The following is a 71,910-nucleotide window of genomic DNA, read 5'->3' as shown; positions in this document are numbered from 1 at the left end:
AAAACCATTGTAGTAATTGTGTAAAACTGTTCTCAGAAAAACCACAGAATACTGGGATTGATGTTACTAGAATCCCAGTATCTAGAAAACATTTTCCTAACCTCAAACTGGTAACCTCACACCTCAACCTCAGACTGTAAAAGTCGCCCCAGGTCACATGAAGTGGCTACAATAGAGCACCAGGTTGTGTATTTGTCCATCTAACAATCACAGTGTGCTCGAAACGCCAAACACACACTTAGCCTGCCAGACAGGCCTGTGTTCATCACACACACCATGTGGTCCAGGTGGACTCATCAACCCCCCACCAGTATTTGTGTGAGAAAGATGGCAGCCTGTTAGAGATGTGCTGTTGGTTTAATCTGTACATAGTGTGTGATAACCCATTTCAAATAAGGTTTTTTTTCTCAATTTTCTCATCTAGCAATTAAAGGACTGGTTGTCAACCGATTTCCTCCTATCTGGCTGTTCGCTGCTATCACATGGAAAGGAGGGTAAGTGAAAGCTGAAAAGACACAGGAAGCCAGCCAAGCACGGCTTTTTAAACATTCTGCTTCGCATGGCAACATAACACAGTTGGAGGAAAGCTCTATTTGCCTCCAACACTCATGACTCCGCAGACGCCAATGCCATAGATATCACCCCTACCCTGGCCCTTTTGGGGGCCAACCAATGCATTATTACTGTAGGTTCTTTAATGCTCCTTAGGAAGTTTAATGGTTTTAAGTAAAACTGTTTCAACTCATTTTCAGAAGACTGCGAGCAGAGTAGTGATACACATACATAAGACTCCAATCCTTCACTGTATGCTTTTTCTTTTTTTTAAAGGTGGATGTAACTTAAATGAAAGCCATGGAAAGAACATGCAGAGAGACGGTATATTTTCGCATTTAGTTTTATTGCAGTTGTATTTGTATCAGATAAGAGTGATGTTCTTAACAGCTTGCCTGTACCACAATGCTTTAGAAAGGGGTTTTTATTACTGTGCATAATTAACTTGAAGCTGATCAGTTTGTGTTTAGGGACACAGAGCTTCAGGCACAGATTAATCTGTTTATATTAGCTCAACATCATCATGTCTGGTTAAACCGTGGGTTTTGTGAGCACAGGACAGATGTTCATACAACACACAGCTGCACAGACAAGTTTACTCATTGTGACATTTTGGCCAAGGGGTCAAACCAAGCATGTTTACAACAAACTCGCTTTTCCAAGGATGTTGTGTGGTCACAGATATTATCAGACTGATAACTGCTGCCAAGTCTGTGCACATCTCATGAAGCTTCTGTTTCCTTTGACGCAACTGTTTGTACACGGCTATAACTGTAGTCGTAACAGGACCTGGATTGAAACTGACTGGATTCTGATTCTATTTTTCAAACAGAATTGAATTGCTAGTTTTTAAATATATTATTGCCTGATAAACCATTATTGTAAGATAATTTGGTGTTAGATGAATTTTAAAATTGTGGGTTAGCTAACAATTTGGAAAACTCGAAGTGGCAGCTTTACCTCTGACTATTGGAAAACAGGTGGATTGCTGGCTTAGTGGTGTCACCTCATACCTCCAGGTTTGGGGGTTGGAATCGTAACTCCAGTCTGTCCAGTCATGACAAGCTTGGTGGGTTTCCTCCTGAAGACATGGCATTTCCAAGTAGTCCATGTGATATGATTGGGAGTGTGAGCTTGTGCCCAGAGGGTACAAGGAGTTACCCCAGCAGGGGTAGCTTAGTGGTTAAGGTATTGGACTACTGTATGGAAAGTCCCAGGTTCAAAGGCCTTCACTACAAAGTCACCACAAGTGGGCCCTTGGGCAAGGCCCTTAACCTTCAACTGCTTAGATGTATAATGAGATTATTATTATTTTTTAAGTTAACTTGGAAGACTTCTTCCAAAAATGTTGACTAAAAATCTCCTTACAGAAAAAATGTTTTAATGTAAAGCATTCATTTTTAAGTTAATCTAAGTGAGCTGTTTTTATAAAAATTGTCCTAAGGCATAAAGATAACCTTGGCATATATACCTGCTGATAAAAAAAACTAATAAACACATTTAACCATTTAAAATGTATCAAAATTCCAACAGCTGTGTAGTATATCTATCAATGAATTACTATTACATCATGGAAAAGAAACCCCCCCAACCCGCGCTCCATGTTCTGTAACTCAACACTTCAAGCTGCCACCTACGTCCATGTTGCACGTCTCATCAAGTGTCACATGTGAGATGTCCTGCAGCCTGGAACAATGAGCGGGGTTCAGTTTCAACTTAGGACTTAGCGAGATCCAAACTTATCTCCTACACATGCAGCCGCTGGGGGACGGGGGGAAGGGGTTCTCTACCATGTAACAGCAGGACATTGGGGGAATTTCCTCTGTGTTGCCCCTCCGGCTTGACAGGATAAAAATAGAATGTAAAGAAATTGCCATATGCTCTTTGACAGTTCCCCTTCGGCCCAGTGTTTGAAGCAGAGAAGCGACGTAGCAGATGGCTATTCGACATAAGGACTACGACTTGCAAGTAATGATTGATAAGCAACGGATTTCTGGACATATGTCTGTTAGCAATGTTGCCCGAGGACATTAATAATTGTTACTGCATGGGACAAATCACAGAGATGCACCGAGTGACTAAACCATGTACATGTTGGCCCGTCCATATGGTGGTGATACATGATGCCATTATCTTTATTTAGTTTGAACCCAGTACTGTATGTGTGTGTGGTGCCTAAACTGGAATTGTTTTATATTATTAAATAACAACCCTGCTCCTCCGCCCCACTTGAAAACCCTGGCAAAAATCCCCTGGGAGGCAATGTCGGTAATTTCAGCATTGTGTGTAAATTCTGGCACTGACAGTTCTTCACCCAGTTCATAACTGGTATAGAAACATTTAGAGGTGTGTTCCAGTGCAGAACTTAAGCCACTGTAATCCTGGCCAGGAAACTAAGTGAACAAATTAATAATAATAAATGTTGGAAATTTATTATGCATAAATAATATACTGGTATTATTATTATTATTATTATTATTATTATTATTATTATTATTATTATTTTAAACTATTATTCTTAGATTAAGTAAGCTTCTTCTGGGATTCTGCAGAAATCACGAGGTATCTTCAATTCCTATTGAAAGGACTTTCTGAAGTACTAAGCCATGAATGTTGAAAAAGACAATGAGCATGCACTCAGACTTTGACGTGATGTTCCTTCTGCTCCTGGGTCAGCAGCTTGGCAGCAACATGGCCCATGTTCAAATCACATGTGAGGATGCCCTGGACGGTTACGTATGATACACTGACAATGGCAGCAATGTCGTGGATTGCTCTCCACACATCATCATGCACAAGTCGGGTTCGATAGTTTCTGGGGTTGAGCTTACTGAAGGTCTCTCGTTGTCCTTCAGTGTTTTTCCTCCTCTCTTGAAGCTCCTCGTTGCAGCAGGAATTTGAACAGGATTATATTCTGAACCAGGATTATCAGAAAATTGGGATTTGGGATTTTTTATCTGACAAAAATTATTAAAAGAAAACACTTTGTTGTACCTGGTAAAGAAGATATGTGAAATGATAATTAGAGTACTGTGCAAAAGTATATAGAACTATACTTCTTTGTATAGTGAAAGCAAAATAAAAAAAAAAAGAGGGAGCTCAATACTTTTGCACAGGACTCCACTTCTGTTTAAAGATGCTGCATTAAGTTTCAGTCCATTGTGGTGCCTGTGATATTATCGGTATTTCAGCATTTGCACTACTGGCTGTTCACTAATTACATTTCCAGCTAAAGGACAGCAGGAAAACAGTGTGTTGTTTGGGGTGTTCCAGAGATCTCATCTTCTTATTCCAAGAGAAATACACAAGAAGAGCCCTGACTCAGCTAATGAGGACAAGGGATGCAAGGAGAAAACAGGAAGAGCCTGATGACCCTAAAATGGTAGTACTTCAAGAAAGTTGAAAGTTTGACCTAAGCACAACGAACACACAGACGACCCCCCCGTCCCACCCCATCAGTGTCATTTCCTTCCAGCTGAAGATCAGATGCCTGAGATGATAGAGCTTCATTTTGCATCAACAAACCATTCCGATCCATGATCCAAGTCCCTCGATAAAATCCTGTGGGACGTCCGTTACTGCACCTAAACCTTAACGATCTGAGCCATCAGAACCATCATAATGTTGCTCACAGTCCACACACACCATCATATAAATTATAGAAAATAGGAAGCATATATACAGGATATGGGGTATATTATACTCTACAACTCAATACTTGCTTTTATATTGGAGTTCTATTGTCCATGTAAGTACTTATGTATAAACTTAAATACAATAAAATGAAAAAGGTTAAATATTAAAGAAATAAATGAATAATCTTTTTAAATAAAAACCTATTTATCAAAAATATTCAGGATCGGTATACAGCAGATTATCATCAGCTTGCTAAACTTGCAGCAATTAGGACAATATGTACTTTAGTGATTTACAAAATGTAGACCCTTAATAATTTTGCGGACAAAGAAACAAAAACAAACCCGCCACAGAATTCCACAATAGATTTATAATTAATAAAATTAATATTTTTTTAAATACAAACATAAGCATTGAGTAGCAGGGAGTAGTCTAGTGCTCAATCAAAACAATACACAGGCAAGTGCAAAAGTTTATACCCCCATGATACTTGTATTGATATATCATATAGTAAGATTATTATCATTTTAACATTTGTTTGTTTTTGCTTTATTATTATTATTATTATTATTATTATTATTATTAGCAGTAGAAGTATTAGTATCATTAGTATTAGTATTATTCTTATATGGCTTTCACCAGTGTTGTCACTTGATTTTATAAATGTTAGTAATAATAAATATTTATAAATTTATAGAAATTAATAATCACGTATAAGAATAACTGTTGTTAGAATTGTTCACAGGTTATTATTAGTTATCAGGATCGTGGATTTCACCGCATGATAATGAACAGTGACACTTGTGTCTGAGTTACTGAGGTTTTATTTATAGCTGATAAATCATTTGTTAAGAAACAATTATAAAAACAGTTTAAAGTGATTAATGAGTATTGGTTTAAATCCAATACGGAGGATTATAAATTAGGGAAAAAATCAATCTGAGCAGGGCGGGACATCTATTTTTACATATCTTTCAATGTGACATGCTGTTTGGTCCTTCTGAAAATATTAATCATGATGTAAATCAGAGTGTGTGGTGTGTGTGTGTGTGATATGAAAGACAGCGTGGCTGTGTGACAGTGTATGAATGGATATGAATGTGAGTGTGTGTGTGGGGGGGTGCATGTGTGTGTGCATGCCTTGGCCCGGTCTGAGCCGGTGTGGAGCTGTAACTCATGAAATATTCACAACCACACACAAACACTGAAACATGCCAGGACAGATGGTTTGACATTCAGACAGCACAATCCACTGGCCTATCAATAGGATACAGGAAACATTTGTGGCGTGGTAAGAACAGGGCAGGTGACAGCAGTTACACACACTATCGGCCCTGACAGTGGGCCTGGCCTACAGAGCCACCTAGTGTCACTCATTCAACCAATTGGCTTTCACATCCGTGTGTTTTACGTGTCTAGTAACACACTTTTGATCAACACAAAACACTGAGACACAGGTACCTTTATTTTCACAGATATGTTGGTCATGATGAGATAACGTGCGGCAGTTAGATGCATTTCAAAGCTTTTTTGTTGGTTAATTTATTTCCAAATGGGATTTACGTGATTTTGTTATTATGCTTCCTATTGTCGTCTATATCACTTTATCTTGCGTACGGAGTCATAGGGGCCCTGTGAGCCTACCCCTGGAGACTTAGGGCACATGGTGGGGTACACCCTGGACGAAATCCATCACAGGGCACGTACATACAGTACACTCATTCACACACTACGGGCAATTTGGGAACACCAGTTAGCCTAATTTCCATGTCTTTGAACTGCGGGAGGAAACTGGAGTACCTGGAGGAAACCCACCAAGGATGGGGAGAACATACAAACTCCATGCACACAGACCCTAAGGCGAGAATTGACCCTGGAACCTAGAGGTGCAAGGCGACGGTGCTTATTATTTTCCTTATTATTTCTGCACCTCACTCAAACCAGGTATTGTAATAATTAGCTGGTCAGTTAAATGAAGTAAAAAATAAATAAACCACTACTATGTCTCTAACAGCATTGTAATGATAATAAAGGACGGGATGGTGTTACAGCAGGTAGTGTTGCAGCCTCACAGCTTGAGTTACTGTCTGTGTGAAGTTTCACATGTTCTCCCAGTGCCCATTTGCTGTCTTTTAGGGTCTCTGGTGAAAAAAAAAAGGGGGTATCTGGTAGGTGAATCGGCCAGGTGTGAATGTGTGCACGCTCTGCCATTAGGGGTAAATTCTCCTACTTTCTGTTTGATATTTTTGGGATACGCATTGGATCCTCCGTAACCCGCGACCAAGATCATCTGTAACTGAAGAGGAATGAATAAATAAATACCTGTAATTTGCCTTTCCATTAAGTGCCATTGAGATGCTACATGAGAAGCACGTCTCCAGGTACTACAGTTTGAGAAGAAGGGTTTTCACAGGTCTTATGGATGATTGATCTTCCTGGCCTGACTGCACTCGTACGTTTTTATAAAATGCATTAAAGTTCAACCAAAACTGCGCTAGCCTGATAGCCATTCAGAGTAATAAATGGAAGGAATGGATTAATGCAGAGTGCTGGCACTGGAGACTCCTTCCATAAATGCTAAATGTTAAACATGCCCTTACAGAAAACAATATTCCCGTTTAAATAACGGTTTTTATTTATTTATTCTCAGCTTCATTGATGTTCCATTGATGTTCACGGGAACGACTGCACAGGGTTCCGAGCCACCTCAGCCGCGAACATCACTCACCTTCTTTAAAACATTTGCACAGTTTAAATGTTTTCCTGCACTACTGCGGTCTCATCAGCGTACTGAAGTGAAGTCTTCTGTAAATGTCAATTGCTTTCATTTACCAGAAATTCCATCACTTAAACACCCCTTGTAATCAATGCAAATGTAAAAATAAACCTCATGACTAACCTGATGTTTGAATCCAACAGACTTGCGGTCTATATACAGTAATTATAATAATGTTTCCTAAAGTTCATCCTGTAAAGGGTAAAGAGTTCTTTTCCATAGCCATTAAAGCTCTGAGGATTTTAATAAACATAAATAGGGCTCAGGATTGTGCAGTATAGAGTGACTATATGGTTGTTGGTTTTTTTTCGGCACAAAATAGGCAACATGTTGAAGGACGAATCAGGGCACTTGATTTGACCTTCACCCCCTTGTGTAGTGTAAATCCTGACACAATAGTGTATGATCTGAGTTTCAATCCAATCAAGAAAGGACTGCGCTCGGGTAAAGTGGGGGAATGAAAACAGAGACGAAGGGGAACCTACTGCTTTTCAATTCCTGCCTCGTTCATTAAACGACTCTGTGACTCCAATAAATAAATCAGAAACCCCAGATGGCGTTCAATCAGCTGGATCCTGCTGTGTGTGATTATCGGTTCGTAGTTTGTCGATAATTTCTTATCAGCCTCATCGATGAGCATCTAGCTCCTTTCCATTATTTTTTTTTTTACCCCAGTGTGGGCGGTGTGGCATTCTTCCTATAGCTCTCCATCCATCCTCCCTTCTTCCTTCCACCTGCTGTAAAAGAAAGAGTCCTGGCGTCATCGTTTCGTTCTGTCTCTTTAAACCACCGCTGTCTGCCTCTGCTCTACTCTGCTGAGAGAATCGCCTATTGATTTCCCACTGAGCTGGCTTTCAAAATGCTGAGTAAACACAGATAAAAAATAAATAAAACCTAATAAACATGTTCACGTGAGCACGTTGCTGTGACATAGTAATAAGGCTAATATTGTGAGTGGGAGAGCCAGTGATGCATGTGTCTGGACCACTGTTTCATTAAATTACTTAGCTTTCCCCCCCGTGTTCCCCGTGCTGATGTTAATCAGAGTGTCTGGAAAATCCCCAGGGCGTGTGAGGATGTGTGACTGGGTTCTCGATGGCTTTCTCAGTGCTGACTGTGTGGCAGAAATATCAATACGGTGCCACAGGACTGAGACAACCTTATTACGTAACCACGTTATGTAGGGAATAACACAAGGCCATGTACGAATAGGGAAATAAGCCTGATGCAACATAGACTCAGAGTTATCTGCCTGAAGAGGGTTATTTGTTCAATTTATCACCATCACGCAAAGTCTTTTATTCCACATAGACCATGGCTATGTATTTAATTTTGTAAAATTTGACAATCACAAAGCACTCCTGTTATCACTCACGTTATAGCGGCTATAAATACATAACCATTGCTGTACCCTATTATGACCAAATTACAGTATGTCTCTTTGGAAGTTAGAACAAACAAAGAAACAAATTACTTTTTTTTTTTTTGCTACTATAAAAACGCAAAGCCCGCTCAAAAAAATTCTGTCGTTAAAATTGGTAAAAAAAAAAATTAAGCTGTAAGATTAAACTAGTTTAATTATTACCTTGTTGGGTGATTAGATTAATTGAATCATTGAGTCCGTTTTAGATTCAAAATTGATTTGCACATTACAAATTATTTAGGTAAACCTAGAAGCATTCAATAAAAATAAATAAAAGTTTAAATAGTGAAAATGGCTATAGATAAAAAAAAAGTTTTTTTTTTTTATTGCTAAAATTAAAATCGTTGGCATATCCTGCAAAGTTGTTGAAACATACTCCTTCTTTTTTAACCCATATGTCAATGTGCCAACTCGGCATTTCAACAATTATGAAATACATTTTATAATTTTTAATACTTAAAAACCTGTAGAAAATGTTGCTGCTCGAGACGAATGAGACAGTAAACATTAGTGCATTTGAATTTAAATCCTAATGCTTGGGAATCAAATCAGTCTCTAATCAGAAAACCTGCCTCTGACACTGGAGACTCCTTCCGTAAATCTTAAAAACATCTCATTTAAAAAACAAAAAATCACTATATCTTTAATATTTTTTTCCACTTAGTATTAGCCTTAGATTATTACTGAAGAAACAATAAAACATTAATTAAAATAAGTGTTTTGATTTTAGCTCATTACAGATTCACATAAATGTAATCTGCAGACTTGAGAACTGTGGTACAATACGGAATAATGAACTGTTGAACTCAAACAGCTTCCATCACAACATTAACTCGAGGGAAACTCATCAAAATACATCGCCTCGTGAGTAGGTGTGGATTTAAGCATCATACGTTCATTGCTCGATTATACAGATTTAATTTTACTGTCGACAGAAGAATAATAGTCTTAACGAATTTAGTGGTGTCGGAATAATTTGCACTTACACAGAGGAGACCTTAAGCTCTTGACCTTTTCCCCTTTATACAGCACCAGAGCCTCTGCTGATTATAGCGGGTTTTATTTTATATGCCTCTCTGAGAGCAGGCATGAGACGACAGGGGCTCAACCCCTGCTGTGATATTTTCCGAAAGATTTTTTCCAGCAAGTCTAGCTCATGTTTTTTTTTTTCTTTCTTTAGCTCCTCTGTGGGAGAGCATCTGATTTCTCATGGATACATTCCCACAGGATTATAATACTCATCACTAGGATTGTTTAATTATGAGATCATAATTAAAATGCAGTTTATTAGTCGATTTGTTATGTCCACGTAGCAACTATGACTTAAGACGTTTCGCAAAGGAGGGATTAACACACTGAATGTTGTGCTGTTACAGGAAAATAATCAATGATGAAGCTTACGACCAAAAGTTGATCATTTTTTCTATAAAGCCTTGTAATGCTAGCATAGCAGTTTACCACTGTACAAGTACTGTACAGCTCTGTGGCCATTCCCATGGCTTCCCAGACTGTTACAAAAGCACTGGAACTGGAGACTCCTTCCATCATGGTTTAAAGGATGAAGCTGGACCCTCACAAAAGGCATAAGTCATGTGATATTTCTCCATCACAGAAGAACATCGTGGATGGAATGCCAACTTTTCGCGGTGCACAAGCACACACACTCACTCACCCAAACATACTGTACAGGCAATTTGGAAATCAGTTAAACACCATGTCTTTGGTGCAGGAAACCAAGCATGGAGGGAAGGTCCAAACTCGAGCCCTCAAACCCTCAACCTTGGAGGTGTGAAGTGACAATGCTAAGGTATGTAGTTATTAGGGCTAATTGGTTCTCACACACAGGCTTTCCCTTTGCCTCCTGCAGTCACAGATCATGTAACCTGAAGGTCATTGCTGATGTAAAGCGATTGTATTTACAGGTTGGAAGAGACGGTGCTCCAGCAGGCCGCGTGTGATCAGTTACTCTGCGGCCTCATCAGGGGGCTGACGTTCTCCTAATTAGTGTGGATGAAGCAGGTGCTGCATTAACTAAATGAAAATGATAATATCACCTCATCCATCCATCTTGTGCTTCTCTTAACAGCGATGCAGCACTATCTGTTAACAAACTAATCAGCGCTCCTTGGGACTCGTTCCATTAAACGCCTATCAGTCTGTATGAGCTGTAATTCAAACTCTTGCGGTGTGCTGTTATTGGAAAATGATCAATGGCAGATTCAATGTTACTAATCCCAAATTAACTGATTAATTCACTATAACTCTGGTTCAGTGGTGGGTGTTTCGCCTCCCGTGCGGAAAGCCCGGGTTCGATTCCCAGCCAATACTAAAACCCCAGCCACTGGATGGAGTGCCGTTCCAAAGCCTGGATAATGTCTTATCTTTTACCCATGTATAGTTATATTTAATAATATGGAATCAATTATAGCATCCATAAACAGCTGCTTCTCTTTTTTGCCTTCTCTTTCGTAGCAAGAAACAACAACGTAGAAACGCTTCTAATGTTAAAGGCGTAAAGGGGTGAAAATTAAAATTGACTGGCTGCTAAATGGGACTAATTGGTACTGAGACTGGAGACTCCTTCCTCACAACAACAATGACACAATTTTTGTTACTTTGGAAAAACACATTTTTTGCGTTTCCACTTAAAGTTACAGTTGGCAGCGTTGTCATCAGCTTTTATGTCACAATTTGATGTACCAGTAGGAGTCTTATTGTGAGCACCACAGGCATAAGGAGCAGCAAGGAGTTGACCGCACACTCCAATCACAGGTAATGGTAGCACGCAACCGTCAGGATCAGAGTGAAAATGGGTACGTAGCTCATAGCGACGGAAATCCCGGATCAGCCTGCAGAGTGCATATAACAAGTGGGTGGGGCAGGTGTCAGGATTTGCACGTGGGTATTTCTCATGCATGCGGGCAGAGCCATGGATAAACCTGACGTACACACCCAGAGCTGTGCATCAGGCCAAGCTCATAGCACCTGAAACCCTGAATCAGACTGATAATATATTATAATAAGCTACTAAAAAGAATTATTGAAAAACCCATCAGAATTCAAGCCCACTGTTCTATAATGCTGTTCATTTAAAGGCTTGGGAAACACGACAGGCCGTGCCGAGTGTCGTGTCTCTGCTGCGGAAATAGAGGGAAACAATCTCATCACTCCAGAGAAGAGCACAAGGTAGAAGGCAGGGTGGAATGTGCTGAGCTGAAAATAGCACCGTGCTCGGGTGTGAGAACAAGTGTGTGAAGGTTAAAAGACGGAAGCGCGTGATGTCGTACTGGGATACGAGCAAAAAGAACTCTGACGTAGGATTTGGGAGAAAGGATCTCAGGAGGCTCTGCAGCCGTAGCCCACGACGGTGTGCGTGCGTGGTGAGAAGCACCGCTGTGGAAATGTGAGAGGTGAGCGCCTCATCTGGGTTCTGCCATTTACCTGCTGCAGCAGTGGGGGTGTTATATTTTTAGAGACTGCAGCAAATCATCATGAGGGGTGAGAAAGAGACAAGGACAGGTTGGTCAGAGCATGGCAGCAAGACCAAGGTGGAGGTAGACAAGGTATACCTATACAGTATATGGGCTTTGTGTTTGTTTTGTTTTTTAATTAAGTATGGGTGTCTTCTCTTGAATGGTAATAAAAAATATTCCTTAAGAGTAAAATGTTTTTTGTCCACTTACATTATCTGAAACTTTAAGTCTTTAAGCCCTGCATCCCTCTTCTTCTTCTTTTTTTATATTGAGCTACAGCTGAGCCACACCCCTTTATAGATCTGCAGAGCTGAGCAACAACTGGGGGAGGGGCTTGTCTTATATGAGGTCACAATAAAAGGAACAACAACTTGGCATCTTTAAACCTTGACAAATACAAAAATGTACAAATAAGACCAAAAATTGGATTTTTGGCATATTTTGGTGCACACACACACACATAAAAAAAAAAAACATCTGAATATCTAAAAATGTCTAAAAAACATAAATTTTGCCTAACACGTCCCCTTTAAAACAAACATAAACAACTTGATGAAAGCATGCTTCAGAAACAGATACACACACGCTTACTCAAGCGGCACAGTGCCCTCACTGAGAGCTCCTTCTGTTCTCATTCTGGCCATGCAGAGAACCATGTTTGCACGGATAACAAATACGCACCACGAGGCAGTACCCCTCTAGCAACACACTCTGGTTTCGCTCTTCTCTGTTCCTTTTTCAATTGTCTTTCAATAAGACAAAAGCAAAAAAAAACAGCCCATATCCTCCTGCCAGCGCTGCGCAATTGCTTTTATTAGACATGACCATTTATCTGGAAAGAAAAATGAAAAGTAAGTCCCTGAAGCCGGCTCACAAATTGACCTACGAAGGCATGCGGAGAGCATGGGAGAGCATGGCCACAGAGGACACGTGGCTTTTGTTTTCGCAACATCTGCTGCGGCATTCACGTTATTCTCATTCGCTTCATTCGAATGGTATCTGAGGATGCAGCCGGCAGCCCGGTTTGGCTCGTCCCGAGACTCACTGAAGTGAATCAGCTGCAGGTGAGACGCAGATGGGGAGGGAAGAATCCTGGCCAAGTCCGAGATGGAGCGCTCTGTATCATTTCCACCACTCCGCTGTGCTAAAGGCTCCAAACCAGCTTTTAATTCCTGCTATATCTGGAGATTTAAACTGAAGTTCCAGCTTTATCTTTGACTAGTGTTAGCACCCGTTGGTGACCGGAAAAGAGTTTTCAGTTAAAGCTAGAAAATATCTGATCAGCTTTAATGTAATTAGTGATATTATTATTATTACTATTATTATTATTATTATTATTATTATTAATTCAGGTTAAATCCCACATACTGTGTGTCTCTCTGTACAGCAGAACTCTCTGTCCAACTTAATAATACAGAGAAATCACATTCTGTAAGGTTGAGTATCTTACGCCTTGTTTACACTAAGATGTCCTTCTTTCGTCGTCAGACAAATACACTCCCTGTTCGGTAATCAGAGAGTGAATCACAGGTGAGAAATGGAAAAGTAGAGCGGATAAAGATTTCAAAGTTTTGCCTTAAAATGATGTTATTTCAGCCAAAGTGAAAAATTATTATTAATTATTTCAAAGTAGATTATTAAATCTGACATGTAACTAATTTATGGTGCAGGTTAAACTTTAAGCAAATACCAAAGTAGTGTCAAAACTATTAAATTCTGTCCAGCAAGTTTTGTGTGATGCTGTGACAAAATCTGGCTGGACAGACATACAGACAAAAAAAAAACAAAAAAAAAACTGTTAAACAAGTGTCTCTGCACACAATTTTTTTTTCTTATTTTCTTCTTATTATTTTTTTATTTGTCTTTATCCATCACATGAAAATAGCACACTGAGGGTTAGGGACCTTGCTCAAGGGTCCAGTAACGGCAGCTTGGTGGTGCTGTGAAATGACCCCCATCTGATCAATAACTCAGCGTTAAGCCTTAATCTTTTGAGCCACTACTGCCCAATCACCTTTAATTGTGATTTGACAGAATCTTGTAGAAAAGTGATTAAAAAAAAAAAAAAAACGCAAAACGTGCTGATAATCGTTAATCACACTATATAATCTTTACTCAGATTTAAGCTCTGCATCCTTTGTGTTTAAATATGAATCTGTGTCCTCTGGAAAGATCCAGCTACACACAAGAAATAAAAAACTGATTTTCTCCCAATGCCTGTGGATGAGGGTTTTTTTCCTGACAAATTTTCGAGGGAACTGTTTACTCTGCATGTAAAAAATGTCAGAATTGCCAATTGTGCCCAAGGAGAGATGGCGTGCTAGAGAGCGGAAAAATAAGGCAAGAGAGAGAGATAAAGAGAGAGAGAGAGAGATGCTCTGTTCTTGGTGCTCACTGTCAGCATCAATCGCTTTCGCATTTCGTTTAGCTGCTGCCAAAATACACAAGTCTCCACTGACAGAAGCCAATTACTCTTCTCCTCTCTCCACCTCCTGAAAACGCAATTAAGCATAGACGTGACAAAACAGCACGCGCGCACACACACACACACACACACACACACACACTGATGAAGTGTATAACCTGTCAGCTTTACAATTGCTCTATATACTCTCTATATACTCCCTTTAATAAAGACCTCATATACTCCTCCCTGTTCAGGATTCACTTCCTGTGTGTAATACACCATGTCTAAGAGTGAGGGGTCACTCTATGTGTTTCCTATTAACACATAAATTCAACATGTAAAAAATACTCGTAAAAACGCCACGCTTCAATGTTTTGGTGTATTCGCCGTCCATGTTTAATACAGAGCAACACCAGAAAGTGAGATTATTAAAATGAGCACATGGTTGCAATGAGTGCAATGACTAGTTAATATTTTCGAATTTCTTTGGACGCTTGCTTTAATGCTCCATGCCTGGGAATACGTTCTGCGTTTACATGATTCATGACACCGTGCACTTATTTTTAGAGACTCTCTGTGTTTAAAAAAGCATAAGAGTTTACAGCTAATGTGGGATAATGTGGATAGTTTCTACTCTTCATATTTTCACAAAAAACAAAACTTTAAAACTGCTCTGATTCGCAGATTGTATTTATTTTGTGTCGTCTGTTTATATGTAACTCAATTTAACGTATGTCTATATAAATTATATATTTTAAACAATAGTTTGTTAATTCAATTCATTTTTAACAAATAAATGAATTTTTAACTAATTATTAATTATTTAATTTTAAAATTGAAGAATTCCTTTAAAAAAATATACCACTGCTTTTGCAGAAAACAGAAACCATCAGAAAATGCTGACATCTTTCAAGAGTATTGATTCTTCTTCTTTTTAATGTATACGTGGTTGCTGCAATCGTTAGTATGGAGAAGAAGATTGACAGGGCAAAAAAATGCACTTGTATAAGACATGAAATTAAAAAACATTCAATAACACAGGTTACAAAGCTTTTCAATGTTTGATTACATATTTTTAGCAGTTTGTAATTATTCTAAAACTAATTAGTATCGATATCAAAGCATTGGGACAGGAGCAATTTAGGGCTAGTAATCAGGTAAATTGGTTAAATAATGATGTGATTTCAAACAGGTGATGTCAGCAGGTGATTGTAATTATGATTTGGTACAAAAGCAGCTTCCAAGAAAGGTCTAGTCCTTTAGGAGCAAAGATGGGCCGAGGATCGCCAGTTCGCCAGCAAATACGTGACTGAATTATTGAAACGTTTAAAACCAATGTTCCTCAAAGAAAGATAGAAAGACATCTTTATATTTCACCTTCAACAGTGCATAACATAATTAAAAGATTTAGGGAATATGTAGGAATTTCAGATAAGCCTAGCCTAAGCTGAACAACCCTGATCTCCGATCCCTCAGGCAGCACTGCATGAAGAATCATGTGATATCACCACACGGGGTTCAGGACTACTTTGGCAAACCTTTGTCAAGTACCACAATACATAGTTACATCCACAAATGCCAGTTAAAACTGTACTGTGCCAAAAGGAAGCCCTATGTTAACAGTGTCTAGAAGCGCTGTCGACTTCTCTGGGCTCTGAGGCATCTGGGACGGACCATCACACAGTGGAAACGTGTACTGTGGTCAGATAAATCAATATTTTAGGTGTTTTTTGGGAGAAATGGACGCCATGTGCTCTGAACCAAAGAAGAAAAGGATCCTCCAGACTGTTACCAGCAGCAAGTCTAAAAGCCAGGGTCTGTCGCGGTATGGGGTTGTGTCAGTGCCCTTGGCAAAGGTAGCTTAAACTTCTGTGATGGCACCATTAATGCTGAAAAGTACATAGAGATTTTGGAGCACAATATGCTGCCCTCAGGAAGACATCTTTCCCAGGGATGCATATTTTAACAAGAAACTGCAAAACCACATTCTGCACACATTACAAAGTCCTGGCTGCCGAGGTAGAGGATACAGGTACTTGAACGGCTGCCTGCAGTCCCGACCCGTCTCCAATACAGCATGTGTGCAACAACGAAGACCTCATACTGTTGCCCACCTTAAGACTTGTTTGCAGAAAGAATGGGACAAAATTACACCTGAAACACTTCATCACTTGGTGTTTTCAGTCCCTAAACGCCTTTTTAGTGTTTGCAAAGGAAGGGCAACATTACAAAGTGGTTAAATGCTTTAGTGTTCCAACCTTTTTTGAAATGTGTTGCAAGAATCAAAATTGGAATACATGTTTATTTTGAAAAAAAAAAATCATGAGGAACACATTAAATAATGTGCTGTTGTATTGTCTGCAATGAAATACAAGTCAAAGTCATTTTGCTACTTTTTTTTATTTTTTATTTGCGTTTCCATACTGTCCCAACTTTTTCTGATTTGCGGTTGTAATAATGCTGCTAAGAATTTAACCTATTACAAATGTATTACCATATAATGTTTTGCATCATATTTCTCCGTAGTTCCTTATGTAATCTCATTTAACAAAGCACACCACAACAGGGCACACTTGAAATCCAGGTGAAACAGCTTAATTTTTTTATTTCATTTGTTTTAAACATTTCCCTTTATTAATTTGCCTCACATAACTAATGCTTGACTTGTGCTGCTGGAACAGGTTAAATAAAATCCTGCAACCCTGTACAGGGTAAGCGCTCTAGAGAATGACCAGGAGAGAAAGAGAGAGAGCGAGTGAGAGAGAGAGAGAGAGAGAGAGCGTGAAACATCTACAGCCTAGACACAGCGTGCATTAATCATCTTTTAGTCTTTATTACTCAAACCAGAAATGTGTTTATGGCTGGATTTTTACTATTATTATTCATCATGTACGTGTTGGTTAGTGGACTACTCCTCAGCCCAATATAGTGAGTCATTTATACCAGTTCAACACACATTAATATGTCAAAGTCCCTGGTGTGCTGAGATTGATCCACACCTTTAGAGTAACTGCTAAACCATGGGTTGTGATGGATGGGGTAACCGGCTGACAAACTGCTGTAATTTCACCCAAAGTGTTTCTACAGATGGGGTGACAAATTAAATGGGAGGGAAGACAAGAACAATAAAGTGTGTTAGTAAGGTGTTTGGGCCACCACAGGTCACGATAAGCACTTCATTTCTACTTGTTACAAATTTGCCATGTATCTGGAAATGTACTGGAACAATATTCATCTGAAAGATGTCTCCTCAGGTGGTGGTGAGATGATGGTGGTGTTAAGTGCTGTTTAACAAGCCACTCCAAAATCTCCCACGGCTGCTTAATTGAGTTGAAATTGTGAGATTGGGTAAGTGTGAAGGCTATAATATAGCATTGACATCATTACCCCACTTGGGAGCTAAATAGAGTATAACTCAGGGCCATAAATTCGGCCACTATGCGCTCATGATTAGAAAGCTTTAAAGAATTGCTTAATGATGCTCTAACCATGTCTATTTCTATATGGGAACATTTATACATTTCACACAAATGGGGTAATTACTTAGCAACTGTTCCAAGTATGTTCTTTGGAAGTAACTGTTATACTCACACACACCTCTGAAGGTGTGCCGTGGTATCTGGCACCAAAATGTTAGCAGCAGATACTTTAAATCCTGTTAAGTTGTGAGGTGGGTGGTCCATGAATCAGACTCGTTTGCTCAGCACATCCAGTATATATGTGGTTGGATTGAGATCTGGGGAATTTGGAGGCCAAGTCAACACCCTCTATTCCTAAAATCATTCCTGAACAATGTTTGCACATTATCCTGCTAAAAAACGTCACTGCTTTTGAGGGATACCTATGAAGGAGGGTACTTGGTCTGCGGCAGCGTTTAGGTAGGTGGTACGCGTCAAAATCATCCACATGAATGGCAGGAACCGAGGTTTCCCAGCAGAACAGTGCCCAGGGCGTCATACAGCCTCTGCCGGCTCGCGATTTTCCCATAATGCATTATGTATCCAAAGTGCACCTTTTGGAGGAATCCTGATAGATGAACACATTTAAAAGAAGCCATCAATAAATCATTGCAGTAAACTGGTTATTTTGTAGCCAACCTGTTATCGGGTCAACATCTACAATTACATGGTCTATTGTCTAAAACAAAAGCGACTTCAAACTTCTTCAAACCAACATCACTGTAGCTGAATCGACTGGAGAGATCACTAAAAAAGCATTTGGCGTGGGCTTGTAGGAAATTAGAGGGAGGTTAACGAGCTTGACTTTTCTAAAGGGATGAGAGTCAGACTTCAACCTCATACAATGAGAGACAAATCATTCCCGTTTTGTTTTAGGGTTTGTTTGCGTCCCATCAGCAGCATTTTTTAAGCGGATGGTTTCTTTAGGCATGAAAGCATCTGCATGATTCATACGCTGTATTAACGCATGGTCACCCCAGGGCCTGTCATGAAACTCTCCCACTCTATTGCCATTTTATGCTACTTTTAGTTCTTTTTCTTTCACATCACAGATTATAAACACAAGACTCTAATACTGTCATTACACCGGATAATGGATGTCAGGCGAAAAGACATCTTATACACGTCTCTCTGATACCTCCCTTTCACTGCAAGCACCACTGACTCTGAAACGGCCCAGCATTAATTATAAGGTCTGGGAAGGCCGATCTTGGTGAGCGCGAACAAATCTTCAGCTTTAGCGATCACGATCAAGGTTACAACACAAGGGCTCGGTCTGCATCCCAACAACTGGCTGTTTTTAGCCCTTCCTCGACAGTCACCGTCTCTCTCTTTCACTCGGATGGAAACTCCTGTTCAGAGCGTGATGGCTCTATTCTGGGAAGAGTGGGGGTGGTGTTTTTGGTTTCCAGGAAGGGAACCGGAGCCGGGTCAGCTTGTGGGAGAGATGAATACAGCTCAGGGGAGAAAAAAAAAAAAGACAGGAAGACAAACCTGCTGGTATTCATGACACTTGTTGCTGTCTATAGAGAGTTAGTGGTTTGGTATAAAACGCTAAAGCTAGGATTTGCGATGCATGTTCAATTCTGGTCGTCTTCCTTCCTATCCTCTCACTAGGAATTAAAATCTAGACAAATAACATTTTTACCAGCTTTTCTACTTTGCAGAAAACCAAACGGAGACACTACATAATGTCTTTTCCATAGAAATGGACCTTGTGAAAGTTTTTGCCTTACCTGTAGCTCAAAGAGTGTAGCCTATGCGCCTTAAACTTGCAGGTTTGATTTGTGAAGATATGGGTCATCTGTCCGTTATGGATGCTTTTACAACACTTTACGCTGTTTTTTTCCTTCTCATTCGCTATAGAGTCAGACCGAAATTCTGTTTTAACTCTAAAACTAATTTCATTATACAGTTTCAGCCAGTTTCCTGACCGGCTGTGATCATGTCAATGTTATTCAGCCTAATTACAGCTTTGGTCATAAGTAAGTCCGTGTTTCGCCCAGGTTAAGATAACTGGTAGTGGTTGCAGTCTAACAGGTGAAGTCTGTTCACTGTGAAAAAATTAATTACTTCAGTCTGGAAAAAAATAATTACTGCAGCCGGGAAGTACTTGTCTTCACCGCCCACCAGCGTTGCCATGGAACAGCTGTTTACCTCAGCAGGATAGGTTAATCGAATCTCAATTCCATCATCCGAAAAGCAGAGCTCCCAAAAGGGTCCAAGTGCTTTCAAATTTTGACCAATCAGGTTGTAGGGAGAAGGTGTCCAAGTGAGAAAAGCACCATTGAAGACAAATTACTGGACCATAATAAACATGAATATAAGGAGAATCAGGGTGTTTTCACATTAGGAACGATTGATTTGTACCATGCCCAGGAACAATTGCTCCCCCTCGCCACTCCTCCACTCCTCCACATTATGTTTGCTCTCTGTTCTATGGCACACTTGCATACTTACAGTTGGCAGTATGCACCTGCTTGGTTTGTAAGCTGCCATTTAACATGAGAATAAGAGAACATTATGTCTTATACAGTATTATTGATACTTTGGAAAAAAATGTCAAGAGTAATGCTCTCACATGCCTTCCTACTTTACAATCTGTGGCTGTGTTGGTCACAGGATGAAATTGGACAGAGATTTGATAGGTGACATGTGACATCTAAACAGCGGTTCTTATATACGATTGGCTCCATGTCTGACTTGATCCGTGCCCGAGTATGCTGTATCGTTCTCGAGACCACCTTTTCAAGGTGGTGCCTTGGCATGGAATGATTGTGTTCTAACTGATCAAAATAAACCAGACTTTTAGAAATAAAAAATAAAATTGTTCAGAATTGCCTCCATGTTGTTTTATTTAAACCTAATCTACAGTAGAATGCTAATTAAGTTCTAACACATGGCTGAATCGCAAACACCTCTGTAACTCCTAATTAAGGGCACTACCTGGTATGCTGATTGTAAAAGGGATTGTACACCCTACATCCTTCAATTTAATGCTATTTGGGATTTAACCACAGAAAGTGGAAATATAAAGGGAAACTTATGTGATTTAAAGGACTGTCCACCACCTCCATGGTTTATCCTCCTCAGCTTTTGACTACATAATACCGGTAAAAATGTATAACGAATTATGATATGTTACTAATATTTGGCTGCGCCCTTTAGCGGGCACCTCAGCTGATCATCCAGTCCACACATTTTAACTTTAGAACATCTTTTTCACTAAATGCCCTTCTTGATGAAACTCTACCATTTTTAGACATACATCTTACAGCCACTACTAAGGGTGCCATGCAACCCCAGTGCCTGGGTTTGGTGCATTGGGTGGGACACAAACACAGAAATTCTGTATGGCAGGCAAGAACTACGCCACCAGTGAGCCACCAGTGTCCAATGAGATTTCCAACATGTTTAACAGAGGTTTTAAATTCCAGTGAGTTCATTTATATAAACCTGTGATTAGTTGATGCACTTAAAACAGTTAGAACTGCTGTTATAAAAAACTAAATGAAGACCCCCGGAATGCAAAATTCAACAGTAGGCACTTTACTGGCATGCTGAACCAGACCTGACTTACAGCCTCCTTGATGCTCAACCCACTCCGAACCTATGTCCTACTCATTGTGCTGACCCACTAGCCAGTTGAATTACCCCCTCGTCCCAGGAGGAAGGCAAGAAGTAAAAGTTTGATGGAGCACCTTGGAGGACGGGGGACAAAAATAAACGTGACATAGGCAGTGCTTCAGCCACAGACTGGCTAGACTAATGAGGCGACGCTGAAGTTGGGGGAAATTTTCCCAGGGGTATGCATGCGCACACACACGCACACACACACACACACAGCTCTCTTCGTCTGTGCCCCAGTTCCTGTGCTGAGTGACATTAAAATCCCTGAGCTAGCCAGCCTCAATTAGGTCACGGCAAAATACTGAGTTTGAAACAGAGTCTGCGCAACATCTGTCTGAGATGCAAAAAAATTTAAATAATCTTAACTTTAGAAACACCAGGTAATAAGCACTGGATACGTTTACCTGGTTTTTTTTTTCCACACACAAGATAATTGATCAAATGGAAACCAGCATGGTTTACAGCATTGATTTAACATGACATGACATCAAGTGAATGGATTCATGTAACGTGAGTACAGCAAGAACCGAAACAACAAAGTTTTGCTTTTATCACAGCTCATCAAACATAAAGACTTTACAAAGCGACCTTTCCCCAACCCCTGCAGCTCCAGTGTCCACACACCCACTGCTCCTCCAAATGCCACAGGGACCTGTCACTTCCTGTCTAGGAGAAGGTCAAAGCATTAATGGCATCTGTACGCTCAGCTGTCTCACCCCCCCTCTTGGTGCTCCTATCTTGGAATGTTTGATTCATAATAAAGTGATGCACTTTAGGAATGATTTTATTAAAATGCTTGTCTGGAAAGCACACTGGACACGTCGTACCAACCCATTCGACTGGTCGATCTTGTGTCTTCCAGGAACTCATTTTTATTAGGAACACCAACAGCTAAATGTGGTCTATATCATAACTGTATAAGAAATGGACAAACCCTCCGTTACATCAGCCATGGATTTTCTAAAAAGTGGTTTTGAAGCTCAACTGGGGGAGATCTGGTTGTCACCACATGGCAGGAACTGACACCTTAACCCTGGTTATTCCATAAATGGGAGAATTGTCAGACCAAACAGAGTCTGGCTCTTGGTTAGAACATGCCAAAATTTAGAAATTTAGAAAGTCCAAAATGTATTTATTTTTTTTAACCAGGCTGCAAACATGTTGTAAGTTGAACATTATGACATGGGGCTCTATGGAGATTGACTCACCTCTGGAGCCAGCGGTCACCATGAGCCTAGTGGTAATTCGAGTAACTGCACTTTTTGGTATTTCCATGTTTGATCCACTGGATCTGTGACGCAGACTGATAACCTTTAACATTCTAATGATATAAGCGTAATAGGTTTGCCTTCAGGGCTCAATCACTGCTCATTTAATCACATCCAAAGCAAAAACACAAGTTGTTAAAGATGTGGCTAAGATTTTCTGCTATTACATTTGATCAGAGGCACAAAATCATTTCGGCAATGACGTCGGTGCGGCCAGGGACGCAGCTGGTCTTTGAACACATCCATATTATACTGTATATTAATAGCTCCTGTCCTTTAGGCAGGCGCTCAGATCCATACTCATGTTCTACCATCCAATTTTAATATCACTGAGATACTGATTTTTTTTTTCCATAAGAAATCATTTTATCTAAAATTCATTTTCACATCCTTACATGACTCAAGCAAAAGGCAATCATGTTTCACTTTCATGTACTTTTTTCAAAGCATTAGTGTACTATAAATACACTCACCTTGATCTATTAATGATAAAACAGGACACACTTCTATCAAAGCTATGTCATACTTTTGATCAAATTCACACTGCTGGCTGTCCTTAAAACAAATGAGCTTCTGTTCTTACTTGTTATACACTGCCTGGGCATTGCTCCCAGACCCACTATATCACAATCTGAGTAGAAACCTCCCATGCATGATGGGTGCATCGCTTCATACACTTCCCTTCTTACCCTGACACGCCCATCACTCTGGAATAGGGTCAGTCTGGACTCATCAGATCTTTATGTTCCCTAGCAAGCCATTTTTTAAAATAAGTCTCACTTGAAAGTGATTTTCGTATGGACACACAGCTGTTTAGTCCCAATCCTGTGTGTTCTCATCACATTGTGTGTATGGAAATGCTATTATTTTCACTATTACACATAGCTCTGGTTTTTATTGTTAATGTTTTTACTATTCTTCACCAGGTGTTTATGTGATTTCTAGTAAAATAAAATTTTCTGACCACGTTTCTTCCACAAACTTGACGGTTCAGCACTATTCTTTAGGTATTGATGTGTTGAAGGGTTCTTAACCCTGTTCCAGTATTTAAAAAAAATAGGCAATGCATTTCGTATCTGTATATACAGGACCCAACTTGATGTCTAAAATAACTAAAAAGGAGGCCAATTTGACACAAAAGTATCGACATGATGAAGATTTGCCCCATGTTGACAAACGACAGTAGCTCGGCTGTTACTCTTCTGACACCGGAGACTCCTTCCATAAATGTTACCTTAAGCAACTATATATATTTTTTATCCTTCAGTAACATTTTCATCCATTTATTATCTCAAGAGTTATGGAAAGCTTTTTCCATATAAATCCCTGTGTAAGTCGTTTCCATGGAAACAATAGTGTGTTAGAACGAGCACAGATTTTAGAGTTTAGCAGCTCCGTGCTGTGATGTGCAATTATTCAAATGAACGCGCAAATCTCACGCTATCAAACTCAGGATGTCGCGTCTGAGTGAAAATGAAGTCCCCCGAAGGCCACTGTGCTAACTGCTTTAATGCGGCTCACTACCTGGCTGTCCAGCTGCAGAAAATCTCGTTTGATGAATGGTGCGAGGGCGTAGCTCCTCCTGAGAGCAGCCTGGTGACCAATCAATAGAGTGGCAGAGCCGCCTTGGGCCAGACGCTCACCCATCAATCAGCATCGAACGCCTCGTCCTCAGCCTCCGTCTCACTGACAGCATCGCGGACGAGCCTGAGCTGTCTATTATTCTTGGCAGATGGAGCACGGGGACAAACGTACCGCCTGGCACGATTAACTGGCACTAGGGAAGCTCGAACATGGGTAGTGGGGAGGGTAGAGAGAAAACTGTGTTATCTCTGCTTCGGTGCATAGAGCGGAGGAAGCGACAGGCCAATTCAGGCTGATCAAAGTCACAGAAACCAAGTTAGCAAAACACAGGAAGTGCACGTCCTCACTGTCTGTAATCGGAGCAGTTTGTCCTGGGCTGTCGACACTCCCTCCCCTCGCTTCACTTTAAAACCCACATGCCCCTCTTAGACAGATGCCGCATGCTATAATCTAAATGTGGCACTGGATTAATCAACACCTTGCTCTCGTGAGTCCTCAGACACCAAGAAATGAAAGAACATCCTGCTGCCCTCAAAGATCACAGCACTACAGTGCCTCACGGTGGCCAGACTAGGGGTAGGAGTCTGCACCTGTTACGAAGCACATCATGCAGAGATCAAGGAACCGTCCTCAGGGTGAGGTCAAGAACACGGTGTTCCTGAAGGGAAATTAGTCATGCACAGAAAAGATCAAAGCGGATTCGACAATCCGTGTATAGCGGCACGTGGTCTACTGAGACGATTAATAGATTTTTGTAGACACGCTTACTAATGAGTGTCCCCTAAATGCACCATAAACTTACACATAGTTGAAGTAAATCAAGTTATTAAGACGACTGACTGGTTTTACCAAGTGTGTTGACCGTAGTGAGCCACCAGGGCAGTTTTAAAGCTCCGATTTATAGATTCTACACATCTGCATTGGTGCTGTAAACCTTATTTAGTTGATTCAAAAAAGTTATGAGGATTCTAAAATGCTGCTCCAACATGTTTAACTACATTACATGTGATTAATGTAAAGACCAGCGTGCACACAACCTACAGCAAACCATTTCGTCAGCCCATGTGGTCTGTGACTGGAGGCGGGGTTATCCTACACGAAGCCACGCCCACAATTAGATAATTTTTATGACGTGACAACATCTTAGAACAACCTTGTATCAACTTGTAACGTTGTCCTGTTTTAGCTGGTATCTAAAAGTGTGCAAATGGCGCCACCTAGTGGCAAAGGAGTAACAGGTTAATAAAAAAAAAAATAGTCATTTAATTCTATTTCCTTTTAAGTTTTCAATTCAACATTGGGTTCTTATGACTCAAAAATACAAACCTTTTGCATTCTCTCCATAAAATGCTCCCGTTTTGCAAGCATAGCGCATCCTTCACTCCTCGTGAGTTTATGGGCTTTAAAACATGTAAGGAATATGGCAGCTTGAGAAATATAAAGCTGAACGATTCACCAAATTAAAATTTAAATATCTTGTGTTGTGGTTAATTTGACAAATTGTTACTAAGATTTTAACTATTTAATGTAACATTGTCCTCAAATGTATTTATTCAGCCTACTAGCAAAATTAATGGCACAAATGATTTATTAAGATAATGAGATACAATATTAATGTAGCACCTAAAAATTAAAGACAAATTAATGCCGAAATCCTGACTATGTGTATATTATCTGCAAGAAACTGTAAGTAATTGCACATGTCCACATGACTTTTTAATGCAACTAATAATGCAGCCCTAGACAAATCAAACAAATTACCTTTAGTGCCATCAAATCAAATCAGGTGGAAAAATAATCACAACACCCAAGAATCAAATCCAGAATCTATCTAGGAGTCACAGCTCTACTAACTATAGCTCCATGCAAACTTTATATAAAAAGAATTTTAAAATTCATCAACACCCTTCACTTTCAGATGCATTTAGTGGTCTTTGGCCTTTTTTATTCTTTACTTCAAAATAATTACAGCCTCCAGGCCATTCTATTTTGTCATCCATTTTATTTGGATGAACATCTGAAGCAAGAGGAGTACTTCTACATCGAACTCAAGAGGAACTAAATCTATGAGGGTACAGAGTTGATAAAAGGAAACCTTAAGGAGGAGGCGCTGAGCTGATCAGTACACCAAAAGACATTCTAAAGGTTGGAAATCCCTGGATTAGTTTATTACACACACCAATCAGATGTAACGTTATGACCTCCTGCCTAATATTGAATAGGCCCTTCTTTCTGTCACCATAACAGTGATGATCTGTTTGTTCTGACTCCTTTCTATCAGAACCAGTGTTAAACTTTATTAATTTGATCTAAACTAGCACTTGTACAAATTTTCTTTTCAATGTATTTTGTTAATGATGTCTATATTTTCACCAGTGTTGTAAAATATTAGTCTTTACTGTAATTGTACGCAAAAAAAAAAAAAAAAAAAAAAAAAATAAATTACACCTTGTTTTAATCATGTATAGTCGTGCACTAAATGACAGCATTGCAATTGAAATTTTCCTAAATACTGAATCAAAAAACAATCCAAGAAGTGTTAACAAAATTTTAATATACATATATTTTTTCCACACAAAATTAATATACACAACATTGATTTTATATTTTTGTCTTTACAAACATCTCCGAAGTGAAGTAAAATAGTGCATTAGAGAAGAACACGAGTCTGATGAGGAGGAGAAGAGAATGTTACCCCGGGTCTGAAGACTGGGAGCCTTTCGGCCTTGTGTCCTTCTGACCTCCACTGCTCAGAAAAGCTCAGCTGAGAGTCACAGCGGTGGAGCAGCAGACCTGCAAAACTCTCTCACACACAGAACACAACATATACAGCACAACAACACACACACCTGAAGTGGAGCAGGTTTACCTGTGCACTCAAGTGTCTGAGCAGGCGTGGGCGGCGTTAGCTTACACTCTGGGCGGGGCCACATGACGCAGAGCCACGAGCCTCCCGCTGCGCATGCGCGTCGCTGTGAGACAAGGAGAGCCGACAGATAAGCCCTTGTTCATGCACAATGAGTCAGCAAAATCAAAACCACTTGATTTTTAAAATAACTCAATTTAACACCCCTTATTGTTTTTTTTTAAATATATTAACTTTAAGACACTATGTGAGGTGAACCTGAGACACAGTATCATCGCTCACATTAATTTTAAACGCGTTCAGCGGCTTAGTTTCCAAGATGGCGGCTTCCCAAATGGCGTCGGTTTCGATCTCAGTGTGAAAGAACACGCTCTCGAAGTCCCGGTGCTCAAAGTCCATGCTGTCCTCATCATCAGCGTAGTGAGATTGTAGGTAGGGGCTTGGTCCAGACGTTTGGGCCCTGATGTTCAGGTCGCTGTAGTTCAGCTCCATTAGGTACTGCGTTGTGTTTCTCGGAGCCATCGCCCCGGACGGAAACGCGTGTGTAGATTTTTCCTTCTCCCAGGCCAGACTGCGGGAGCGGCGTCCCGACTTTCTCAGCGATTTCCCGGTGTTTTGTCGAACATCGGCTTCTGCCATAGCCTTTGTGTACATCGCCTTCCTTCTCCTCCAGTAGCAGTTCGGTCGGCGCTCGCGTGGCATTCTCCGTTCTGTCGTCATGGTGTCAATACACATATCAGCGCGCGCGTTTTAATAATAAAAAAACAGTACGATCTGTATAAATGTCAAGAAAAAACTGTTTCCTTTTAAGGAGAGCGAAAAAGAAATAAACTCGCCAAACTAAACACAATATAAACTCCAGAAGCAGAACGAACTCCTCGTCTGTTCGTCTTCTCAACGTTTCTGTTTAACCAAATCTGTTGCGTTACAGTTAACGTTGGAACCACGCGGAAGTGACGATCATATCAATTCAGCTAATCAGATGCGACTTCATCTTCTTCGGTGCATTTGTTGTCTGAGTTTGACCTGCATATATCGCCATCTACTGCCCGATCGTGTCCGTAGTCGGAGTGACAAAGATCCCCCCATTTAAAATTTAATTTTAGTCTTTTTTTTTTTTTAAAGATTGTTAGATTTGATTTTAATTTGGTGATTTTTTTTGTTGTTATTTTTAATATAACTATTTGACTTAGAAATTGACGTGTCACAAGACAGTGTTTAACTAAGTAAAAAGTGCATGGTGAGAAATTTAAGAGTATTATTATTATTATTATTATTATTATTATTATATTTATTATTATTATTACTACTATTAATAACCCTACTGGGGACGGGAAACATCTCCTGATATGATATTATTATGATACCTCAGTGCCAATTTGATTAAAATTGAGATTCTCTAAATATCATAATTTTATAAATATCCTGATCTGATATTGCATTTTCCCTGATTTTGTTAAAAATCTTAAAAACATAGTGTAGCATTTAAACAATACAAACTAACTTCAAATACAAGAGTTTAACTATTAACTTTAAATAAAGCAAAGAAATCTACAGTTACTGGGCAGTGCATATCTCTGTCATCCGACATAATTAATATTTATAAACAAGAGGAATCATAAAGTAAGGTCAAATGAGGTTTAATGTCTATTTATTTCATATGTTACTTCATTTACATGTACTTCATTTACATTTCCAATGGGAAGAACTTATTCACCTACAGTATGTATTTTTTTAATACCCATAATTCTGTGTAACCGGAAGCGGTGCCTCTCCTCAGGGCGCCGCTGGAAGAGAGAAACGAGCGCGCGCGTGTGAAAAGGCGGGAGGGAGCGGCCGCCATTTTGTTCGAAGTCCCCTTCGTGTCGGACACTAGAGCACTCCGCGCCGGCAGGAAACACAACTTTACAGGCATGGATCACGCGTTTTATGTGGTACAGTCGCCACCGGAAGATCCTACGATAAGCCCGGACTTCACGTATAAGAGTGAGTAGACCGAAACTCGCCGTTTCGTCCACGGATATCCACTGGTTTATGTTTAATTCCTGTTTCTTATTGAGCGCGCGTGCGCGCGCGCTCTCGAGGGCGGCCATGTTGCCTAGCTAGCAAGTAGACTCCAGTGCTCGCGCACTAAAGCTTCATGGCACCTCCATGGCTCAGTCTGATTCACTTACACTCACACACTCACACATTAATGTTTATTATTCTTATCTTATTTATTACATCGGTTCTTAATCAATACCATAAACACACAGGGTGAACACGACTACAAGTTCAGTTTAGTTACATTTTGAAACTATTTACATTAAAACCCGTGCACACCGAGGCGCTTCTTCACAACAAACTCTCATGGTTTTATTAAAATATTAACAGGAAATATGACTAAAATTAGTTTAAAAAAATGATTAAAAAATACGTTTAATTGATACTATAACGAGGAAAATGCACAAGAAACCTGTTCAACCTATGCATCTGGATATTATGAGGTTGCAAACGATTATTTATTTATTAATTGGTTTATTTTAGTTAAATAATGATCAGATTTCCTTCATTTCTTAAAATAAATCTTTCTTCATACAACACTTTTCATCAAGCCTAAAACCACAATGTAGAAGTCTTACAGAAAAGATTACAAAAATAGACTGAATAATATAGATTTAAAGATATATCTCTAAGTCCATTAAATTTTTATTATTATTTATAATGAAAATATCTGTAATTACATGGAATTGAAAGGTAAAAAAAATATTTAACATGGTATTAAAATATTAACACACAATATGTGTTTGTTAGTTTGTTTAAAAATGTAAAAGTTAAATTAATTCTAGCAGAGAAAATACATCTTATACTAAGATTTATTATTTGTTAATTTATTTGGGCGAAGTAAAAATATTTATTTATTTGTTTTGACTTAAGTAGATAAAAAAAAAAAAACTTCATACAGCACTTTTCAAGTCTAAAATTCCAAAGTAGAAATCTCACAGAAAATGTTATAAAAATGTTTGTGTTTTTTTGTGTTAGATTTCCCCTTTGTGTTGGAAACTTGCCGTAAAAACCAACACAGAATCATCTTAATGTTGCATGAAAACCTGACTGAGAAATATTTTTACTTTATGACTTTTTAAAAGTAACTGAAGATTTTAATGATGAGTTGTTTATGGTGTAAACGGACAGTGTTTGTTTTAAACAAAGTGTGTGTTTATAGAGATATGGACAGAGAAATGAAATCCCGGGTTGCCAGATCTGTATAGTTAAGCTGTATTATTATTGAAAGCTTGCTTTAAAAGTTTTGTTCCTGATAGTGACTTCATGAAAATATACAACTATATAAGCTGTTTTAAAGCACGTGCACATCCTCTAATAAAGCTCAGGTGTCCCCAGATAACGGTGTGTCATTAGAGATATTGACTAGACTTTTTTCTAATACATAACAGAATTCACACACTAAAAGTGGAGTATTTTAATGATAAATATAGTATTATTATTTTTTTTAATTATACACTGATTTAGCTTTGACACTGTTTATGCATATCTGACTCACAAATCAAAAACTGACTTTAAGGTAAAAACAAAAAAAAGTAATAGAAAGTCACAAAAATACCAGCATTTCCAAACTTAACAGTCTGAGAGATGAAACTCTCCTGCGGCCCACTTGAACCATTAATCACAACTCTGGTTAAAATTAACTCTGGTCAACACATGAGGCAATGAAAAATGAAGAATATGACATAGTTTAAATCCCATGGCCGTGTGCATGGCTTTTATTATTTCTGGTTACTTTTTAATTCTAAATACATATTCAAATATTTTATGTGAAATGAAAAAAACACTGGCCTCGTAATCATCTTTGTATCTTTCAAGGGAATAAATAAAAAAATGAAAGCATTAATTCTGTGATTTGGGCAGATTAAAATATTAAACATAAAACCCTTTCAAGGACAGCAGGGTGATCACATGTAAGCATACGTTTGAGGCATTTATGAAGAGGGATGTGATCTGACCTCGGATTTCTGCGCTTTAAAAAAAAAAAAACTCCAAACTCCATATAATGTCAGGTTTTTATTTTTATTTATTTATTTATTTTTTTTTAGGAGGAAATGAAAAGATGAAAAGCAGGTTACTATGACAACCTTACAATGTACAGCTCTGTCTACAGACATAAAAATATATCATCAGCCTTTTAAAGTATCATATTTTAAAATCCTGTGCTCATTGTTTTTCTACAAGTGTCTGAAGCCGAGCTGGTAAAGTTTGTGAGGTTACGCGCCGCCAACGATGCGCTCTTCACCGGAAAGAGGAATACATCTGTCATTGCTTGGAGGTAATAACAGTGTCATTATAATGCCATCTTCTCCCCCTCTCTCTCTCTCTCTCTCTCTCTCTCTCTCTCTCTCTCTCTCTCTCTTTTTTTTTCTCTCCCACACAAACATATCACTACCCTGGTGCATACTAACAAAGGTATATCTGTATTATGAGCTGTTTGTGTGTGTGTGTTTGCGCTTTGTGTTACAGGGCCATCTTGAAAGAGATGGGGATCCACAGAAAGATGTCGACCAGTCAGGCAAGAAAGAAGTGGGAAAACCTCAAAAAGAAATATAAGGTATATATATTTCTTATAATACCATTCTAATCCATATAAATATGTAATTAAAAAATCCAGCAACACCAGACTGGATAACACCACTATTATCCTCTGCCGTTTGATATCATATCATTTATAAATATTAGTGTTGTCAGTCGATTAAAAAAATTAATCTAATTAATCAGCCATATACTGTAATTAATTAAAACTTTTCAAATACTCAGAGTTATTTGAATTATAAACGTGTAATGTTGAAATATAGAAATGCATGACAAACTGGTTAGAAGGAAACAGATTACAGTTTTGTATATTTATCGCAAAAATTAACATTTAACATAAGTTAAATTTAAAATCTGTATTTAAGTACTCATTAAACTTTTTCTAAAGGTTTAAAATTATAACAGTCAGGGGTGGGTAATATAATGTAATATAAAATCAGGTTATTTATAAAATCGTGATATTTATAGAGTCGCAATTTCAATCAAATCAGCACCGAGGTATCGTAATAATATCCTATCGAGTGGTGACTGGTGATTCCTGTCTCTAACACTTTCGATGTCTGGCGGTCTCCAGTATGTGCAGTTAATGTAGCTTTAGCCAACTGTCTCACTTTCACAGCCTTTTCAGTTTCGTACAGGTTTGTGTATTCTTGTAACAGTAGCTCTTCTCGAAGGCAGCTCGAGCACACGACTTTTATAAAGTTTTTCTGAACTTCATCTGGAATCTTTCTCTGACAAGACTTGCCGTTCGGTTTGATTATGGGGAGCCATTAGGGTCAAACTTGACCATGTAATTAATTTGTGTTTAAAAATAAACAGTAACACGTTAACATTTAGCCTAGTATTATGCATTAAGGCGTTAAGATGCGTATTACAGTGTTATTACATACCAGGTAAGCTCGAAGACCTGATCGTATACAGGATTAGAGTTTAGATCGAATGTGTCGAACCTAGACCAGGTCCTAACTCTAGAAGGTGACATATGTTTTAGGTGGCTGTATAAAAACAGCTGCCTTTTTTTTTTGTTAAACTTGAGGTAACTGTATTAAAACCGTTGTCTTATCGGAGGCACCATCGATCTCTGCTTCTTCCTTGTAACGTTATTTTTCTGAATACACATTTAATGAGAAGGGAAATCGTGTGTTCTAGTTTTTTGTTCTTAGTTCCTGCTTGCGATTAGAGTTCCCTTTTACAGTTCAGGTCGTGAGTGCAGAATCGAAAGATTAGATTTTTGTAATCTTACATAATAATATGTTCAAACAATTTATATTTTTAAGCTCGACATTTAGGATGCTCTATAGATGAGAGAGTTTTTTGTTTGTTTGTTTCCTTTTCTGTGTTGGTTGATCATACCTCCCTGTTAGACCACTATAAATGAATGAGGAGACAAAGTGGAAGCACCTGGGCTTCTGGATTGCTTTAGAGCTTCTGATCTTCATCTGTACTAAGAGGATAAGATGTCAGGATCAGAGTATCAGTTTTCATATTAGTGTAACATCGGAGATAGTAAAGAAAGACGCTTGGTGCTTTGCTAGTGCGAGTGTTAATGCATCTTTAGTGTTAGTGACATTCTCAGATCAGCTGCTGTTTCCCTGACAGGAAATGAAGAACCCTCCACCAGGCATCACGGTGAACCCGACCAACTGGCAGTGGTTCTCTCTGATGGAGGACGCCATGGAGGGCAGGCTCAGAGACAGCGAGGCCATGGTGTCCACCATGTCTCTAGGCGAGGACAGCGACTATCGCCCGGACAGACCCAGGAGACGAGGCCGTGACACGTTCCGCAGCGACATCGAGCTCCTCGTCGACGGAGAAGACACGGGTCTCTCAGGCGACACCGGGCGAGATCTGGGCAGCGATCGAGACGACAACGATCACGACAGGGCGCTGATCGACAGCGACCGGTCCGCTCTAGAGAGCGAGAGGATGGTCCTGGATCGAGAGAAGATGGTCCTGGACAGGGAGAGAGCCGGCCTGGAGAGGGAACTCGCGGCACTGGACCGGGACCGTGCATCTTTGGAGAGGGAGAAAGCAGCGGTGGAGCGCGACAGAGCCTCCGTGGAGCACGAGCGCGCTCAGCTGGAGAAAAAGAGGGCTGAGATGGACAGAGAGAGAGCGAGGCTGGAAAGGGACAGAGCAGCACTGGAGAGACAGAGAGCAGGCATGGGAGGCATCGCAGGGGACACAACCGAGTGTCAGGAGGGACCCGAGAAAGCGGCGGCGGAGGAGGAAATCGAGCTGGCGTCCATACAGAGGAGACAGAAATTCCTCGATTTATTCGAGAAGCTGATTGAAAACTTTTGAACAATTTTTGAAGATGAAAGAATTAGCTTCTTCTTCATATTCTGAGTGTAATTTTTTTCTGTATGTTTTGCCATGGTTGAAGGTTGATTTTTAGTTCTTGTGCTATCCTACTGATGTGAACATGTTCAAGTTCTGAGTTAAAGTTCTCCTCAGTTAGGCTGTCAATGAAAAACTTTAAGCCACCTCTGTTCTGGAGAGGTCATCCAAACAAGCTTTATTCATCATCATCATTATCATCATCATCATCATCATTATTATCATCATGTGGTATTTTCCATAGAAAGCACATATGAACCAGGTTCAACATCTCTCACCCTTACACAATACAACATCTCTGAAGGGTTAACTCCAAGCCTCTTGCCCAAAAACAAATTGTGAAAATAACAAAAAAAAACAAAAAAACTTTTGATTAATTATATACCAAATATTGCAGTTCATGTGGAAAATATTATGATTTATGTAGTTTTTTTTATATTACAATACAGACTTTACAACGAAATAATTGTTTATGTTGATGCTTCTTTTATTGCATTAGATAATAAATTTTACCTTTCAAAGTTCACCAAGCGCCATTTGTGACTGATTTATGATAAACATATTTCCAAAACAATTCTATGAATAATAACAGCATATTATTTATTTATTATTTATTTATAATTTTTTTTACAAAATATATTTCATTTGTCCGGGTGTTGTCAGTCAAAAAACAAGTAGGATTTGTTAATAGGTTAGTCTTTTTTTTTTCTTTTTTTTTTTTTGCATATTGTTTGCATATGCACCTTCTATTTGTTCATTATTTTACCCCCTTCATTTTTTCTTTCCTGATTATTTTTCCATATTTAATGAAGCCGGATTGTTTTTCACTATTTATTTGCACATGCAAATTATATTAACATTTAAACATGTATAATGTGTGTTTATTGCACATGGTGTGTGTGTGTGTGTGTTCTGTCTGTGTCTCTGTCTCTGTGTGTGTGTGCCTGAAACCTCTTGTATAAGACAGCCATTCATATGAGTGTTTACTCCAGCCAAAGTTAAAAAAGTTGGAAACTCTCAGGGGTTTTGATGTGTGTCTGTAGAACTGTGTGTGTGTTTAAATAAGAGCGCCAACAGGAATACGTGGCAAACACACATAAGCCTGTGGAGTGTTGCTGAGGTTGATGGGGTTGCCGTCCAGGCGAATGTCCTCCAGCGCCATGCGGACGTAGTTCATGTCGTTCCGTTTGCAGAACGTGTCTTCGTGTATCATCTGGATGTTGTTGTTCTGAGGACAAGAAAGAAATGTTCATCTTCCTGTTCTGCTGTAACAACAACTTCCACAACTAAAACATAGGTTTACATTAATGACCTTTTTCCTAATATAGAGTTTTGTATACACTCATCATGAACATAAAACTCATTCTAATATTCGCCCTTTTAGGTCTTTTTTTTTTTTCAAACTAGTCCTTTTCTGAATCAGAATGATTATCCTAAACCGGGACTTCTCTGGTGAATGAATGCGCAAAAGTGATAGACGTTATGTCTTTAAGCACAGTACGGTGATGAGACTCGTAGCCGCAGTATAACATTTGAATGGTTCAGATGTTTAAAGAAAGCTGTACGTATGTGAATGTCGATCGCGGCTAATTGATGGCTCGGAGCCCACTGCAGTTGTTCCTGAGGAAAGTTTCTACCTTGATGTGTCCAAGCACTAGTGGAACGCTGGGATAAGAGCATTAGTGTAGCAGGAGATTATATAGAGAAATAAAGAGATGTTTTACTCTCAGAACTGTTTTCTGTTAGTCAGAAAAATCAAACGTCTAGGTTTGACTTGAACTCGTAAATTTTTTTATATAACAGAAATTCCCAAGAGGGGAGATTGGTACACAAGTTTTAAGTTATATTGGGTTTTCAGGAACACATGGCTAAAATTATACACACAACACACCTAAAATTTGGTTGAATCATTGGTTGACTCCTGGTTGGGTATTTGACCAGAATTAGTGGTGTTCATGTAAATTAGTTGGTCCACAAATCTCCGCCTCTTCTGATGTGTGATTAGGGCCAATGTCTGGTTGAAACGCTCCATTCATCCAAGTGTAAATGTCTAGCTGATACTTTGAGGCTCTGCTAAGAACTCTAAGGTAGTATTACTCCATCCACTTTGGATGCTGAGTAGCTAAACAGCCCCAAAAGATGATGCTACTACCAACACCACCATGCTTAACAGCTTTGGTATCCTTGAGGTTGAGTGCCTAACCTTCACTCCTCCAAACATACCTCGTCAAACCTTTCCTTCAGAAGTATTTGTGTTGAGCTGCAAACTTCAGTCAAGCTTGAAGAAATGGATTTTTGAAGTCCATGGTGATGTAAGACTCACTGTAGATAACAACACTGATTTCCAGCAGCTTACAGTTCATGGCAGTCCTGTGTCTTGGTGGTTCCTGGGTTGTTCCTGACCATCTCATCCGACTTCCTCTTAGGTGAGGGGAACAGTTTGGGTCTTTTCCATGACTTCTGTACATCTACCTTCATTTTTCTCAGACCTGCATTAAGCTCCTTGGACATGCACATGATACTGTGGTTTTTGGTCAATCTAATGAGTGCTGTCAAACAAAGCTTTTTCATGTTGCACAGAGAAGTTACCAGCTGGTGGTCATCATTATCATCACCAACAGGAAGTTGGGAAACCTTTGGCTCGGCGAATATAAGCAGATTTTCTGGGCTTTCAGCTTCACTAAATTAACAATCCAAATGGGTGTATGTGTCCTTTTTGACTCTGTGTTGATATGAGACAGCCAAAATAAATTGAACCCTATGCTTCAAACTAAACTTCTCCTTTCCTTTTTATTAAAACTGATTGGAAGGTGATAGAAAGCAGTAAACAGTATCTCATTACAACTGAGGTATGCCAAAGAGCATCTCCGAACACACAACACATTAAAGCTTGAAGCAGATGGACTTCAGCAGCAGAAGACCACACCGGCTGCCACTCATAGTGGGGTCACAATTTGGCATTAATGACATGAAAGCATGGATCCATCTTGCTTTGTATCAGCAGGTTAGGCTGATGATGTAATGGTGTGGAGGTGATTTTCTTGGGACACTTTGTACCAGTCGAATATGGTTTAAATGCAACAGTCATTTTATTTGAGTACCGTTGGTGACCTTTAAGACCAGAGGATAACACACCATGTGACAAGGCTAAAATCATCTTGAACATGACAATGAGTTCTCTGGACCAAAATGGCCTCCACAGTCACCAGATCCCAATCCAATAGAGCTCGTTTGGGATGTGATGGAACGGGAGATCCACATCATGGATGTGCAGCCAACAAATCTGCAGCAATTGGATGACGCTGTTATGTTATTGACTAAAATCTATAAGGATGGTTTCCAGCACCTTGTTAAATCTATGGCACAAAAAAATTTACCTGGATCCGAAAGCAAAAGAAGTCCAAGCCAATAGTAGGATGGTGTACAAGTATGTAGCGATGTGGCCAGAGTGTATATATATCACAATACTGGGTTGTGATAAAATCTTCAGGATACATAACGTGCATCAAAAGTAGTTTTAATTATTTATTAAATGAAGTCAAATAATTAGCCCCTAGTTACAGTAATACAACACATTGCTAATAATGTGTCATATTAATATATATATATATATATATATATATATATATATATATATATATATATAACTTTCTGTAAGATTAGAAATCTAAAATAAAAAAATAAAATATATATATTAGCAACTGCAACATATTTTCACTACCCAGATTTATCTACAGTATTAACCATTGGTATTAAACATTAATGTTGATATAAAAAAAATAATATTTAATATTAATATATTACAAATTACTATTAAAATTTAAAAAGGATTTAATAATATTAAATATTGGTATTAAAATATAAAATTTAAATATGAAATCAACTGTGAATATACCTGAAGTTAATCTTTCATGCTTTTACAAGCAGACAAAATATAATCTGTCTGCTTTTAAAGCCATGAAAATGTACAAAGGGTTTTCTAATAAGCGTCGATGTAAAATGTAACAGTTTCACATGGAGTGAACAGATGGGGGCAGCACTGAGGTGGGAGTGCCGGTACCTGTAGGTGCAGAGAGCGGAGACTCTCAGGCAGAGGAACAGGAATGTGATCGAGGCTGTTGTCTGTCAGGTAGAGGTAAAGCAGTCTTGTCATGTCCTACAACACAGAAACGTCTTGGTTACAGACGTACATTATATTACATAAGGAATAAACAAGACCCTGTCTAAGCTGTTACTATGGAAACAGTAATGTATAGACTATTCGACCATACATTAAACAATACATAAGGAACAGCTGTAGTAAGCATTACTTTCACCTTCACCCACAACTGCTTGTATAATGCTTTTTTTAATCTCTTACCTTGAAGGCTTCATTCTGGATGCTAGTTCTGCCCAGGTGGTTGTGACTGGCATCAACAAGAGTCATGGTGGCTGGCAGAGCTGGAAGTTGAGCCACATTGTTTTCTCGTATTACCAGTTCCTCTAATGCGGGCAAGCCGAAGAACGCGCCGTCTTCGATCTTTGAGATGGCGTTACTTGTCAGATCAATCCTCTTCAGTTTGTCTTTGTAATGGAGAGCAAAAACAAACACACACACACACACACACAACATTTAGATTAGTCTATATTCAGAATTCAAATAAATACAAGAGTGTACTGTTGAACTGATGGCGAACATGTTTTATATTTCATATAAAGCTGTATAAAGAAAAGAAATGAGAACTTAAACTGAATTTCAACTTCTCAATTAGATAGATAGATAGAGAAAGAGAGAGAGAGAAAGAGAGAGAGAGAGAGCTTTATCCATCCTACACTGCAAAAAAATATGTATTTTAGCAACTGAAAAATATATTGACAATTTTTTCAATATTTTTTTATTTATTGAATTGACAAAATTTTTATCCTATAAGCATATCATTTGTTTCTTTCATGAAATAAATTTTTACAACTATCAAAGCAAAATGTGATTAGTTTAAATCTAAATAAAAAATGATATATACTAAATTGACCAGAATCAAGACGTTTGCATTTCCTAAGACGTCGTTTCTTTGCAGTGCAAAAGGGAGAGAGTGTATATTGTTCCAGCAGCAAATTCACGAATTATACAAAACAACATACAAAAGGACAAGCGGAAATACAACATAGGGCTTAATGTGTTGGGTTGAAATTTTATAGCTCGTCATTTTATGGCAGTTATCTTAATCTATGGATATCCACAATCCTGAAGTAAATGATCAACAGTATCATTAAATGCATACATCACAATATCACTACAATAAACATACTCATGTTAGCGAAGTCAGATTTGTTGATCTTAGTGATCCTGTTGAAGCGGGCGTAGAAGTGAGTGGTATCTTTGGGAAGAGGCGGTACATTCAGCAACCTCGCATCATCACAGTACACAGATCCCACCAGGCAGGTACACAGCACACAGGTGGGCATACCTTGCGTCGATTCTAGTAGATATTGCCCAGGAAAAAAAGAAAGACACATAAATATGATTTCGCAAAAGGCAAACAAAGCAACAGTTACAATAAAGCAGTTTGAACCTTTTAACCTTTGATTGTTCCGCTTTTTGTTCTTTTGAATGCAATTGCAGTACACCTTAAACTATCAAGAACATTGAATGTCTGGTGAGCATGTGTTGGAAGGATTTTTGACTCTCTACGAATTTTCCCTAAACTAGTTCTTTATTTAAAAAAGATATTAATGAATGAAAGGTTTTTTAGTGGGTTGTAATTGTGTGATGTGATTTTACTCTTATATTCGAAACAATTCCTCAACGCAGAAGTGTTTAAGAGAAACACAACAGACAACTGTGCATCTTTAATATCTGGATTACTGTTCTCTATTATTGCCTTTTTAGCATAAGCTAATCCTTTAACAGGTCTGTTCTAATAAATCTTTTTAAAGGATGTTCCAGTTTATAAACGTAAACAATGTATACTTAAAACATACACCATTATGTTATAATGAAAGTATACCAACCTTAGGTTTCATATCTCTTAGTGAAATATCTGATCAATTCTATGTGGGTGTTGTAGTCCACAATTTTCATGTTGGTTGATCTTAAATGCACAATAAACAGATAGGACACTAACCTTGTCCATCAAAATCAACGACCTCAACATCAGGTTCAGGGCTCTCAGGTACCCCTGAACCTGGTGTACTCCCTGTCCCCTCCTCGAGTGAGATCTGGGTGGTGGGAGGCAGCTCCTCCTCTTGTTACACACAACGTTAGGATGTTAGGAGAAGGATTAGCATGGGGTTTGATAAAGAAATAAAGTGAGCAGTGAAGATCTTGAAATGAACACAAATAACACACATTTAACCCATTACAGCCAGTTAAATGAAGCACAAAGGTTTGTAAGAAGAGGAAAATATCAAGTATTTGTAGACAGGCTGTGTATTGAACCTGTCAGCAGTACGAGGAAACAGGACACTGCAAATTATTTACATAGTTAAAGTGATCCAATGTACTGTAAGCTTGTTGGGCCACATATGACCCTGGGACTCTTTTCCAGACTTTGGTGCTATCAAGTTGCAATTATTTACAATATGATCTCTACAGGGTAGGTGAAGTACTAACCTTCATTTATGGTAGTAGGGATGATTGTTACCCCTTCCCAAGTAAGCTCAGTTTCCTCAGGAGTCCCTGGAGTTACAGGCTCCCCAGAGAATATTTCTGTTACTATTTCCACATCTTTAATGGTTTCTTCAGGGCCCTTGGTAACCGTAATGTCGATTTCCTTATCTTGGTAAAGACAAGGCGATGTGGTAAGAAATCAATTTGAGACCCTTAAAATTCCTGACAGTATCATCATATCTTTAGCAGTAACAGCTAATAAGAAGTGAATCAGAAAAAAAAAAGTTCACCCGGCCATCTAGACACCCAGTGAACCCATAGTGGAACACATGACATTCTGAACTATACAGGTTTTAGGTGTACAGAATGCAGTTTCCACTACAGCCAAATGTACTGACCTCCAGGAATTAATATTATTTCTTCATCCGGAACCCCAGAAGGTCCAGAGCCAGACTCCGCAGAAACAAATTCCCCAGAAGGTCCAGAGCCAGACTCCGCAGAAACAAATTCCCCAGAGGCTCCAGAGGCAGACCCTGAAGAAACTCCAGGAACAAGGTCTCCAGAGGCTTCAGACCCATACCCTGAAGAAACTCCAGGAACAAGGTCCCCAGAGGCTTCAGACCCAGACCCTGAAGAACCTCCAGGAACAAGGTCCCCAGAGGCCTCAGAGCCAGACCCTGAAAAAACTCCAGGAAAAAGGTCCCCAGAGGCCTCAGAGCCAGACCCTGAAGAAACTCCAGGAACAAGGTCCCCAGAGGCTTCAGAGCCAGACCCTGAAGAAACTGCAGGAACAAGGTCCCCAGAGGCTTCAGAGCCAGACCCTGAAGGAACTCCAGGAACAAAGTCCCCAGAGGCTCCAGAGACAGACCCTGAAAAAACTCCAGAAACAAGGTCCCCAGAGGCTCCAGAAGCAGACTCTAAATAATCTCGAGAAACAAGGTCCCCAGAGGGTCCAGAGCCAGACTCTGCAGAAACTACAGAAACATGGCTCCCAATAACTCCAGAAACAAGATCCCCAGAGGCTCCAGAGACAAACTCTTCAGAAACTCCAGAAACAATGTCCCCAGAGACTCCAGAGACAAACTCTTCAGAAACTCCAGAAACAATGTCCCCAGAGACTCCAGAAACAAAGCCTCCAGATACTTCGGAAACAAAGTCCCCAGAGATCTCAGAAATAATGTCTCCAGATGTTCCAGAAACAAAGTATCCAGAGCCCCCAGAAATAAAGCCACCTGATACCTCAGAAACAAAGTCACCAGATACTCCTGAAACAAGGTCTCCAGATTCTTCTGGTACAAAGTCTCCAGATACTCCTGATCCAACGTCTACTGAGCCTTCAGAACTAATATATCCAAAGCTTACATCTTCAGAGCCCCCAGAACCTGCAGAACCCAAATGCTCCCCAGAAGGGTATTCTCTAGCACCAGGAACATTTCCAGAAATCCCCGAAGCTCCAGAAGCCCCAGAACCCAAAGAGTCTCCTGAGATACGAAGGATTTCAGTTGGTGTCAGACGCAGCTCTTCCTCTTGTTAGAGACAAGATTAGGTGTTAAAAGACTGATTAGAACTGCATGATGACCATGATTCAGTTTAGACGGTTAGAGATGATGGGAGCAATGATTTAGATGAAGCAAGGGTTACAGAATTATGAAGTAAACATTTAACCAATCAAACTGCTAGTTAAATGGATATTAAGCATTTCTTATATTGGTAAGTGCGGGTAAGACAGTATTGTGTGTGTGTTTGTGTGTGTGTGGGTACTGAGTTGGTGTAATACAGACCTCCTGGGGTGTGTGATCCTATCAAAATCTCTGGCACTCCAGAGCCTGATGGGATGAGTGAAGGCCTTATAGGTAATTCATTTTTGTTCCCATGTTCTTTGTCTAGTTCGTCTTCCTCCTCCTCTTCCTCTAGCGAGGCACCATATACTGTCTCACTGTCCTCATCTGGGGTTAGGGTGCTAATCTCTATCTGCAAATAAAGGAAAGGTAAAATCCACCATGTTATGGTTAGTGTCTTTTAAATCTTTTTTTTTTCATTTATGTGCATGTATTTGCAATTTATCTTATTTATACAAAGCAATGGAAATTAAAAGCTGAACATCTTCTCAAATGTTAATCAGCAGGTTGAATAATGCTGGCTGGAAAATATGAGTAAAACTAGGTCTTTTTTTTTTTTACTAAACTGCTCATTTACCGGACTTTCTATTATTTTTCATGAAATGTATAAAAATTATTTGTGGTAAATTCTGACAGGTTTCCTCACATTTCCTGTTTTCCTAATTAATATTAATTTTGTCATAAATATTTATATATTTTTTAATTTTTAATTTAATGTTTTTTTATATAGCACTTTTAACAATAAGGAGAAATACAATGTAAGAGATGGGATCCAGTTGAAGTTTTTGAGCATCTATGATATCTGCAGTTACAGTACGAACCAGAATGTGGCGCCATAAAACCATCTGTAATGAACTCGTCTCACTCACGCTCGAAAATCAGATTCTATCATCAACATGTGAATGGTCCTTGTGGAACCAAGACATACATGGAGGCAGAAAATCCTTCTCCATACACACTGCTTCATTTGCACAAAGCAATCAGGCATTCCCCGATGAGAAAACTGTAAAGCCATGGCACAACCTAAAACCCCTGTGCTCATTCTGCGTGATTTGCATGAGCTGTGAGAATATCATAGCTGGACTCTACATAAATTCTTTTCCTTAAGGTTAAGTAAGCATTTAATAGGCATAACTGGAGTTTCAGGGTAATGACACTGAGGTTTTTTGTGTGCTAGCTGGAAATCTATCCCCCTGTCTGACCATCAGCCCCCACTCCCCAAGCAAACACACATATCTGTGGGGGAAAATGCAGAGGGCTTAAATAAGCCAGAGTACCAACTTGTTGCAGCCACCACATACACAGACGCTAAATCATACTCAATTATACAGTATAGTTGATATAAATCCTCAGATGCAGCTGGGTAAGGAAAGAAATTTACTTATGTGAGCTCATAGAGCACGTGTCTGCTTATGAGCAGTGGTCAAAACAATGCGACTGGTCAGTATGAGTCACACCGTTGTCAGACTTTTATCCACAGGAGGTATTTTTACTGCTTTTTTTTGGTATAGCACTTTTATTAATTCCACAAGCTAGCAATAAAACCAGGCAATTTTACTAACTTCAGTTTATATCTCTATGTACATTTATAAAGTCTGCCAGTCAAATGTTTTTAACCATTGTTGGTTAAATTAAGGAGCGGCTAAGGCTCTTGGTTGCTGGTTTGGGCATCTGAGGATCAGGGTTCGAGCCCCGTAATTGTTGGGGTGCCACACCCCATTTCTTCCCAGTCACTGGATGCAGTGCTGGTCCCGAGCCCAGGAATAATAGAAGGGTTGCGTCAGAAAGGGCTGCCGGCATAAAACCTGTGCGAAGTTGTTGTGTGGATTGATGGTCCGCTGTGGAAACACTTTGATGGGAGCAGCCAAAAGACTAACAACAACTCATGGTCAATAATCAAGTATTGGAAGGTCTAACCAAGGGCCTTCTCATACTCTGATGAAAAAATCCAAAAACGTTGAGGGAATGGGGGGAAAATGGTTTATATTATAGTTTATATTAGTTTAAAGTTTATTCTCATGATATCACTATGATAAAAGCAGGCTCTTATCTGTTACTACTGTATATTGTCACTCCGTGACAAACACCAGAGAAACATAATATGAACTTAATGCAGTCTTCTACAGCCCGTTATGGACCTACCATGGTCATAGAACAAACCTTAAGATGGTGTTTTAAAAACTACATTGATGAAAAAGCACCACAGTGATGTACCAGTCAGAACAGGTTTGGAGTACGTCAACTGAAGAGGTGTTAGTTAGACCGTTAACTGGTCAATGCTTCCATAACTATGTCATTATTAAGTTCTCACTGCATGTTGTTTCAACCATGTCCTTACCAGACTTTTTTGCGTGGCAGCACCATGTCAAGAGAGACAATATGATATCCCTACTGGTTCCTGTTCCATTTCTGACATGTTGTACAAGTTCTTACTGCGTTTACCCAAATTTTGCAGACAAACCCTTGGAACATGGAACCTTATCCTTGAAAATCAATGGATAACATGTAGCCAGCTTGAAGAAGAGACGCATCTGTCTGTGTGAACTGTACAATCATTCACCATCACCACTCACACATTATAGGAACTCAGCGAGGAGTTATCGCCACAGTCCTGACCTCACTCTATGTCATTTCCACATGTTTGGGCCTTGAGTTTCTGGCAAGCCAGCATCTCAGACATGAAGCAGGCAGTCCAGTCATGGCTCTAGCGTGCTGAGAAAACATTCTACCTTGGTGACTTGGTAACTTGCGATGTTATCCACACACTAGTGACTTAAACCTCGTAAAATAGCTTCTATTAATCTGTTATGCATTGTAATTAATAAAAAGGGTGCCCATTAGTATTTTGCACTAAACTCTAACTTAATTATGGCAATCAGTGGTCACACAGTCATATCAAAGTACAGTATTTTCACAAATATGATGATTTCTACATTTTGGAGAACTGCATGTTTATTGCTCTATTTATTGATGAAACGTAGAACAATTAGAGCAAATGAATGCATGTAAGACCATACTAGTCTAAAAGTGAAATAAATATATTTCATGTCAGAACAATTTAAAGTTGATAAAATTGTACCTTGAACCCCAACAGTAAAGTATATCCAACAATCTACTACTACTCGGGTCAGGATGGCCGAGCGATCTAAGCGATCTTTACAGTCTTTCCTGGAAGCGTGGGTGTGAATCCACCTTCTGACAATAGTGCTATTTCTTTTGGCACAGCGGTGGCTCAGAGGGCCCCCCAGCTCCAACAGGTTACCACTGTTGGTCCCATGAGCAATGCTCTTAACCCTATCTGCTGCAGGGGTGCTATATCATGGCTGACCCTGTACACTGACCCCAGAGTTATGCAAAGACAACCAATAAGCGATGGGATATGCAAAAAAAGAATTGGGCAGTAATGTATAGTATATGTGACAGGCGGCATAGTGGTGTAGTGGTTAGCGCTGTCGCCTTGCACCTCCAGGGTCTGGGTTAAATTCCCGGCCAGGCTCGATTTCCATCTCGGTGTGCATGGAGTTTGCATGTTCTCCCCGGGCTTGGTGGGTTTCCTCCGGGTACTCCGGTTTCCTCCCACAGTCCAAAGCAGGTTAGGCTAATTGGCGTTCCAAAATTGACCGTAGTCAGTGTGTGTGCCCTGTGATGGATTGGCACCCTGTCCGGGGTGTACCCTGTCTCGTGCCCTAAGCTTCCTGGAATAGGCTCCAGCCCCTTCACAACCATGGATACAGGATAAAGCAGTATAGAAGATGAGTGAGTGAGTGAGTGAGTGAATGAGCGAGTGAGTGAGTGAGAATAAAATTTAATTTAATTGAATACAGCAGATTAAGTCATATCATTGTATATGCAATGTTTGCTTATATATCAATATCTTACCAGCAGTTTCAATGTAAAATTTCAAATTCCAAAATTTTATTGTTCATGTTTAAATATAGTTTATAATAAAAGTTTAAATATATAAATCTACTGTATATAAACATTGGTACTTGAGGTACAAGCAGATTGTGTTGCATCAAAATGTCAAACAAGAAAGGATCGTGTTCCTGCTAAGCGAATTTTAATACTAATCTGTATCAATACACTTACCTAACTAATTATCACTTTAGCTACCACTTAGCATAGCTTAACCTTTTATGTTTCTGATCAAATCATGAGACTTGGCTTTTGCACTAGAACCTCCACTTGTTTGATGTGCTGCTTAATATAGATAAGATTCATCTACCCTTGATAAGTGTCTATTTCATTTTAATATTTATTTAATAAAATTTTTACATGCAAAAGAACAAACAAAAACATTTGTGCGTTGATGCTCCCAGTTTCCCAGTTTGGAAGTGGTTAAAAATAAACTCCTGATCTGGTGTATTCCCTTCTTTTTCCAACACACTGTAATCAACTGATCAGCCAATTAACAGGGTTAACATTGAGTGAAATAGGCGTGTCAGAACTACAGATAGTATAAAAACTTTGCAAACCCTCCATGAAATCACACAACATCATGCTGACTCCGCCCAAAACCCCTGTTAATCCATAACTGGGCAAATGTGCAGAATAAACTGAGACTGTCTGTTGTTTACAACATGCCTACTTCTTTCAGAAGAGCTGACAACTAAGACATGATCGTGTGAACGATAGGCTACGGGGAGCAGAGGTAAAGAGGGTGCAGGACTTTAAGTTTGTTAGGGTCAACGGTCCAGAGCAACAAAGAAAGTGGAAAGGAGGTAAAGAGGCGGATACAGGCAGGTTGGAATGGGTGGAGAAAAGTGTCAGGTGTGTTATGTGACAAAAGAATATCAGCAAAAGTGAAGGGAAAGGTGTACAGTTGACAGTGGTGAGACCAGTGATGCTCTACGGCTTAGAGACAGTGGCGCTGAAGAAAAGACAGGAGGCAGAGTTTGAGGTAGCAGCAATGAAGATGTTGAGGTTCTCTTTGGGAGTGACAAGGATGGATAGGATAAGGAATGAGTTCATCAAAGGAACAAAACAACATGTTAGATGTTTTGGAGATAAAGTCAGAGAGGCCAGATTGAGGTGGTTTGGGCATGTTCAGAGGAGAGATTGTGAATATATCGGAAGAAGGATGTTGAGGTTTAAACTGCCAGGCAGGAGGTCTAGAGGAAGACCAAAGAGGAGATTTATGGATGCAGTAAGAGAGGACATGAAGTTAGTAGAGGAAGCAGAGGAGAGGGTTTGGTGGAGGCAGATGATTCGCTGTGGCGACCCCTGAAAGGGATTAGCCGGAAGACAAAATAGAAGCTAGCTTAGCTTTAGCTTTGCAAAAATTCTAAATACTGTTAATTTACTGTAAATGCTAACGTTATTTTTGCGCTTAATTGAACCCTGTCCTCCCAATCCTTCACGATGTACCATGTTAACTCCTACATTTCTTGTGCCAAGTTAAACTACAATGATTTCAGTTAGCTGGTTAGCTAAAGCGATGCATAGCAGACAATTATAATTTTAACTGGCAAGTTTTAAAGAAATTTACCCCAGGACTGTTGACATGAATTCGGAAATCTGGCTTTGGAGACCAAATCTTTGTTTGTCTGTTTGCTTGTTTGTTTGTTTGTTTGTTTTTGTTGTAAAGTTGGATAATTAGCATGGGGCTCTATGGGGAGGGGCTCACTCTTGGAAATAGGGTCATTTGAGAAAGTGAATGATTTGTCACTTTATTTTTCAGAACCAAACTTCATTTGTCCTGGGTCGGAGCATGGAAAACACTAAAATGTGTATGGCAAGGGTGGGTCCAGGATTGGAAAACATTTGCAAAGATAAAGGAAACTTAGCTAATTACAAAAGTGTACCATTTGGAATAAATGCTGTGGTTGGTATTGTTTTAGACAAATGAACTTCATACATCTTAAGCACCCTTAACTAAGTAACTTAAACTTCTTATCTTTATGGAAGACTTGATCCTGTGATATCATTTTGGCTTACTGCTCTGAATATCTGCCCGATCAGGAACATGTTTGAGACGTCTCCATGCATAAATACTTGCACTGACTTCCAACAATTGCCAAACATTATTTATCACACTTGGATTGGTATCATTCAAAGAATTTGTATGCATCTAAACTGAAGACATGGCAAGAAAGACCAAGCAGATGGATATAACATGTTTTCCATACCACTGTGCCAAAAGAACATGAAGTGAGCCAACAGAAATCTGGGTAGACTATAAATACTTTAAATTCCCCAAGTTTTAGGGAAAGGTCTCCAGTGACACACAACCACATTAAATCAGCTGCTACATGCTAGAGTCATGAATAAGTAAGTAAGTAAATAAATAAGAGAATACATGTGAACAGAAAATGCACTAAGCAAGACTTTTTCAAGCATGAAAGTGTCCTGGAAAAGACAACGTTCTGATTTTGAATTTCGTAGTTACTTTTTATACTCCTAAATATAAGGGGTGTTCAAGTCAAAGCGGACAAATAACCGAACCCAGTTCTGAGAAATCTCTCTATATCCCCTGCTACACTAACCCACTTATCCCAGCTGTTGTAACACACCCAAGCTATATTACAAGGGGGATCAAGTCACTAGTGCTTGGAACCCGTCAAGTTTGAAAGTTTTCTCAGTATGCCGGAGCGATGATCGAACTTCTGTTTCATGTCTGAAACACCAGCTTCCCAGCAACACGTTTGTGGAAATAGAATGGTGGGTGTTTCAATAACTCCTAGATAAGTTCCTGTAATGTGCATGTGGTGTTGGGGAATGATTGTGTAGATCTGTCTCTTCCACAAGTTGGTGAAAAAAGTTATCTACTGATCATGGTACTGTGCTTGAAGGCTACTCTACCAGAAATTTCATGACAAGTCCCGGTTTGATTTGAACACCCTTCATACATTTACATGGTTTTACTTTTCACTTAAGTCTATTGTGTGTGCATATTCCACGTGTTATGACAAGGAATCAGCTGATTTTACGTTAGATAAATAAATAATCCTTGACGCAAATAAAACTCCACATAAGAATATGAATGGAAAACTAGAAAAATGAATAATTATAATATTTATTCCAGGATTACACATAAAAAACATATGCAGATTTATATAATAGTACCTGAAGACAAATCTAAGTATCTAATGCTTCTTAACAATAAATTCATTAAATTCATTGTTAGCTTTGAGAAAAAAAAAGATTCTTTTTTTTTATCAGGACCCATAGCACATTTACTTCCTCACCCACACATAGCTACCCATAGCAACTATCCATTCCCACCTCAGGTTCATCCGTGGTCATCTCCTCATAATATTCGACGTCTACGTTGTCGAGGTCCTCGTCATAGTTGTCTGGTTCCACTTGACGGGTGTATCTTGCGGGAGAAGCCAGAACCATATTTAGGACCAGGAGTCCCAAAACTAACCTGCATGGCATCATCATCATCATCATCAACCTGTGGGAAGGATATATCAGAATGAAGAAGACCGTACAAACAACTTAACTTTTCTTGGGTCTATTTTTCTTTTTTTCTTGGGTGTTGTTTTTAGCAGTGTGAGGTTATAACTGGTGCAACTTCTGTAACCTTCTTTGCAAAACTAGAATTGTTTTTATAGGATCATTATTGGTTTTATTATTGATGCCCTCACTTTTTCCCACTTCTAAGCAAACTATTCGCTCATATTAAAGGCGTAACCAAAAACAATCCCTATTTAACTAATGTTATTCCAGATATGCAGTAGTTACATATAATGTATAGGGTATGTTCAATGCACTAATTATTGAACATACCCTAGAGCACTAGTGACCTGAGTCTTACCAAAAGTCAGCCAAGGACACGAGAGGCAGTGCCAGACACCCAGGCTAGGGCTGCTTTGTTTTGGTCATTTTGACTCATTAAAAGCCCTGGATGCATGCCTACATACCTTTCTTATTAGTTTCGCTGTAATTACCGAGTCATTTACAGTAACATGAATCGTTGGTAATCAGCTCAGTTCAAAATCATGGACTTTTTAAAAAACAAACATTTATAATTTTGTCAGTTTAATTTTGTATTATTTTGTCAGTTTTTATTGTTCATCATATTCTCATTGCTGGTTATTTTAATATATACAGTGCATATGAGAATAAAATGAACGAAAGCATCTGCTGTTGTAGGGAAAAAAAACAGTGACTGTGTAGTGTGAAGCAGGATATATGTGGCATATAGGGTGCTTATAGGTAATCTGTCCCACCTAGGTGAAACATTACATTTTCAGATATCCCGATTCATGCTTCGTTTAGATAAATATGCATACACATTTATATTTGTAGTGTCTTTTTAAAATTCAAATCTTTCAATGATCTTAACTGTCATTCAGATAAAACTTGGCCTGTTTAGATTTCACATGAAGAGACAAAAATCTAAAAAAAAAGTGTATTATTTTTAAATGCTAAATTGTTAGGAGATTACAACATGAATTTGACCTGGTTACGGACACTACAGATTTATTATTATTATTTAAAATTTATATCCTTAATTTTTATTTTAAAGTTGTTTAATTTAAACAAGAATATTTACAGGTCATATGCTTCTTAAATCTTACAGCAATTTTAGTATTAATACTCATAAAGAAATATGAATAATTTGCCTTTTAAATTATTATCGTTTAAACAGTAAAATGCCATTTTTGGGCACATATAAAATCTTTCCAAAACTTTAGCAACTTGAAATGTTTAGGGAAGCAAGATTGGTCACTTTTATATTGCATAAACTTTAAAAATAGCTTCTTGGCACAAATTTTCTATATTATATGTATAACATAAAAAAACTATAAAATCCTTATTGTTTAGCATTTGCATATAGTTAAACTTTAGAAACATTTTGGAAAGTAAGCATTTTTTAAACTTATGTTAAAGCAGCTGTAAACAGTTCATTTCTTTACCAGCCTGTTTGTTTTTCCTTTTTAATAGTGAATAAAAAAAAAGAAACAATAAACAGAAACTGCAAATATGGTGTATATGTTAACTCTTAGGGTGTCCTATAGAAAATGAAAACTAACTTTTTATTTATTTATTTATTTATTTATTTTTTATAAAATATATACTTAGTTTCAGTTAGATTTTTCTTTGGCAAAAGAAGAACATATTTAATTCTCATGGCTGGACCAGAAATTGATTATTGGTGACTTTTGGGACACCCTGTATTGAAATTAATTAATTAATTAACGTTTTCAGTACTCTGTCTTATACTGTCTTATTTAGCTTTGGGCCAGGCGTTTCTCTGTGCTTATTAACAGAGAGTCTGACTTCAGAAAGCTCAGAACTCCTGTTAGTGTAATAATACAATATCACTTTTAAAGCCACAATGTAATTAGTTTACCTGATCAAAGCTTTTTTTGTGTGTGTGTGTGTCTGTGTGTGTTTGTGGAGTAGGCATAAGAGCAATTTTCTGGAAATTAGTTTATTTTTATTTGTTTTGTGCTCCCTTGATTTTTTTGTTGGGGTAAGAAATAAGTGAGTGCAATAGGATAGGACTAGAAATCCACTGACACAGCAGCACCTTTGAATCCAAAATTGTTACTGCAGGTCAAACCCTCGTCCAAGCACGAACCTTTAAAGCTAGAATGGTATCTTCATGACTCAAGTGTGGACCTGAATGGGGTGTTCCTTTATGGGGGTTAACTTTGTGGATTTTAATCATGTATGTTGTCGTTTTTTAATAGAAATAGATTTGAGTGTTACAGAGAGCTTAGACTTCTTTCTAGAGTCTATGATTATATTCGGCCAAAACATGGCATTGGTGGTAAAGAAAAAAAAAAGGTGAATTTTCAGATAGGATCATTTAACACAATTTTCTATAATATATCCAGTAACAATATGAATACAAGCTTGTGACTTGTTGAAGAAAATTATTCAACACTTTCCACCTTCACTTGACCAATCATATTCCAGAATTCAGCAGCACTGTGGTGTTTATTAGTATGTCTTATTGTAGGGTATTCCTCAGTAACACACTGACACTTCAGCTCAAAGTGCAAAGAGACAAAATGATTAAAAGAGAGAAATGGAATAAGTTGGACTATGTAGACTTTTAGCTAGTTTGTAATATGATGTATTACGCAGTAAGCTACATTTTCTCCTTTTGAGTGTATGATTATGGATAAGGTCTGGGTTTGAGAGTCAGAGAGACTGACAGCAGACTCAAGAAAGGATCAAGAAGAGGTGGAGGAGGGAGGAGAGCCGTGAGCACAGAAAGAGCCGGTGTGGATGTGGATGAAGTTCTGGTCCTCAAGGTGAGATGGAGAAGGCTTGGTAAAAGGGGGATGTGTGTGTGAGTGTGTGTGTTAGAGCGAGAGTGAAAAAGCTTTGACAGAGCTTCTTTATAAGCATATATCCCAATTTGTCTCCGCACTCATACTCGAAATTCCACCAGGGGTTGTGGACAGGATGGGAGCTGGGAGCTGAGACGAGGGGAAAAATTCCCGTGGACTCATTGACTCATGAGTGTAACGCTCTAACAGATACACATACAGATCTTTCAGACATGTCACCCCTCTCGACTTGCTATTTTTACACTTTCTGGAATTGTGATTATATATATAAATCTGTTCCGTGTGGTTTTTAATTCCTGTCAGCACACACTGGAAAGGATGATCTTTTTTTTTTTATATATATTTTTTTAATAGAAATGATTCATTAAGGACATGGCAGAAAGTTCAGGATCTTCTGGTGTGCACTTTTGCACGGAGAGTGAGGCTTTTTTGTGTCTTGTTTCTGACAGCATCAAACTCAGCAGGGACACACTGAAAGAGGGACTGTGCTTCACACACAGCTAGCCTTTTATACACTTGCAGAAGTGTGTGTAGTGTACATAGAGTGTGTATGTGTTTTCCTTGGCTCTGAGTCTCAGCTCTAGATATTGATTAAGTTCACAATTTCTTCAAGAACCACATGTGCTCCATCCTCAATAGATTTAAATACAGATATTATGCATCATATAATAATAATAATAATAATAATAATAATAATAATAATAATAATAATAATAATAAGCCTAATAATAATGTCCTATTAGGCATTAATGAATTAATAACTTTCATTAAATTAACATTTTGCACATATACAGAAAACCAGTGTATCGGTTTCACATTTCTTTTTCCATAATCCATGTGTTAAAACAAAGCTTTTTAATGAGGCATACCTTAATATTTAATCATTAGAACGACCTATCCCACATGCAAATTGCATACAATTAAAATTCTGATATATATATATATATATATATATATATATATATATATATATATAAACAATATAATCATCTGAAAAGAGCATCAGAAACAAATTTTAATCCATGGTCTAGTCATTTCCTTCATGCATATATTAGGACAATGTAAATGCATAAACCATAGAATGTGCATTATTAAATCAAAGATGAACTTTACTCTCAGAGTTTAATAGAACGCTTACCTTTGTCTCCCGCTTTTCCAGATGGTCCTGTGCTTCAGCTCGGACATGCACCAGGTGGGCCTGCCCAAAGTAAAGGGTCTCTCTCTCACGCCGGCTGCGAGAAGGGGTATGGGTGTGTGTATATGTGTGTATGTGTGTGTGTGTGTGTGTGTGTGTTTGTATATTGTCGTGCACTGTGATGTGTGAGTGTGTATGCACGTGTGTGTTTGCACGTGTGTGTGTGTCTGGGTGGGTGGGTTTGTATGTATGCACTCCTAGACCCCGGGTGCTCTACCTGCAGTGTGTGTGCGAAGGTAGGCACTGAGACCGAGCAGAGGGGAGCGATTGGTTTTGGTCAGATCTGCAGGAGCAGCAGCACCCAGCCCACACTACAGCACATTTAACATGCACACATATGCACACACACACACACACACACACACACACACACACACACACACACACACACACACACACACACACACAACCCCCCCCAGAGCATTCAACTGTTTCTTTCTTGATCTGAGAATAAAAGATAGGTATTAGATATTTTGTCTTGCTTTTTTTTTATTTAATTTTTTTACTGCATGTGCCGGTCCTTTCATGTTCGGATCTGCTGGGCCCCAGTACACAATGGGCCCTCTGTCAGGCTCCTCTGTTAGTCCTGGACCAGGAGGAAATCTTGCCTGGAGAAAGGCCTTTGCTTCAGTCTCTCCACAGAGCCAGGTTCTAACGCTGAGCCAGTTACACAGTGCATCTCTCTGCCAAGAGATGCAACACTCCACAGAAACAAAAGCCAGCTTGCTGTCAGGAAGGTTCCTTTACAAGATCTCGTGTGTCAGCTTCGTTTGTTTTACAAGCCAAAAACTTTCTCCTTCCGAAACTTTGATCTCACTAAGCCTTGATTTGCGCGGCACCTCTGTAGGGTTCTACATTAACCCTATCCTATCCTATTCTATCCTATCCTATCCTATCACTGTTAGAACATTCATCACAAATAATAAAGGAATCCTTGTTCCTTTATACATCACCAGTGGTGGCTCATTCTGTTAATGCTCGGAATTACTGACCGGAAGGGCACCTGTTCTAATCCCAGCTCGGTCAGTTTGCCGCTGTAAGGGCCATTGAGCAATCTGTCCGCTTCCGGTGCACCATATAATGCACTCTGACCCCAGGCTATTAACAAAACTGGGATAAGCAAACAATAATAAATTGAGTTCATTGGAAAAATAAATGCTAAACTTATCTTAAGTGTCTGACAAAGGCTAGGAAGATAGTGAAAGACCTCAACAATGGACTGTTCTCTGGACTTTTGCAGCTCTTTAAAGGTCAACACAGAGGGACGGAGGAGGTATTAGGAGGTATCCCACAAGCTATTAAAGCCCTAGACCAGAACACCACATAGGACTCAACTGATCTGATTAGCTTTTTCTTACACAATAAACAAACTCTACATTCCTAACACATTAGAATCATAATGTAGCACACACTGCTGCTGACACACACCTCATATCCTTTCATACTACTTGTTTCAAATCATACTGCTGCTATGTTACCAACACCATATTTTTAGACTTAAACATGTGATCAATAAATGCAATGTACTTTGTGTCCGTGAATTAAAAACACACTTATGATCTGAATAAGAGGAGGTACACAATATGCACAAAATTTCAATTTTGAGGTGTTTCAATAGACCCCTTATCCCCAGTGAAGGACAATCTTAATGCTTTCGCATACCAAAACTTCTTGAACAATGCTATGCTTGCAACTTTGTGGCAACAGTTTGTGGAAGACATTTTTCTTTTTATGACGGTGCACCAATGCACAAAGCAAGGACTATATTAGACATATTTAAAAGACATATTTTAATGAGTTTAATGTGGAAGAACTTGACTGGCCCTAACACAGAGCCCTGACTCAACCCCTTTGAGCACCTTTTGGATGAACTGGAATGGGGAATTCTGATGCAACTTCAGTCTGACCTCATAAATGCTCTACAGAATAAATAGGCATGAATTCCCACAGAAACACCCAAAAATCTTGGGGAAGCTGGATGGGTGGAAGCTGTTATAGGTCCAAAAGGGGGACCAACCTCATATTGAAGTATATGTATTTAGATACAGTGTCATTGCAGGTTTGTGTACTTTTTATCAGGGAGGACTCAATGTTTTATTCGATCTATCCTGTAACGCTTACTGTAAAATTTTGAACTTGAACAATAGGAGAGTGCTTACAGTATGTGCACACAGTATTTCTTTCGTCTGTACTGCTTATTCCATTTAATGTTACAGAAGAGCTGAAGCCTATTCTACAGGACATGTTGTATGGGGCGCCAACCCAACACTAGACACAAGCACATTATGGGCAATTTGAAGACAATAGAATACCTGGAGAAACCCACAAAGCACAGGGGTAGCATGCAAACTCCCCACACACTGACTGGAGATAAGTTGCGAACCCCCAAACCTGGAAGTGTAACCTGAGCACAAACCACTAAGCCACTTTGCCACATTATGTGTAATTTAGTTAACTAAGTCATTATTTTTAGACCATAAATCAATGATAAATGTTTCCCAAAACCAGCAAAAATAAGATTAGAGGTTTGAAAGATTAAGTGGACTCCAGGCAGGAACAATTGTGGTAGCACTTATGAGTACTTTCACATATGCAGTGTTTAGTCCACAGTGTCTATAGCGTCCAGGGAGGTGATCATGTTCCACTCTAGAATAGTGTGATGCTGTATCGTTTGAAATGTTGTTCAAGGCAGGTCCTTTTCTACAAAGCTTAATAATCGTTTTTTGATAAAAACCTGACACTGTGATATGAACGTTACAAATTACTTTTGGAGAATGGAATAAAGGACAAAGCAGTGTGATGTGATGTTTTCTTTGCAGCAGCAAACTGGCACCACTTACTTTAATCCTCTTGGTCTCTATTGGGCTCTCCCACTGGACACACAACCGGGCGTTTAGAGTTTAGAATAAAAGATATAATTTTAGGGCCTCCAGGGAATACCAGGGATGGCAGGGCAGCATCTCCACCCAATATGCACAACCAGCCCAAGATAAGCTCTCTCTTGACCAACCTAAGGTCTTTTACAAGGTTTCTCCCTCTCCTGCTTGTCCCCAAATTTGTTAACCAGCTACCACTATAACAGTGCCTAAAAACAGATGTCAAAAGCTTTAGTGACTTTAGACCAATCATCCTCATCCCAGTTGTCAAAATGTCCTTTACATGAACCAAACACATTACAAGCACCATGAGAGATATCATGGTAGTCTGGACCAGTGTGCATACCAGAACAATAAATCTACAAAGTATGCCATTGCTACAATAATTCACAATCCTGTAAGGCAACTTGACCAAACAACACCAAAAAACATCTGTTAGAATGCTCTTTATTAACAATACTGCAGAATTCAACAATAATCCTAAACAAGCTGGTTTCCATGGTTCAAGACCTAAGTTCCTAGGTTCCCACAGGAGCACTCAACTTTCTAAGATTACTCAGGACAAAGACCGTTCAGCCAGGACATGTTTGTAACCTTCTATCTCAGAAGTATTGAGAGCATACTCGCCTACTGCATCTGCACATAATAAAGAACACTTACGACTAGTTTCTGTGTTATGTTTCACTCTGCGGGTGCCTTGAACAAATCTGTGGAGTCTGATAAAGATTTACTGAATGCCACAAATAGAGCGGTGTAATCTGAACATTACTCTCTACTTCTGCTTCACCAACCTAAATGTAACAACATGATTGTCAGTATTCCAAAGGACTCTTTTTACAGCTTTTTGATTTGGTTGCAGCTGTTATCACACATAGAAAAGCATTTATATAACATATAATTAGTCTTCCATTACAAAAGCCTAAATTAGAGAATCATTCATAAGTTTAAAATGAACCAGACATGAACATTTCAGATCAAATATCTAATTAGTTTATATAGCTAATGAATGAATTAAGAGATTGACCGATGGAGAACAGATAATGATGTATTTTGTTTATGTTTGATCTTTCAGTGATAAATATGTGATTTTCTTTTATTGTAAATGTAACGAATCAATACCTATTCAGATATTACTGAATTAAACGCTATGAGCAAAATATTCTTTTAAAAAACACATTTTTATTACTATTATAATTATTATTATTTAGCACCATTTGCCACCAGTTATGGCTACAGCATTCCCAAACCACAAAGAGACTTTATTCTATGCGATCAATGCAATTGTATTTGCATTAATGACATATAGAATTTATGGGTTATAACATCCAAAGTGATTATCATGCCACCTCTAAGAACCTCTTCCCCTCACAAACAATAAAAAAAAGAAAAGTAAAAATAGATAAAATTGATGTACACTAACCTACTAAAATATCAGTTCTCAAATTACTCATGTTGTCACAAGAATTTTGTGGCTGTCCATTAACTATATAATAACTATAAATGCACTAGATAATTAAAAACCTAATCCAGACTACAGTAATAAACATTAAGTTGGAGGAAATATATAATTGTTTGTAATTGTTTGTTGATCTGAGGAAATAGATGTCAATTTTTTTACTCTCAGATGCAGATGCAAACCAACGACCTTACTCATGCTGCTCCCCTTGCACCATGGTTAATGGCACACTGAAGTCACAGTGAAGTCACTTATAAATGATCATCTCTAATCCTAATCCGCCTGCTGTGTATCAAGATCAGTATGGAATGTACACAGTTTCACATCTCAAGTTAGCACCAAGTTCTGCATTTATATGACAACAGCACTGAGATGACGAAAGCAGATCATTATGTCTCTGGGAATGGGGGGCTTGATTTCGTTCCCATCAAGGCGGAGGTAGCGGAGTTGAGGGACTCTTTCATCAAAGTAGTCATCAAAAGTGTCAGTAGAAACAGGACAGATGTCAGAAGTGTTCATACCTGCAGTCAATGCAGATACACAATACATATTATACCACAGTGCTGATGAATACTCAATTATAATTGTTTAAAAGGTCTTGATTTTTAATTTTCCATAACAAAATCTATAAACAACTTTTTAGTGATAAAATAAATAACAACAGAAAATAGTTTTTGACTTACTTTTAATTTTATTATGGTCCAGGTGTAGATGCTGAAGACCAGAAGAAATTTGAGGCATCACTGTAAGCTGATTGTAAGAAAGCTGGAGGTCCAGGATGCTGGAAATGTTAAAGACATTCTTTGGGATCCCTCCATTGGTTATTTTGTTGTGATTAAGCCTAAGAAAGGTTATCTTCTGGAGTCCATTGAAATATCCAGCCGGGATCTTCTGAATATTGTTGCCATCCAAGTAGAGTTGCATAACGGAGGGGGGAAGACCTTTAGGCATGCTGTTTAGCTGGTTCTTGGCCAAGTTAATCTGAATCAAACCACTCAGGCCTTTAAGGTTGACCTCAGTAACTGTATCATCTTGTAACTTGTTACTATGCAGGTTCAGTAGCATGAGGTTTTTATTCTCAGAAAAGACACTTGCTGGGATTTTTGAGATCTGGTTTTTGGAGAGATGTAGCTGCTCCAGATTTGGAGGAAGTGGAGAAGGAATGGAGGTCAGCAGGTTTTCGTCCATGTGGAGATACAGCAGATTGGACAAGGCTTGAAGGGCATTCTTCTCCATGCCCTTGTCTGAGATCTTGTTCTGATTTAGGTTGACCCACTTCAGCTGTGTGGCATTATGGAAGGCATCTGCTGAAAGTACATCAATGAGGTTGTTCTGTAGGTAGAGATACCAGGTGAAGGGGGGGATGTTGGGGATTTTCTTCAGCCCCTTGTTGGAGCAGTAGACTGCATTGGGAAAGCTGGGAGGACAGTAGCACTCTTTGGGGCATGCATGCAGTTGGGAAAGCAACTGTTCATATGACATTTCCTGAGAGTCCACCGAGACAGCTAGTAGCAGGATTGCAAAAGCAGTGAAGAATGACTCCATGTTGAACCTGTTCAAGCAAAGGTGAACAACTCAAGGATCTTAGAGAAAAAGGCAAAGAAGAAAAAAAAAAAATTTCTCAAATCATATATTGCCTGCCGGATTGCTTACATTCTTTATTTGCATAGGAAAATATCTGCCCTATAGTTCCGACCTGACCGGCAAGGAGTGGTTTGGTTTTATCACCTCACAGCTTTAGTAACCTCAGGTGGTCTGCAGGGTGAGTTTTTCTCCACTATTATTTTTTCCATACTAAATCCCTAGACTTATGAGACCACATATCCCCTTTTGTTACTGCCATTTAGATAAAACCAAACATTTTTTCTCCTGCAATTTATAAATTTTGACATAATAATGTTGTGACATGATAATGCAGACTGTCTTTCTGGAGGAAGACCCTTTTTCTGAAACTAATCCTTGATGAAACTTGTGCTTTAATTCATGTATAAGTTCTTCCCCATGCTGGGCCACTAAACCACTATATACACACTGATAGTTCAGTTGGTCAATCTTGGTGTGGATTTCTGATGACAGGAGTGCATTATTGTAACCATCAGATTTTGCAAAAACAACAAATAAAAAAATCAAATTATCCTTCAACCTGTTTGTATTTCCACAAATCACCTTTTTTAACACTGGGCTCTCGAGCGATCTCCACTCATGCTACTATCTGCTATCTTAGCTCAAGACTTCCTTAGTTTCCATATGTAACTCTTTTTTTGAAGGAGTAAAGAAATTCCAAACTTGTTTTTGCCTTCCATTTTCTACATATACTTTAATTCAGAACTAAACATCTTCTCACCAACTTGAGTCCTCAACCTCAGGGTGCCTAGCATGGCCTTTTCTGAAATGTAGACATACTTACAGGAAAAGATCTCATTGCAGTAACCTTAATGCCTCTGCCTCTCTACTATCAACAATGCTGTTCTTCAAATTTTCCACAAAGGTGCAAAGAGTTGTCTTTTTAGAAATCTTCTCTGAAATAGTTTTTTATTTTGCTGCTTATTTTTTTAATTGGCCTTTATGTGCATCACTACAATACTTAAATGAACCAGACATACTCTATATACTCTACATATGCTAATACTTTGCAGTAATAATGTGTATATCAGTTTGCCCTAAAGCCAAATTTAAATATTATTAGATTCCCTCCTATTAATTATTTTGAGAAGGTACACCACCCTGCTTTTCGCTTAATCATTTACTATCAAAGTATGGCATATGTTATATAGTATATGTATATCTGTAAATTTCCTATTAGGGAGCATTTTCCATCAAAATGGCTTTGGTAAATGAATGTGTTAACTTCCGACAACAGGGCTTTTCAGCTGCACTTGTCAGGAGCCTTTAAATTAGGGGCCCTCTTTTAGTTCCTTGATTGAACTAATCTTCTTCAAGCCAAGATGGATCACATGGTTCAGATTTGACTGCTTGAAGCTGGACATCATGTTCATATTCAAATGACAATGACAACATAATTGGAAATGATTTGCACTTTTGAATGCTTTTTATTGAGGATTATGACACAGTTTTAGACCTTGGAAAGTGTTTTTTAATGTGGTTGTATAGCAAAGTGTAGCACAATAAGTACCGATGCATTTACGTAATACATTTAATAGTCGCACAGAACAGCCACAGTTGAAGAATGGTGGAAGCTTCCATCACTTTTTTGATTAAAGCAATTTCTGTGGAGCAAGGCCAGAGAAGAAAGTAATGAGTCATGGGTTTCCTTTCTCATCAAATGACATCACTGACTGGTTTCTTGTAATGGGACCAATAGGCACATATACTGCTATTCAGTTCATGCTTGTATATCAAACACAGTGGTGTCATTGGTAAATGCCTAAGATCTTTGATCAGACTATCAAGAACATGTGATAATGATTATATAGCAACTCATCTGGGTATAGTTTAAATTCTTGGAGTCTGTTGCCTAGGTTCCATATTGGATCTCATTCTCTAAGGCTCATGATTTTTCTTTCAGTAGGATAAGATCAAAGAGAGAATCTGGGCACCAGGTAGCAATAACTGACCCAGCTTCACCTCATCCCAAGAGAGGTATGTATGATCCTGCTAAACATTACACCAAACTGATCAAACATTTTCCAGTAAAGTAATTCTTGAAAATAAAAAAATGTATTGTAAATAAATGCCATGTTTATCTTTAGAATTAAACTTTGTATTTGCCATCTTGTTGCAGTGCAGTATTTATCCTGTACAGGGGTCACAGGAGGCCCTGAGCCTATCCCAGGCCATTCAGAGAACACGGCAGTGACCATCCTAGACAAGGTGTCAATGTCAGCAACAAGGGAGACAAATGACAGAACCTATATGGGGGAACTAATATGGGTGTGTGCAGAACAGGTGTGCACAATCACAGGAAGCGATACAGACAACAGAAGTGGAAAAAATAATAATTTTGAAAATGTGAACAGGGGCAAATTGTCTATGATGACTATGAGAACAGTGGTATACTCACATAGTTGTTCTATTTTTGCTTACATTTTTTTTTATTTGTGAAAACATTAACTTTTTTTGGTTTATTCGCACAAATTCTGACTTTTGGATCTGGCTCAATAACAAGTGTGTCTTTTTACCATCTATCACTTCTTAGGCCACTCGACTATTTGTTACAACTCACAACCTTGGTGAAACCATGGACAGTCAACTGTTTTTCTTCCCTAACATCGCAAAACTGGAACACTCTTATTTATGTCTATCCACAGAGGTCACTCTGCAATTTGCTTGTGGTGGGTCTGCCAGTGCCAATCAACTGATCCAAAAGAACTTATTTTCAACCTCCCCAAGTTATCCCATACGACTCCACTTTTACACTCCATCCACTGCCTACTTCTAGCCTCCTGCAACACAATAACGCCAAAACTATATCTTTTATTATATCTAGGAGAGGTCTGCTTCTCTTTTAGGTGCCAGCGCTGCATGTTCATTGATGCATGCCATAAGTTCTTCTCTCAGTCTCTCAGTCTATGCATTTAAATTTATGCCATTTGGCAGAGATCATTATCCAGAGCAAGATATATATCCAAAATATACAATAATCTCCTTTAAACAGTTGGTATTGAGTCCGGTAACTCACTCTGTCTGTCTGTCTGTCTGTCTGTCTATCTATCAAAAAAAGTGCAAGAAGTGCAAATTCAGGCCACACATTTTCTGCTTCTCCATGCTAGTAAGAAATATCTGTGTAACAAATGTTGGCTTTCATATGTACAGTTTTTAGAAGAAACACATGCCCTAAAAACCCGATCAGCTTCATTTCCTGGACAGAGTCTTGTGCTTTAGCCAGTTATGTTAATAACACATGGTTCTGTGCTAGCTCAGCTTTTGGGTTCAGTTTTTTTAGATGGCTGTGGTGAAACCCACCATCTCTCTTTTTCTCTGTTTTTTTTTTTCTTTCTTGTTCTGGCTATAAGCAAAGAAAACGATCTTACAGTACATTTCAAACTCTGCCTTGGTTTTCTTTTACAAATGAAACACACTGATTTTTATTAGTTCTAACACATCCTTTTGCACCACTTGATTAAAAGTAAACAATCATGTTAAACAAGAGAACTTTAACACATTTACACATTACTTCTAGATTACACACAGAGAGTAAAAGCATGTTTAAACACTAACTGTTTATCTCATTTTGCCAAAAAAAAAAGAAATTGGCAGGTGTTTCATCGTCAGCATCATCAAGCAGAGTTTGCATCATCCTTGGTTGTTCTTCAAATTCATCAACATGATTTATATTAATAGGCATAATTTAAAATTCAACATTACCTGCTTTTCTCCAGATAGAAAAAGATGAGCATGTGGAAGTTTATGGATATTTGTTCTTTTGATTCCTTGCTCCCGATGACCTTCTCCTTGGTCCACTCTGGTCTCTGTGACCGTCTCTCTGTTTCGCCTCAGTCTCTCTCTCTCTCTCTCTCTGTCCCTTATTAGATATGTATTGTTGGTAGTCCTATTCCCTCAAGGCTGTACCCATGACAGATGCTTGAGCTTGAAAAAGGGGTGTGTAAGTGTGTGGATAGGAGTTCTCTGTGTAATTTGTCTTCTTTAGGGCATGCACTGGCTATTTTTTTCACCAGCCAAGCATTTTTTTTTATCTTTCTCTTTCTTGTTTTTTTTTTTTAAGGTAGAAGAAGGAATGGTGCAATAGGGGAGACAGACAGGAGGAGGAGGAAGAGGAGGAGGAGGGTGAGATTGCTCACAGCCACAGGTTGCTTACTCCGCTGTATCGCTTTTACATTTTTGAACGCTCTATTTTACAAGGCCACCCAGAGGGCACATCCCTCAGTTTGTCCATGTGTGCCTGGGCAGGGTTGCAGATATTGCACAGACATGTTCGACTAAAATATGTAGAGTTAAAGGTGAAAGCAAGCTGGGGGCTTCAAGGGCAAGCTGACACCTTTTCACAAGCAGGTTCAGGTTGAAGTATTATGATGGTTGTACGTACAGTAGAATGTTTGAGAAGGTGTTTGTTTTCTTTATACAGGTACAGTTAATGAAGGTTAGTTGATCACCTGCCAGTTCCTGCTCACCAGCCATCTCTCGACTGTCATATAGTAGGTACTAACCAGGGAGGTTCAGACTAAGTGAAACCAGCCGATTCCATCTTTTAAAATTCCCGCTGCCAAGCAGCATAAGACACTGTCTGTCACTCACAAACTCAGTCTTCTCCCTTATGCCTTGCAGATGGCCCCAACAGACTAATTATACAATAAATCCCATTAGAAAAAACATATTTGAACAGTTGCGAAAGTGCTGGACCAAGCTGCCAATCTTTGTGGCCCTTGACCAAGGCCATCAACTGTCCATGCCTCAGGAACATAATTATAAATGGAAGTAACTTTGAGTAAGGCCAAATAGGATGAGTGCATGTTTTAAAATATTACTCTACCATCAAGTACTGTAGATAACTCTTTGGTCAATGTGTGTAGCGCAGCAGGCAGTAGGATCGCAAAGTTGTATTACAGACCCCTACAAACAAACATTTGAGTTACGAACTTTCATAAATACGAACATGCATTTTTGCGCATGGTCAATGCTGAAAGTTAGATCACATGTCTGGCATGCATTGTCAAAGACATGCAATGTGCACCCTCTGCAAGTGCAGTACAAGTCCAGGATGTCCAGAAGCAGGAATAAAAGCAGCAGCGATAAAGCTGGTACTGCTAAGAAGTGTCAAGTAAGTTTTTTAGGATTGCCATGATTCTAAAGAACACTGTACTGTAATATATTGTGTATAGCCAATTGTGTAAGTATTCTAGTAACTAGACAATGTTTGATAAAATTTAATAAACAAGCTCTCGGAACAGAACTTGTTTATATGTAGTGGACTTACTGTACCAGGGTTAGAATTGCATGCAGCAGAGATAGAAAATCTTGCAGCTTGTTGTGGTTTGGATTATTGACAAAGATTGCTAAAAGGATGGTTTTAACATATTAATGAATAATATGCCATTTAGTCACCAGAGTGTTACAGAGCTTCTGCACTGATGTTAGATGCGGAGGCCAGGGCCACAGTGGTTCGACTTCATTTTACTAAAGGAGGTCTGGGTTGTGAGGTTGTGTGCATGTCACTTGGCTTTGTGAATCTAACATGCTGATAACCCAACAGACTGGGGTCCCTTAGTTCCTGTAAGGGGAAAATTATAACTTTTTAGCATAAAAATACATTCTAGATTTTTTTTTTTTTTTGGCATATCTGCCTCTTTGAACTGTGGGAGGAAACTCACCAAACGCAGGGAGAACATGCCCACTTCACACACACAGATCCGAGATAGGAATTGAATCCTCAATCCTAGAGGTGCAAGGCCACTAATGTATATTTTTTTATGTAAAATTAGATCCTATATTTTACTATTGTTTTAATAATTTGGCGTATGTCTCGAAGCTCTAAAAATAGTGTGCGTGTTAATGGTCCAGCTGAAATATTCCTCTGATAATGCTTTTTTTTATACCTTAAACTCCCTTTGTGCACTATTTCATTCAATGTCAAACCTTTTGAGAATTTTGAGATTTGAGAATTTTTTTTAGACCTGAATGTCAAAAAGTGAATTTCGCACAATATGTGTCCTTTAAATAGAAAATGTCACAAATGTGGAAATACCTGAATTAAAAAAAATATATATTTGTCATGCATACTTACAAACACATTATATCATCATTCATTTCTGGTAAGTGCTTTAACACTGATCAGGATCATGGTGGATCTGGAGGCTGTCCCAGGAACACCAGGCATGAGCCAGGAATACACACCTAGGTGCAATTTTTCACAGCCAGGCTGGCCCTGGCATATTTTTTAGGTAGGAGGAAACTGAAGAACCTGGAAGAAACCCATAAAGACATGGGGAGAATGTGAAGAAATATGAAGTAAAATAAAGTTAGGCATCATAAACAAGGCGTCATTTTATGGTAAAGTACTGTATACAGAAATAAATGATGTGCAATGTCTAGAGAAAATCTTCTCTCTGGGCAGAAACTGTGGCATCCATGATGATGATGTTAGTTAGAAACTTTATAAAAGTAGGATAAAACCTAAGGCTACATGAAGTCAGCTCATACCTGATCCCCTAATTAATATAATCATTTGTTTTCTTTATTGATCTATTATTAACATCAATAAACTATAAAAATAACAATAACTACCAGAACACGCTTGAGTCTTCAGAATAGAAAATGCATACATAAATAAACATAACTTTTGATAAACAAACAAACATCAAAAGACCAAACAATAGGTTTATAATACTGGTTAGATCTCTGATTATGTGGTGAAAGAGCAGATTGCAAATCCAGGAGTTATAGCAGTTCTCCCTTTGAGCCTTGGAAATGGCAGAGACCCAGTCGCATATTAATGAGCCTCTGAATTAAAAAACTAATCGTTTGTATTCAAAGCCGAGACTACAGTGGTATAAGACAATAGAAGTGATAATCTGTCTCATTGTGCCAGGATAAAGCTCTACATACAGAGAGGAACGCATCTAGACTAAACTGACTTAACCAAGAACATATCTTATGGCTTTGTCAGCAAGAATAAAATATCCACTATGCATGCGTGTGCAATCAATTCCCTTAAAATGACTCAGCGCTGTTCAAGTTAAAAGTCATAATAACAATTTTACTGTAGCTTAGATTTAGGGAAAAAAAAAACATGAGACAACATAAAAGAAGGAAACCTTAAAAGGAACCAGACCCAAAAGGAAACTATCCTCATTTGGGTGATACCAGATAGAACAACTATTATTAAACTAAAATAAAATTATTCCTCTGTGTAACTTTGTTCTCTAAGGTCGAAAATGCAGATGTGTAACAGGAAATGTGTTAAAGTTAAAGTCTGTTTTGTTATGGTTGCCAAATGTTCACTAAAGGAGACGTAAGTCAAAGTTAATGATTTTTTTTTTTTTTACTTTTTAAAATTTATGTGCAATCTAGAGGAGCTTTGTTAATTTTATTATCTACTTATAATATAATGAAATAACACTGATTATGAGAATATCTATAATCCCTTTATATCCTTATTCTTTGCAATCTCCCTAAATTTTTACTTTTCTGCTTTCAAAGAGACTTTTTTTTTTTTTTTTGGTATTTTTAATGTAGTCTTCAGACGAGAGGGGAAATGAGGTCGCTGATGAGGTTGTTACATTAACAATCAATTTTTAAATTGTATCTTTAGGCACTTTGCAGCCTGTCACAGTAAAACATGTATTCCCATTTATTTTATTTACTTAACTAAACATTTAGGTTTAAACATTTCTTATATTCTTTATGTTCTATTGTCAATAAAATATTAATTCATATGATTTGAGATTGTTTTAGTTTTTATTCTATTCAAATTTACCGTCACAACTTTCTCTCAATTCGAGTTGCGACATGTTAGCAGGGTAATGTGAAAAGATATGTTGAGACTTAATACTGAATTAATTACACTTAAGTGTGTTTGGTTATGGCATATAGCTGTACAACAACTCGATCCAAGTGTGGTGTTAAATATTTAAGGAAATATAGACCTCATTAAAAATGGTTTCTATCACATCTTTGCAGGCAAGTTGTGAAATGTTTGAATTTGCAAGTTAAATAGGAGAATAATAAGAAGCTAAACCACAATGTACCGTGATATGTTTAAGAAGTTCAAGTTTACAGCATGTTTATGAAACTTGATTTATTTGCTTTAAAATCTGTTTTTTTTTTTTTTAACAAAATGTTCATCATTTAACATAAAAGACCTGCAATTATGCTCAAAATCTTCAGTTACTGACATTGTAACGATGCACTGGTGCACAACTTGTTGAATGGAGCATATGGTTTATATTGTTCCTAAAAAAAAATTCTAGCGAGTGCTTTATAGAGAGTGTATGATGAATTGCATGCAAGTGAATTAGAATATTGTGTAAATCGTGAAAGGTTTATGGAGCAGAAAGCTGTTAATGGGTAATTCAAACTTTAGTTTCATTATAATATATAAGCAGTTCTTCACAGTTTATTTAACTCTATAATACTTGCAAGCTACACCATAGTAGATTTAACTAATTACACGTTCAGAAAATAATCTCATATTGCTAGCCAGCTTTTACCAATGCATGGCATACCCCTAAATCAAACATATGTGAGTAATATAGCTGATGGCATTTTTAGCTTATGCTGATAAACTTAAAACAGATAGTATACAGATATATCTCATCAGAGATGATTAAAATGACATTTTTAAAAGCTATTGCTAATTCCTGAAGGCTTAATATTGTCATGTTTACAGTAAATAATGAGTGTTAGTGCCAGCATTTAGACAATCTATACAAAAGCATAAGATATAATAAGGATCTGTGCTTCAATTTTATCCATATAAATATTAGATACAGGAATGTTTAAAGTGATTGTTAGGATAAAAATATGTGTAATTACATAGTATTCAAGCATGTTTTGTATTAAAGCACTAGTCATACATAAGATTCATAATACATGTGTGCCTTGTGCTAGATACTGGAATGTGCCAAGTATGGATATTTCAAAGTTTTAATACATAGATCTCAGTGTACTATGGGTGGCGGTACATTTTATTCCATTGTACAGATCTCCTTAAACAAAAAAACAAGACTTTATTGTTTTTTTAAGGCTATACTGACGAAAAGGTTCCCTATTTCTGAGGGAAAGTTACCCTCAGTGGCTATATCTAAAGTGTAAATGATGTTCAAATAGATGTTTTAAAGTTGTCAAAGATGTAAGAGACTTGGAAAGCTAGTCAAAAACGATCTCAGAAGCCTGACGGAGACAGTTGGAGGCCTCATCGGGGATGCTACTCTGGGTGAGATTGTTTCCATCCAGGCGCAGAGACTTCAGTCTGGAGTAGTTTACAGGTGAGATAACCTTGCAGATGTTGGGGAGATCAAATTCTGAAAAGAAAAAAAAAAACACGCCACAAATGTCAGAAACTCATGACTACACATTGGTGCAAAAGGGTGGAATTGGAATAAGAAAGGACTCACTGCTAATTTGATTGACTTGCAGGTACAGATGTTCAAGTGCTTCATTGACCTCAGGAATGGACTGGAGCTTGTTGAAGGACAGATCCAGCTCCAGGAGAGACGTAATATTGAACACACCAGCTGGAATACCCGCATCTGCCAGCTTGTTGTGAGAGAGACGCAGGTACTGAAGTTCAGGCAGCTTGGCCAGATAGCCACTGGGGATGCTTTCAATATCGTTGTTGTCAGCATACAGCATGAGCAGGGATGCGGGGACGCCTGCTGGGAGCTTTTTGAGTTTGTTTTCACTTAAATCCAGCAGCATCAATGACTTCAGTCCTTTGAAGGCCCCGGTGATGCCTTCTGTCGTCAGTTTGTTCTTGGACAAGTGGATGGTAGTGAGGTTCTCCATGCCAGACAGGTGTCCTGAAGGAATTGTAGTAAGCTGGTTGTCAGTTAATCTGATTTCATCCAGGGACTTGGAGCTAAGCTTAGGAGGTTTGCTCAGTTTGTTGTGGCTAAATAAAAGCTTCTCCAGTTTCCCCAATTTGTCAATGGTTCCTCCCTGGATTTTATCACTGGTGATTTGATTGTTGTCAAGGACAATCCAGCGCAAGTTAGTGACATTGTCAAAAACACCTGCCTTGATCTCCTCGATAAGGTTGTTCTGCAGGTAGAGGTATTGGATTCCTGTCGGGACAAATGGGATATGCTTCAGATTGCGGCCATCGCAGTACATGGCAGTGGGGAAGTTGATAGGGCAGTTGCATTCCTGAGCACAATTGGGCGAGGATTCTATATACTGTGGAGGAGGCGGGTAGTCATAGTCATAGGACTGATATTGACAGATGCACAGACCGACAAGGCCAGCCAAGAGGACAGACCGCAGAGGGAACATGGTTTCACAGCAGTGACAAACACTGTGGAAAATCTGGTGGAAAACAGTCAAGCAAAAGTTACAGAGTCAAATTAGAGTAGTAGAAACGTGTATTCTACTTAGACATAAATATTAACACAAATATTGTATAGGATTTATTAACTAATTTTTTTTTGAAGATCCTTTAGCGTGTCAGCTGCAATGAAGTAGAAACCCCAGGTACACAAATCCAAGTTCAATCCTGATTATGGCTTTCTCAAACTGCAGTCATGATCCCACCCCGCTTGCCCCTCCTCCTCAACCTACACCACCCCCCTAAAGCACCCCCTGTTCTCTATTAGTGTAAATCTTTACAGGTGGGATTCAAAACCCGAATGCAAGAAAAAGAAAATAAATCATATACCTCGACTAACATCTTATAAATCTACACATAAAAAGTTTACTTAAAAAAGATAATGCATCATATGTCTTGGTCTTGGAGATTTAGATTAAACAGACCCATACTTTAGGTACATCATTCTAATGTCAACCTCTGCACAAATCTTTTTACTAAACGACATTCAGAGCTAATATAATCATACAGTGCATGCATACACATATCCGAACTAACCAGTTAAATCTCCTCCTAAATCCTAAAATCCGCATCAGTCAGACCTCTCAAATCCACTCAAACAGACCGCCCTTTGAATCCCGGCCAAACACAAAGTAAAAAGATATTACCGAAAAATACAGCACAATCGCTAAGTTTTCAGAAGAAGTCTTCGTTTAACAGGTAAGGTCTGACTTACCTTATTCTCTCTGTCTCTGTGTCAGGCTGCAGGCAGAGGTGTGTGTGGCCCAAGGTCTCTGGAGAGGATGAGAGAGGGAGGGCGAGAAAGAGGGAGGGATAGAGTAAAGAAGAAAGAGAGGAGGGAAAAAGAGAATGAGACAACTGGCTCCGCTAAACTACAGTGGCTGTACAATGATGGAAAACAGCAGTCAGACAGCTTGCAGACCGGCTGTTCACCATGGCGTGTCGGTTCTAGCGCATAACGAGATTCAGGTGGGGCGAGCGCTTCTACAGAGGTGTTTCAGATGCAAAGGTTTATTGCAAAGAGACTTGGCATAATGCATGTATATATATATATATATATATATATATATATATATATATACCTGTGTTGTTCAGACAATGTTACACACCTCCTAAATTACCCAATCATTTTTGATTTAACCTTAACAAAAATGTTTGTGATCACATCAAACCATGCAAAGCAGTAGCGCACCTCTAAGGATTTCCGAAACATGACATTTCTCTGGAAAAAAAAAAAACAATGTTTGCGACGATATTGGTTGCATAAAATGTTTTGGAAAGTCTAGGAAGAAAATAGCGTTTGGCTGCATTTGATGCCCATCATTATTTTAACCAGTCCACTGCGGTTGTAAATTAGCTTTGGAAAAAGTGACAAGAGGAAGCAAGGAGCAGAACCTGAAGCCAGACCAAACTTACATAAGACCTTTACTACTGTTGCCTTTGCTGGCTGTCTGTGGAGCATGGCATCCAAGGAGAGCAAATCCAATGCTCTGCAGATGGGTATAAATCAGCAGCAGCCATCCTTTTATCTGCGAACATATCTCTGTCAGCGTGCCGTCACCTCAGACACCAAGAATATTTCAGAGCTCTTTTAACTGGAGACAGGAGACATGCTGTGCGAGTTGGTACTTTTAAGTTTAAGCTGCACCTGGTTATTGCTTGGAATGTCCTTTGCATTCCATTTCCTATTGACACCACCAGAAGAGAAGAGTTGGTAAAAGCGACATTTAACATAATTCAACTATTAACATTTTTTGATGATTGTGAGCTGCAAGTGTGATGAGACAAGCTCTTCATAAACGTTTCATACAAAAGAGGATCTGGCTTCCTTTCTGCTTTAAGCTCAATCCCTCCACCCCACTGACATGTGTTAGTACTTGAGACTCAGGGAAAAGCAATATATTATTTCTTAGAGCATGCTGACCCTGAGCCAGATTTTCTCTTCATATTCGAAAGAATGTGATGATAT

General features: G+C 38.7%; 5 protein-coding genes across 6 annotated transcripts; 1 reads left to right on the top strand and 4 right to left on the bottom strand.

Annotated features, from left to right (window-relative positions):
* Positions 1–26,741: 26,741 nt before the first annotated feature.
* On the bottom strand, positions 26,742–28,019 carry LOC128534364 (uncharacterized). The gene is made up of 2 exons (XM_053508771.1): positions 27,356–28,019; positions 26,742–27,179 (listed from the first exon to the last, which is right to left on the bottom strand). Exons 1-2 carry the CDS (start codon positions 27,806–27,808, stop codon positions 26,979–26,981), a joined length of 654 nt encoding a protein of 217 aa, XP_053364746.1. The 5' UTR covers positions 27,809–28,019; the 3' UTR covers positions 26,742–26,978.
* Positions 28,020–28,873: 854 nt separating this feature from the next.
* si:dkeyp-38g8.5 (uncharacterized protein LOC568385 homolog) lies at positions 28,874–34,021 on the top strand. Its single transcript, XM_053508972.1, has 4 exons — positions 28,874–29,059; positions 31,301–31,394; positions 31,586–31,673; positions 33,254–34,021. Exons 1-4 carry the CDS (start codon positions 28,987–28,989, stop codon positions 33,956–33,958), a joined length of 960 nt encoding a protein of 319 aa, XP_053364947.1. The 5' UTR covers positions 28,874–28,986; the 3' UTR covers positions 33,959–34,021.
* Positions 34,022–34,245: 224 nt separating this feature from the next.
* epyc (epiphycan) lies at positions 34,246–53,880 on the bottom strand. 2 transcript variants are annotated; one of them, XM_053508970.1, is made up of 10 exons: positions 53,594–53,880; positions 49,424–49,598; positions 42,362–42,551; positions 40,979–42,106; positions 40,584–40,748; positions 40,096–40,215; positions 39,280–39,450; positions 38,355–38,557; positions 38,055–38,150; positions 34,246–35,222 (listed from the first exon to the last, which is right to left on the bottom strand). In XM_053508970.1, the coding sequence occupies exons 1-10, from the start codon at positions 53,638–53,640 to the stop codon at positions 35,052–35,054; spliced, it is 2,466 nt and encodes an 821-aa protein (XP_053364945.1). In that variant the 5' UTR covers positions 53,641–53,880; the 3' UTR covers positions 34,246–35,051. The 2 variants fall into 2 exon arrangements, with proteins under 2 accessions (XP_053364945.1, XP_053364946.1); XM_053508971.1 differs by having other exon boundaries at positions 39,280–39,438.
* A 3,827-nt stretch (positions 53,881–57,707) lies between these two features.
* On the bottom strand, positions 57,708–63,454 carry kera (keratocan). Its single transcript, XM_053508852.1, has 3 exons — positions 63,308–63,454; positions 58,666–59,534; positions 57,708–58,503 (listed from the first exon to the last, which is right to left on the bottom strand). The coding sequence occupies exons 1-3, from the start codon at positions 63,337–63,339 to the stop codon at positions 58,334–58,336; spliced, it is 1,071 nt and encodes a 356-aa protein (XP_053364827.1). The 5' UTR covers positions 63,340–63,454; the 3' UTR covers positions 57,708–58,333.
* Positions 63,455–67,992: 4,538 nt separating this feature from the next.
* Positions 67,993–70,730, bottom strand: lum (lumican). The gene is made up of 3 exons (XM_053508819.1): positions 70,657–70,730; positions 69,013–69,922; positions 67,993–68,919 (listed from the first exon to the last, which is right to left on the bottom strand). Exons 2-3 carry the CDS (start codon positions 69,887–69,889, stop codon positions 68,765–68,767), a joined length of 1,032 nt encoding a protein of 343 aa, XP_053364794.1. The 5' UTR covers positions 69,890–69,922; positions 70,657–70,730; the 3' UTR covers positions 67,993–68,764.
* Positions 70,731–71,910: the final 1,180 nt, after the last annotated feature.

Source organism: Clarias gariepinus, chromosome 12 (assembly GCF_024256425.1).
Source record: "Clarias gariepinus isolate MV-2021 ecotype Netherlands chromosome 12, CGAR_prim_01v2, whole genome shotgun sequence".
In the NCBI taxonomy this organism is placed as follows: Eukaryota; Metazoa; Chordata; class Actinopteri; order Siluriformes; family Clariidae; genus Clarias; species Clarias gariepinus.
Note: the sequence above shows the minus strand (reverse complement) of the source record. Positions and strands in the feature narration are given on the sequence as shown.

What these genes read in the sequence shown, in the direction of transcription:
- LOC128534364 (XM_053508771.1), bottom strand. Translation starts at nt 27,808, where the DNA reads ATGTGTATTGACACCATGACGACAGAACGGAGAATGCCACGCGAGCGC. An exon ending in TGAACGCGTTTAAAATTAAT is followed by an intron (nt 27,180 to 27,355) that starts GTGAGCGATGAT and finishes CTTGTCTCACAG; the next exon opens with CGACGCGCATGCGCAGCGGG.
- si:dkeyp-38g8.5 (XM_053508972.1), top strand. Translation starts at nt 28,987, where the DNA reads ATGGATCACGCGTTTTATGTGGTACAGTCGCCACCGGAAGATCCTACG. An exon ending in CCCGGACTTCACGTATAAGA is followed by an intron (nt 29,060 to 31,300) that starts GTGAGTAGACCG and finishes TTTTTCTACAAG; the next exon opens with TGTCTGAAGCCGAGCTGGTA. An exon ending in ACATCTGTCATTGCTTGGAG is followed by an intron (nt 31,395 to 31,585) that starts GTAATAACAGTG and finishes TTTGTGTTACAG; the next exon opens with GGCCATCTTGAAAGAGATGG.
- epyc (XM_053508970.1), bottom strand. Translation starts at nt 53,640, where the DNA reads ATGTCCGAGCTGAAGCACAGGACCATCTGGAAAAGCGGGAGACAAAG. An exon ending in TGGAAAAGCGGGAGACAAAG is followed by an intron (nt 49,599 to 53,593) that starts GTAAGCGTTCTA and finishes TCCTTCCCACAG; the next exon opens with GTTGATGATGATGATGATGA. An exon ending in TGACCACGGATGAACCTGAG is followed by an intron (nt 42,552 to 49,423) that starts GTGGGAATGGAT and finishes CTTTATTTGCAG; the next exon opens with ATAGAGATTAGCACCCTAAC.
- kera (XM_053508852.1), bottom strand. Translation starts at nt 63,339, where the DNA reads ATGCTCATCTTTTTCTATCTGGAGAAAAGCAG. An exon ending in TTCTATCTGGAGAAAAGCAG is followed by an intron (nt 59,535 to 63,307) that starts GTAATGTTGAAT and finishes TTGCTTGAACAG; the next exon opens with GTTCAACATGGAGTCATTCT. An exon ending in GGACCATAATAAAATTAAAA is followed by an intron (nt 58,504 to 58,665) that starts GTAAGTCAAAAA and finishes CATTGACTGCAG; the next exon opens with GTATGAACACTTCTGACATC.
- lum (XM_053508819.1), bottom strand. Translation starts at nt 69,889, where the DNA reads ATGTTCCCTCTGCGGTCTGTCCTCTTGGCTGGCCTTGTCGGTCTGTGC. An exon ending in GCAAGTCAATCAAATTAGCA is followed by an intron (nt 68,920 to 69,012) that starts GTGAGTCCTTTC and finishes TTTTCTTTTCAG; the next exon opens with AATTTGATCTCCCCAACATC.